Source organism: Haliaeetus leucocephalus, unplaced genomic scaffold (genome assembly GCF_000737465.1).
Source record: "Haliaeetus leucocephalus isolate CR32 unplaced genomic scaffold, Haliaeetus_leucocephalus-4.0 Scaffold687, whole genome shotgun sequence".
Taxonomy (NCBI): domain Eukaryota; kingdom Metazoa; phylum Chordata; class Aves; order Accipitriformes; family Accipitridae; genus Haliaeetus; species Haliaeetus leucocephalus.
In genome coordinates, this window is record NW_010973123.1 from 6,215,596 (window position 1) to 6,287,684 (window position 72,089).

The following is a 72,089-nucleotide window of genomic DNA, read 5'->3' on the forward strand; positions in this document are numbered from 1 at the left end:
TTTCATTTTCCCCCTCTAAGAGCAATTTACTTTGATGTATTAAAAATGTCCATCAAAATCCCTGCAACTACAGTCATTATAAAAGACCCCAATATTTATGTGGCTTCATATCAGAAGAATTCGCACCAAAAAAAAATATCTATCACTCAAACTACCTCTTTGTCCAGTTTTATGTGTATCAGATGGTTAAAATAGCTCTCTGGAGCTTCATACATCATTCCGTCTGGAAAATAACCAAACAATACTCCCTTTCCTCCCTCCCCCAAAATAACCGCACAACCTTCGTAAAATACTCTGAACTAATAAATTATACATAGAACCCATGGTATGTATTCAAATATCCCATATTCTTCCACGAGCAAGGTAGTAAGCGTGACAGTGTGAACATTTAGCTTGTGATGCTTCCAGAGGACTCCATGCTGCCTGCTCTGTCTCGCAACTTACAGGGTCAAGGCCGAGAAAAGCTGAGGAAAATTTAGATTCAGGATACATGTAAGTACTTGCAATGAAAGCTGTGATAAGGTCCTCAAACCTATCGCCTTCTGTTTGACAAAATGATTAGAGGAGGTTTCAGTGTCCAGTTGTCAGAAACTCCTCCACTGCCTAAGCTGAACACAATGTGAAAAACAAACCAAACAGCAAAATAATACACAATTGACAACACGTTCAATGGAACAAGAGCTGAGCAAACAGCATGGCTCACTTGGCGTTCCTGCACAGACACACACGTTTGAAATGGCAGATGGACAGACAGCAAGGGCTTTGGAAGGGTCCAACAGGCTAAAGAAGAAATTAAAATTCCATATTTTAAAACGTGACAAACAAAAAAGCTTGATCAAATCTGCTGGTATGGCCTGCTTACAGATGAAGTTGAAGTTTGGGCAAGGGGAAATCAAATGCCTCCAAGGCTACCAGTGAAGCAAAAAAATTACATTAGCTTTACAGCCTGAAGCATATTTGTTAGTATTTAACAAATTATGTGCTTCATTTAAATACCGTTGCTGGTAGCCAAATAAATTAAAATCACCTCATTAGGCTTTACATCAGTGAAGTTAAAAAATTAAAAGAGGCTTTTCTTACCTTCTGTCGAGGTATCTTTCTACTTGTACAGTCACTGCCAGTAGGGACCTATGTCACGAAGGCCTTTTTCCATATCATTTGTCTCTAGGCGTCCTGAACCTAGATGGCTACAAAGAAAGACAAGGCACATGTATGATTTTAAAATATTGCTATGGTTCCACAATCAAAAATATGAACAGCCTGAAGCATTTACAGCTCTAAAGGCCCACATGCTGCCCTTTAGTAAAGACAAAGAAACAGGCACAAGGGAACATAGAGAACTGATTGTATTTCACCAGCATGCTGCATAAAATACAGGTATAACCCTGCATGGGGGAAACAGGGACGAGCCTGGACAACCAGCTTCTGGTCTTCACTTCACCTACTTTTAGCATGATATTGGCTTAGCTGTTTCATTACATGTGTTTTAGTTAACCTGTTTGTAACATGGAGATAAGGACAGTCTAAGTCCAGATTCAGATTGTCTAATTTTCCCCTAAATTCCTTTGTAAAACATCTGTCCTGGAAAACCTTTCTGAAGATCTACAGCCAGCCAGTAGGAAACATGATGTACAAAAACTGAGGTAGAAATTAGGCTATCTGAATTTAAGCCTTTAGCCTCTTTTGCAAAGCCTTCGGCTTATGGAAAGGAAAAACACAGTATGAGTCACATATTACTACTATAAGTATGTATGACCAGAGTTAGGGTGTCAACCTCGTATGCCCTACTTAAAGAAAAGCCCTGTTTCCATCATGATGGATAGGAAACAAAGACTATACATAGCACTTGCTAAGTATTTGCAACATTTGACCAACTCTGTTGAAGAAATCATGACAGAAGAAAAGCCAGATTCTTTTTTCTTATAAATAGTTCATTCTCTCTGGAAGGCAGTTTGGAGAAACCAAAACCTTTGCAAACTTGCATCATGCAATAGGCATGTCAGAAAAAATATATATTATGACATTTTCTAAGTGAAGCATTTTGATTTTTAATTTGAAGTGTTACTTTGGGACCAGGTTTAGCACGTTCAATTTTTTAAAAAATATTTAGTAATTAATAAAAAGTTTTAGTCAATCAAATAAATCTTTCTGTCCTCACTCCCTAGGATTTATGTTTTGGCCTGGAACCAGGAACATTTTTGGTTCAGGTCACCCAGTAGCAGCTTCTCTAGAATGATTTGCACAGCCCTGCTTAGGGAATATTTGAAAACTTGCAGAAAATTTCTCCAACTGCACTGCAGAAAAAAAAATTAAGACTTCATAACTCATCATATCTAACTAGTACCAATATGTCTCAACATTTAAGAAAATACTTAAGATTTGCTATTCCTATGTGCTGATCTCCTGTTGAAGCTAGCAGGACCATTTGCATACTTCTGATTAAACGTCTTCCTAAAGGCTTTGCCAAGTAAAGGTACATGAAGTAGATGATAATGAGAGAAAACTGTTGAATGACTTGACAGTTATCAGAAAGTTCCTTGAATAAATTACATGAACACTTTTACCCATTATTGCCCTTTTGGCATGAAAGTCTTTACTTAAAACAGTTCTTCCTCTTTAATGAATTTGATTTGTGATGATGACTGATGTCTCCTGTCCTTGCATTTTGGCATTCCTGTAAAGTGGTGATAACCACTTACAAGGTTCTGATCAGTCTAACACCAAGCCAGTGGTGAGAAACAAGGAATACAGACTTCCACCCATCAGAAGCAAAAGCAGTCAGGTAAAGCTGCATATAAAAGATCCTATGCAGTAACAAAAATCAGAAGGAATAAATTAGCTAGCCATATTGTCAGTGGTTACAAGTAAGTTAAGGCACCAATGTTAACTCCTTGCTAGTTTACTGGTCCAAAAGTGTGCAGTTACTTCTCATTAGTGGAAGAGCCAGCTGCTAGTTAGGGTGTTTGTGTTTCTGACGCTGTGCTCTGCTTGTTCCACTGTGGAAACCTTTTGTAAATGGAAGGCTGTCAAATGTATCAAACTTTTCATATCACTGTAATGTAGAATGAAGTTCATTGTGATGTGAATTAGGTGCATCGAATTCATTGCACTTAATCTGATCAGACTCATCACATGTTGCCCAGCTCAAGAAAAGCAATTTACGAAATGCAGTACTAGAGATACCAGTAACATATTATGGATCCCTCTCTTTTTCATTTTACTTCAGACTTATGAAGCATAATAGAGATGTTGAAACAGTCACACTTCTGTTAAATATAACACCTCCCACAGCATGTTTAATTTTCAATTGCAATTCTCTACCTCACATACTATTTGGTGATTCTAAACTGTTCGTATCCAAAGCACCCATATAACCAGCACCATTTCAGCAGAATTCCATTGTTATGTTATATAAATATTGATTTTGGATACATCTTTGATGTTAGTCAGTTCTTCAGAATATCATATTGAGAACTGAGCATGTATGAAAAACTAAGCACACTGTATCAGTATGTGCTGTGAAATTAAACTAAAGCAAAAACTGGTGCTCAGTCAATTATGAAATCTGTTTTCTCTTCACTGCTTATAAAGAAAAGGGACAAATCCATGGCAGAAGCACAACAGATGCTCAGTTTGGTAGGAAGTAACTCATCCCCATGTTCTTCAAGGAGTGACAGCCAAGCTGTCCCCCAAAGACTACAATTTCATGAGTTGGTGTAAGCTGCAGTTTAGACCACATTGCCCTCCTCTCCCATACCACTCCCACCCTGACATGTGCTTTGGCCCGTGGAGCTTTGCAATCAAGTGTTCAAAAGCCACAAGTTCTGGCCTTTCCCCTTTGCCAAGTCAATATTGAAAAAACATTACAGATTCTGGTCTCTGCTTTGCCCATAGGATGCAGCATTTAGGCAGCATATGTGGGAATGAATAAATCAGAGCTGCGTCCTCCACATTCGTACTCACAGCAGTCCCTTCCCATCTGGCAGGGAAATGTCCGTTACCCCAATTCTTACCCTGGTTTGGGGCACGACTGGGGTTGCAGGAGCACTGACAACCACACAAGATGCTATAGGCCAGCCTTTTATCTGTCACCACAAATAAATGCAATTAAGGTACATCATAGTTTTCCTACAGCAGTACTAGCTCTTCCTAAACTTGTTTTCTCACTTTCCTACAGCCACCTTTTCTTTGGTGAGAAGAGATTCTCACTCTGTACATAGCAGCAAAACAAGATTTCAAAAGAGGAAAAGGTGACTCCCTAGCTAAGTATGTGACAACAGAAAAAAAATTTTCTTCTGAGTCACGCTCTCTCTCTCTCTGCTTAGCTTTACACATACATACACAGATGAAATCAAGTTCTGGACAATTTTAACCAGAGATTTTATGAATGTTGCTACAGGTCTGGGGTGGGGGAAGTTGGATCTGCGTTGCTCCAACCTGCCCTCAGGATCACGACAGAAAAATTATTATCGCTACCAACATCTGAGACCAGAGCTCTCAGCTAGGGTCTGTAGGGTGGCTTTAACCAGGCTGCCCATGCTGCAGCCCTCTGCAGGACCCAGCTCACCAGCAGAGCCCTTGCAGCTGCTTCAGCCTCCTGTTCTCCATCCATCGGCCATGGGCTGTGGCTCCAGACACATGCTGGGATGCAGAAGAACCTTTCAGTGTCTCCACAACAGAGACTGTTGTGTCTGTGACAACAGAGTACCTGGTCCCCACCTGGCTGAAGACTGTGCACCACTCACTAGAGACGAAAAAGGGAAAAGAAAAAGGAAAAAAAAGAGGAGGGGAAAAAAAGGAAGATAAAAAGGAAAAAAGGGGAAAATAAGAAATAAAAATGGAAAAAGGCAAAAAGATAAAAGAGAAAAATAAAAAAGGGAAAACAGGAAAAAGAAAAACCAAGTGAAAAAGAAAAAAGGAGAAATGGATAGGAAAAAAATAGCGAAAGGAAGAGAGGGAAATAGCATCAAAGAAAGGCCAACATCCTTTTCAACACAGGGAACCAGAGGTTAACTCAGGAGACCAGAAGGGAGGACCAGAATAAAAAAAAAAAAAAAAGCAGTTTATTTCTACTGGCATATACAAAACAAATACCATTTTCTATATGCTCCTAAAAAGACAGATAAACCTATCCTCAGCAGTTGCCTGAGTGAAAGAAGGGCAGAGGTGTACCACAGGGTTTCGACAGCCATTAGCATTTTTGCCAGTTGATGAGAAAGCATTTCATACCAAAACGTGTATGGTCAGCAGAACATAAGCATTAACTTATTGCCTGATTTTCATCTTTCATTTCAATGTTCTGAATTATTAATCTCATCCTAGTCACTAGTTTAACTTTTTTTTTTTTTTAACTCTTTATATAATGTTAAGTCTTTATATAATCTAAAAAAGTTCAGGGCTTGGAAGCAGCAACCCTCCTAAGCATATCTATGAATACAGAATACTTGAAGTGCAAAATAAACTTTTACCAAATGCAGTAACCATTCAGCACCAACAGATTAAATTGATCTTGTTTCTTCCCCAAGTCGAGCCTGCCTTTTGCCCCTGACCATCAGTGGGGAGTGATCCCTCCCCATCCTTGTCTCGACCCACGAGCCTGCCTTTACATTTTCTCCTCCTCATCCTCACTGGGGCCGGGCCGGGAGGAGTGGGTGAGCGGCTTCGTGGTGCTTTGTTACCGGCTGGGCTTAAACCACGACAGTGCACCAAAGCCATGCCAAGGCTGCTGTGACAGTCACACCACCTGGGGACATGCAGCACCACAGCATGCACAGCACAGCTCACTGTGCTGGATAGATTGCAACTGCATCTTCCAGTGCAAGACTTTGGTTTTATAAAAATCACAGACATGCTTCTCTGATTTTGGCAGTAATCCTCACTGACTTTGCAAATGCCTTTCATGGAACCACTCTTGTAGATTTGACCAAAGGGGCTGGGGAAGTCTGCAGGGTCCGAAGCTGAGGCGGCAGTTTGCAGTCCATGATCATCTGTTAGAGATTGTATGAAGGCCTTTGCTTTAGGGAGCAAAGACACATGGCTGGAAAGAGAGGAAGCTTAAGATGTATTCAGAGTATTGCTGTTGCTAGAACGTTTCAATACTTGAAAAAAAGTTGTTTACCCCCATGCTGTTTTAAAGGTTTGAAAGTCTTCAGTACTGAATGGGATTACCTCCTTATTTATTTCTCTTTTACAGATTAGCACTAGCCAAACTAAATATATAAATTTCATTCCAGAGGAAAAATATTACATGCCTGCGGCGAAAAAAACAAACAAGTGTTTACCTTAACTCTGCAATTTGAAAAAGCAAACTTGAGAAGAGTGATTAAAAGCACGTGGTTAAAAGCACAGGAAGTGTGCCCTTTAAATACCAACTTCTAATTGCAGTGATCTGAATATGTAAATCTAATTAAGCACATTTAAGGATTAGGTATTTTATTAAAATTGCCTTGATGTAAATTGCGCAATCAGGTCTTTTATTAAGGCTGATCATCAATTTCCATTCTGGTATTTGTTAATAATAACTGACAAAATATCAGAGACTTACCATTTCTATAAGCACTGCAGTGATGGCTTTACAGTACAGCTAGATTGAATACCCTAGTGCTCAGCTCCAGCATACTTGTGATATTATATTAATGCAGTCCGTGACAGGACTAAAAAAGAGCTTAATTTTAGCCATACAGAATAATATTTCTTAGAGCCTTAAATGGCAAGATGTAATCCAATTGGATGAGATTTCCAATAATTTTGCCCTTTTTTCTAAACTGATCCACACATCTTTTTTGCAGTTAATTACAGCCCACTCTTCAGTTGACCAAGATGAGAGCCTATGCCTGACAACTGATGAGAGCAGCCCTGTTGGTTTTGGCTGAACCAGTCACATCCTACGTGCAGTGAGTGTGCAGGCACACCCTATACGCCGCTGCCTTCTCAGCTCAGAGGACAGCACTTGGGCAGAAGTCAAGTAGCTGCCTTGTGCTGAGCTCACCGCTTGTGCTTCAGCTCGCAGAGAGGCAGGCGGGCTTCGGTGGACAGAGCAACTACCCCTCCAACTGCTGGTTTGTCCCAGTGCTTAGTCCAGCTCCACTGCTGTAAACATATTGTAACGTGTTTGTCTAGTTCCCTCTCTTAATTTGATTTCAGCATCCAGTCACTGATCCTTATTACACCTTCCTCATAAGATTAAACCATGCTTTAATGCTTACTATTTCCTTCTCTGAAGACACCAACGCACAGGATAGTTCAAGCAGAGCAAAGGAGACACCGTATCATTTAAGCCAATCAGTTACAGGACTATGCTCATTATTTCACCTTACAGAAATGCCCAAAGCATCTGGATCAGAATCGGCCCATTACTTCTCTTTCCCAACTATGAAGGTGCAAGAGATCTGTGCCAAGAAATCTTTAAACAAATTGTTTTTTCCCCAACACGTACCGCTGTGTCTCTCCGTTTCCTTCATCTGAAAACCAAACACTTTCTCGCCATTGTTTCCTGTAATATCTTATTTTCATTTTCCAGAACAAGACAAACTGCAGTTCTCTCATGAGAACATACTTCTTACACGTATGTAGAGCCAGATAGCCAGAACATTCTGTAGACTATTGACAGCATTGTAAATTTTTGCACCTTAAAAAGAATATTAAGTATAATGAAGGCCATGGTGAAGCCCCAGTACTAGAGTTAAGAGAGTGCATGAGGATTTGAGCTTTTACTAAAACTTATATGTCTTGAACCTGTACATGCCAGAAGAAACACACTCTGAAATATCACAAGTAAAATGGCAGGGAACACAGACTGACTATTCATTGTACTTAAAATTTCAATTTCTAGGGCCTGTTAACAGTTATTCAGGACTGGCTTTTGAATTCTGAACATTTTCTCTTTGACAATACTGAATAAAGGTAAATTAATCAAACTGAAGAAGTATCTCACATGAGACCAAGACTAACACACATACAATAATGAGGGGAAAAAAAGAATAACAGCAAGGAAAAGGCTAGATTGTATTTATTTCATGTTTGGAGGGAAAAATCAGTTCCATCTTAATTCAATCCAAACCATTTTGCCTATCTCAGAAGTAAAGGTTTAAGGGCAACCTTTCTAAAAGTTAAAAGAAAAAGATTTCACAGACTGTTAAGCTTCATCTTCTGAACATCTTTTCCAGAACGCTACACTAGTAATACTGAAATCCTCAACTTTCTCTTTCACTGAATTAATTACTGGTCATATTTCAAGCATCCATGCATAGTACTTTGAATCAAAGGTGCTCAATACAGTTCTACAATCATTTACATGAACAATTCATCTTTTGCAGTCAAATTCAATTTTATACAGAGGTATTCATTCTTACACTGTTATTTAACAATCAGAGCCCACATGAAAAAAAGTAAAGGAAACCTGAAGCAAGTCTTATTGTTGACAATTTTTGACAGTTGATCTACAGATGCAGTTACCATGCGCATTTCTAAATGGGGGAAAATCGTAGTAAGATGACTCCCTGATGCTCTTGGTGTGGGGTTTCCTCTTCATACCACAGGAATAGAGGATGATTAATAGAAATGGAGAAGAGACCAGAATCAAGACTGGAAACATGAAAAGCGCAAGGTTCTAGTTTCTGCTAAGGAACAAAGTTCCGCACAAAACTTAGGCTTTACCTCTCAAACTGCAAGTCATTAACATATTAAGCAACTGTAACTACGGCACTCAGAAAGCAATGGGACAGCAAAAGAAAAACATGAAGTGGAACGTGCAGGCACAGCACTGAGATACCTGGAAACTTGCACACCCTTTCCAGAGTTTCAGAGCCTTTGGCTCAAAACTCGCTGTGGATAAAGGAGCAGGGCAATGTCTGTAAGACTAGCCTTCGCACTGGTTCCAGTTCTAAGTCAGGAAAGGGAAAGATGTATTTATATTTGTGCATTATCTTGAAATCTTTGGAGACTTCCTGGCAGAAACGAACACGGGCATTTGCAAGTCTCCCCTCCTGCCATGGCTTCTGCTCCATTCCTGTGCCTATGCATGTGTGTCCACAGCAGGTGGCCTGCTGCAAAAGGAAGGTGGTGATGTCTTGCCTCCCATGGGCAAGAGGGAATGGGCTCACTGACAGCTACAAGGATAGTGGTTCATGGGAGCAAAGATACTCTCTTTGTAGGAATGTCAAGACTAAGGCAGAACAGGATAGGATTTTGCAAGGAGATCATTATTTGGAGGTTTTAGTATACTCCCTCCACCCATACCTGAGGAGAGGAAGAGTTTAGTTCTTTATGGTCCTTCTCTTATCTCAGCAGCTTAGAAATAACTGGAAGTTACAGATGTCAGGTCAGGAGTGGAAAATCATTCTGACTAGGCCAGAATGCCAGGCCATCAGTACCTCTGAAATAATGTGCTAGGGTTTGTAAGTTAAAATACCTGAGACAAGGAAAAAACCCAACCAACAGCCTGGCTTATCTCACAGATTATTTTTAAAACACTGTACCGATCAAATTCCTTCCTGAATCATACAGAGGGCAGAAACTGTCCTGTAAGCTACTGCAGCACCGAAGAAGTCAGTTCATGTTGATAAGACATATCATCTTTATATACATCTGAGTGCACTGCTTGGCCCACTAAGTTTGCATCCTATGCCTTAAAAAGACATGTTGCTGCTGGAGGTCAGTTTTGGCTTACGTTCGCTCCTGTAGTCTCATGGCAAGATGGTCTATTTGAATCCAGGTGGCAGATGAGAACATTGCTGCTCTGTTCCCCCTTTCCTGTTGGTGATACTCAGGCCCCTCTGAGACAAAGCTCCCCGTCGTCAGCAACAAAGATTTTGTTTGGAAAGGTGTGGACAGGGTGGACTGGGAAAAAGGAACTTAGGTCTGCAGTAAGATCTGAAGCATTAAATATACTTAGTGGTTCACTGGCAACCTTGATTGCAACAAAGACAGGTCAAGTGGAGAAAAAATCTAGAACACAGTTTTGCTCCATGTAGAACTGTAAAAGAGATTTCAGTGGAAGGTCTTTTAGGTTCCTCATGTACGCCCTTGGCGACAGTCGCACCTGATGAAGCGAGAGGCGTCTCCCTAGCCCAGGGTCAGGGTTTGCTCACAGCAGCTTGTGGCTGAGAGCGGCCGGGGTCAGCAGTTTCACACAGCTCCCATTTCCTGAAGCTCCTCTTGCCTTTCTCCCTGACCTTCAGACTGGTGCACAGCCACCATGTTGACATATCTCTAATTTAAATTCCTACTCAAACTGATTATGATATTCTCACTTCACTACCCTTGAATGCAGCTGAATTAAGACACCAGGGTAATAAATGGGCTACCATATTAACAGTGATGTATCTCCCTGTTCCACAGAGCCAACGTCAGACTAATTTTCATGGGGAAGTCATACTGTCACTAGACTTCACTGCCATTAAGAATCAGTTAAACGTTCATTAATAGGCATTTAAACTTTTACTAGGACATGTTTAGTGAAAAATTCTCCATTGGCAGAATAGTAATTGGCTTTCTAAATTTCACAGATCCCTTAAAAATGGTCTTTTCTATCTGCATGCCCCATTGCTCCACCATTTTAATGTACAGTTCATTTGGTAATCATGTACAGACAGACAGACAACTAATCTATTTCTTCTGACACTTTGTTTTAAAATCCCATTTAATACAATCACTTCCTAAGAGAATCAAGAATTTAGCAGGAGAAAAAAACGTAAATGGAAGCATTTATCAGCCTTAAAAGAAATACAAGAAAAGATTGTTAATATTCAGAAACTCACTGACATTCCAATAGAAATAGTCATTTCCAAGTACTCTCTCCAGGAGTGAAAACATAATGGAAAATTTAAGTCTGCTGTTCCCTGCTTCATGCTACTGTATCTCCTCATTTAGAAAAAATCAATACAGGCTATTAATCATTTCACCCCATGTCCAAAGACTGTGAATGCCTTAAAAGGGGAGCTATAAAGGTCTGAGGAAAAAAACAGAGAAAGAAAAAAGCAAAATTGCTATATAAACACACCATAATTAGGAAACAGACATTTCAAACTGATATTTAAATTATACACTGTCTTTCACCACCTTTTTATAGATCTCAGCCTCCTCACTCAGTTGAAACACACTCAGCCACACACAAGGATGGTTATTTCTCTACCCTTACTGACCAACCCAGGAGCAAGGAAAAAGAAGATAGGATTTATTCAAAAATCCAGAGCTCTTCCTTATCCTTTTTATCTTCATTTTTCCCCCTTAGTTTTTATATATAGGAAATAAAAATAAACAGAATCATAAAACACTGAATAAAGTCAGCTTCCTTTCGCCTTCTTGCAGACTCCTTTCTCCAGGATCACTCACTCAGGATACTCATTTTGGCAACTGAGTGCAGGTTGGTACTTATCAGCTGAGTGGAGAGCTGACCAAAAGTGGATCAGCAACTTCACAAGCCAGGAGGAGAAATGCCATCCTGCACCATGCCAAAGGGCTGCTAATCTCAGTTATTGGCGAGTCCATCTGCATCTTCCACACAGGTTGTGACGCCAGGCTTATGCCCACAGCAGATCTGAGTAGATCCTCAGGCAACGTTGATTGTACAAACTCCACTGATCACAGTGTAGTTATACCATTTCAGGCCACGTTGATATTTTCACTACAAACATCAATGATCAAAGATTTTTTTATTCCTCCTGGCCATCTGTCAGTCTGTAAGTGCACAGCCATACAAACACTAACCCAGATCTCATGGGATAAGACGATGTATTTCACCTCAGAATTTTTCACCACCAATTAAGACAAGACCAGGCGACAAATACCACTGCTAAGGGGACCATCAGAGACCTCCCAGCAAATTCTTTACAAGTGTTTTTATGAAAGACCAATACATGCTCTTAAAACGTTGTGTTCTCTGAAACTGCAACCAGCTCAACAAGAAACTTTAAAATAACCGGATTTGTAGATGCTGACCTTTTCTAATTTTCAACACAAAACCTACTTAATACCAATGGGAAAGAAAAGCCCACATCACTGAAAAGGTGACTTGCATATTCACAGAGACAACATGACCTCATCACAGTAGCATCTTTAATATAATGCTGCCTTTACTTCTCTTGTAATGCCAGCAAATTAAAACCTTCACATTTTAAACAATTATTGATTTGTCTGATTTATGAATAAAAAGAAAGCTAAGTAGTTGAAATGTTATTTGGGCTGACAGAATTTGGGCTTTAGCTGGAAATGCTTCTTTTTAATAACAGGCAAAGCCTGCCCTCTAGAGCATTGCTGTCCCTCGTTGACAGAAACCTGTCTGTATTAACTGACTTATACTCAGTATTTAGCAAAGAAAAGTGAACTTGTGGGATTGCTTTAGTTCTTTCTCAGATAAATCGAAAGTGACAGATTTTTCAGTTAGAAGTATTTGAGCCTTTGAGCTAGAAAAAAGTTTTCAGGTTCAGGGTTAAATCATAACGAATTCCTAGCTGCATGAGAAGGGACACAGGCAAAATCTAGCACAGGAATCCGAACGTGATGCTTTAGTACCACTGGATCCACCTCTGCAAAAGAACAAAAGGAACTGCCTCTCTGAGACACACCAAAGCCCACGCCAAGCTGCCATCCGCTCTTCAGCAGACAGATGTATGAAAAGACAGCATAAAATTCCCACAGATACAAAAATTTTACATGTTCCCAGCTGAACACCGCTGGCACAGTGTCTCAGTAACAGCACTTGCTGCAACACACACCTGTATTATGACTCTGGTTATTACATTGACTGCGTATAACAGCAGCACTCAGTCCTACCTGGAGCTGCTGGCTGCACTCGAGAAGCATTTGCCCAGCTCTTTGACAGAGCAACCTTAGGTGGTCCCCCCCTACACCCTAGCAAATCTGACAGAGCATGCGGGAAAGGAGGGACAGACAGCAAGAGGAATAAAGGGATCCTTGCTATGTCCTTCCACTGCTGCACCCTCCTTTGTCAGAGTAGCAAATTCAGTTATGTTGACATGTTAGTAGCAACATGTGGGGCACAGCAGCACAAAAAGAAACTTTCAACCCTTTCATCATATACATAGTGATGCATATTTTACCTGCTTGGATAAGGCACAATCTGACCCACGAACGCATCATCGGAAATAAGAGCACACAGACGAAAGTCATTGTCTGAGCTCATGTTGTCTTTGGGGTGATTTCGGACACCCTTTGAGGGTTCAAGGCAGAGTACTTTACAAAAAAGGACAGGGTACTTTTTAACCCCAAAGTACTTCACTAAAAATGACAGGCCAGATTCTCAGGTCACTTCAGAAAAATATATTAGATTTGACAACAGAAACCTCCTGGCCATGGTTCAAGCCACCTGGACACTCATACTTCCTGCACTGGTCTGCTTCTATGCTTCTCTAGACCTCTCAGGCAGTGGCACTGTAAGATACACCAGGAACGTGGCAAAAGAAAAGGAGGTTTTTTTCAAGGGATTCATATTAGCCAGTCTTAGAATTTCAACACCCCACCATAGAGGGTAAGGAAAAATCTTGCGGTATCTTCATACAACAGCCTGAAATCTTAAGCTTTGATCTGGGACAGCCCATGCAGTGGGGAGAAGCAGAAACCAGTGTTGCCCAAGGTGACTTACCTTCTTTCTCTGCTTGGATTCGGTTCTTCACCCTCACCTAGCCGTCTTGCAGAGCAGGGAACTAAACTACAGTCTGGCGTGGGAGGGAGCTATGGTTTGGGGTTTTCTTACAGATAGCCTGCAGTTTGTAGTGATCTGTCAGAATGTGGAAAGAGCAAGTATGTGGCAGAAGGTGGAAGAGAGGTATTTGTGGTAAATGACAGTGAAGGTTCAGGGCTGGGCAGACAGATGGAGGCTTACATCAGTGAGAATAGGCAGAAAATGAGAGCATCTTAGTGGCATATTTAATTTCTGTATGCTTGTTCTTTTAGGCAACAACCTGAGCAGCTGCATTCATTTCATGCACAGACATCTCTAAGGATCCTCTCATATATGGAAATCACTGAAATCACAAATGAAATACATCTGTCTCCCTGGTGCATTGCAAAAGCCTTTTCACTAGGCACATCTACACAGTGCAGCAGACTCAGAAAAAATAAGCAACAATGCACAGAAAAAATGCTCCATTTTGTTCCTCTGAGCCTCCTAGGAAACCTTAACTAATTACTGTTATTTAAAGAGGAAATGTAATTAAACCACTTGGGGTGGACAGAGCCCTGGTCTGATGGGAGGAGGGCTGTGCAGCCATAGCAGCCGAGTACGGTATGGGAAAGTACATGTTTGCAGACAAGCTGTTAGATAAAGCTGAATTTCCCCTACCCACTTCCCTTCTCCGGGCGAATATATTCCTGAAACTTGCCCCGAATATCATCACTTTCTGTTATTCCTCACAAAGGTGCAAGAGGATCTTCTGATGACCAAAGGAATTAAAAATCTCACTTCTACTTTGCATTCAGTGGACAGCACAATTGACACAATATGCCCTTCCTGCCACCAGGAACCAGATCAGCAGAAGGTGCACACCACCAAGAGCCAGCACCTTCTGCTCAGATGTGTCTTGCACAGGTCAGCTGATAAAAACCAGACAGAACACAGTGCCAGGCAATATAGATGTAGATCACTTCCTTTTTACTGTACTTGTACAGATAGTAATATTAGCTATTCTAGGGGTTTTTTTCTTGTAACTTTTTTTTCTGTCTATTTTGGGAGCTGGAAAATTTCAACTGCATTAATATGCTTCAGTCCCCAGTCTCATCAGAAAATGTTTGTGTTCCTCAGACAGAATATGAATCATTGTAATGGACTAACTTAGCTTCCACTTCTACATAATAATGTGAGATGCATAAAGTACCAACAATCTGAAATGCATACTTAATTTACGTTTGGGCAAAACTGAAATGGCACATACAAAGTATTTGCCTTTGTTAAAGTGCTTTTGCAGTTCTGTGAGCTTCGTTGATGTCATTTAATGACATTTCCCTTGCTGCTGAAAAGGCCACCTTGTAAGCAACAATGATGCTGGACTTTGAAGATCTGAACCATAAGATGCAGTGACATGAAAACAAAGACATGTTGTGTTTATCTGATCCTTGCACCTCCCATCCTACTTGGATTTGAAAATGGGGCATTTAATAGCAGAGGAGGGCAGTTCTGCAGAAGTAAATGTGCAGTCTATTTTATGGTTTACTGAGCAAAGCCTAGCCTTCCTTAATGTTTGGAATTTTTTTTGCCTTCTTGACTAACTTGAATGTCTATGAACATTTCCATACCAGGCTAATAATTCTATGGCATTTCCAAAAATGCTCACAATGTGAACTGGTAAAATAGCAGTGTGTTTAAACCTGAGAACATTTTTCTTGGATAATTTCAGATGAACTATCACTTCCATTTTAGTTGATGAACATTTTATATGCTGTTGTGCTACTTAAAGGGTTAAACAATTACTAGATCTAAATGAAATTGATAAGCAAAATGTGATGGCTGAATTTTTCCCTGAACATTTTAAAGTGACCTGGCATTTGCATTAAAAAGAAATTTCAGGAATCAGCTTCCAAAATGGCATTTCTAACACAGAATTTTTTCTATTAAAAATTTTCTATGGAAGTACAGTATGAGCTGGGGTTTTTTATTGTGCTGGTTTTGGCTGGGATAGAGTTAATTTTCTTCATAGTAGCTAGTATGGGGCTATGTTTTGGATTTGTGCTGGAAATAGTGCTGACAACACAGGGATGTTTTTGTTACTGCTGAGCAGTGCTTACACAGAGCCAAGGCCTTTTCTGCTTCTCATACCACCCCACCAGTGAGGAGGCTGGGGGGGGGCACAAGAACTTGGGAGGGGACACAGCTGGGACAGCTGACCCCAACTGACCAAAGGGATGTTCCAGACCATACAACGCCATGCTCAGCATATAAAGCTGGGAGAAGAGGAAGGAAGGGGGGGGGACATTTGGAGTTTCTGTGTTTGTCTCCCCAAGTAACCGTTATGCGTGATGAAGCCCTGCTTTCCTGGAGATGGCTGAGCACCTGCCTGCCAATGGGAAGTGGTGAATTAATTCCTTATTTTGCTTTGCTTGCATGCATGATTTTTGCTTTATCTGTTAAACTGTCTTTATCTCAACCCCTGAGTTTTCTCATTTTTACTCTTCTGATTTTCTCCCCCATCCCACACGGGGAGGGAGCAAGCGGCTGTGTGGGGCTTAGTTGCTGGCTGGGGTTAAACCACGACAGTTATTCTGCTTTACACACAGAAAATGGCTTTCTAGAGCAGCTGTTAATACCTCTCACACATCCAAACTAATTAAGAGACTGTGTCCAGCAGGTCAGGCACAGTGGCAGACTTGGATGGGCAGAAAACTCTTTGTCCTCTTCAACACTACTTCTCTACTACTATTGGTCCTCTACTGTGAAAAATAGCTATTTTACTCCAGAACCTGGAAGGCTAAAGCAGGCACAAGCAACTTCCATGCACCCTACCTGCAGCTGCTGCCACCAAATCATTAATAGTACTAATAAATTAGTGATAAGCAAACACAAAGTCACACCCTCAAGCAATATTAATCAAAGTGGTTCTTCTTTACTCAGCTGAGCCTATATCAGCAGGCCAAACACTCAAGGGAACATTCTGAGTGGGATACACACCAACCAAAAAGTTAATTAAGTTCAACTTATGAAAGTAACAAATATGCTAACATAGAATTTTGACAAATTATTTTCAATGAAGTATTCTTTCCAGAATTTAAGAGAAACTTTAAAATTTTGGCAGCAATATTTCTCAAGTTTTATCTCCTGTATGAAATAATAATAGGAAAAATATGGCATGAAGCCCATTTTAATCAAATTGGGACTTCTAAGTCTGAAAACAGACATATGTTCTTCAGACAATGACTCTTATATGCAGATCTAGAGAAAAGAATCTCAGTAACTTTCCCAGCTAACACAGAGCTAAAACTCAGTCTTTACATTCCCTTTATTAAACTGATTTTTCACCTTAATTATACATGGATAAGGTGATTTACAGTGGAGGAATGATAAGCTCTGTTTTGCCACTTTGGAAGCACAGATCTGTAGAAAACCTATAGCAGTAGAAATTGACTGGAAGGATATCTTTTAAAATGAATGTTGTTCTGCATTTATGGTCAGCCATAACATTTCTTCCACTGTTGCTGAAGTTGCAGATGCCTTCCTATCAAAAATCCGTATTTTTTGTAATATTTGTAATTCAAACATAAAAATTTTCTCTGAGACACAGTATAGAGACTTGCCAACTATGTTATGCCTGTATTTCACACCTTTGCAGTATAAACACAGGTTTAACCTGTAAGAAATTGGCTTGGTTTGTAGTTGGGAAACATTTGACAACATTAGGAAAATATGTTTGGCCATATTTTGGAGTAACGTTAAGCCTGAGAATGCCAAAAATGAAGACATTTGAGGCACTTCATAATGAACCTTTTGCTCAAAAGCCAAATCTCAGAACACAACAAAGCCAAATACTATCACCTGTTCACTGGCATCTTAAGATGACTTAAATTTTGAATGCACACACGTCCACCAGCCTTTTCTGTCACCAAGCCAGGGAAGGTAGCAGGAAAGCTGGCAAACAGGTCAACAACCCCTCCAACTCAGAGCTCATCCCCAACAGACTCTCTCTCTAACCACCAGCTCTCTGAAACAGGTAGGAGGAAAGCAGAAGATAGCACAAAGGAAGGGCCAAAGGCTCCAGTGGTGTACAAATCCTCTTGGCTTTTCATCTGATGCAGCTGGAGTAAACAGAAGGAAATGCTGATTAATATCAGCACACACAGCCCGCACCTACCCTGTACTTCCCTATCTCTCCATGTCTTCCAGCTCCAGTGGAGAAAGACCAAATCTGGGTTGTAGCCCCTGGGTAGGATAAACAGTGGAGGTACTTGTTGCTCTCATAGTGTTTGCCATTTATCAGTCCCGTAAGATACAACAGGAGGAGCATATAACTAGTCATCAGTTTAATAGTAGTGGAAGTGAGCTGCCTCCAGAAAAGCCAAGAGAAAAGAAGAAAAGCCAGATCCTGTTTACCAACCTTTTGTCTCGTATTCCACATAACATCTGGAAGTTCAGGGAGTACGTAACAGTCCAATTATCAATGCTGTAAATTACGTTGAAAAGACTGGGTCACCCGTTATGTGGCAGGAGCCATTACAAACCTGGAAAAAGCTGTGCCTTTTTGCAAGAAAAGAATTGAGGGCCACTGACCCAAAATGACTCCCACTTGCTTGAACAAGGGGATTTCTGCCAGAAAGCTCTCTTGCCTTTGAATGACCAATTTTTTCCACAGAAACTTACATAGAGAGCATAAGGAAGACAGAGCTACATAGGCCTATTCTAGTCATGTCACCATGAGGAGAAGAGCTCCAGGGCCTCAGCCAGCCAAGCAGTGTTCTTCCAAACCAACATGAGCCATTCCATCCCTGTAAGGGGAGGACTTGACAGAAGGAAGCAGAGGTGGGAGAAGGTCTTGACTTCAAAGCCATTGCACAAGAGGTCTAAGAAGAGAGGAAGATCAGATGGACTGTGCTCTTTCCCACAAACCTGAAACTTTCCTGCACTCTGTGAGGGGGAAGCACCAAAAAAAAATTTTTTTTGCTAAGCTGCCATTCCAGCGTTTGACATCACACGTTGTATGAAGCAAAAACTGCAGCCTGGTGGTGAAAAAAATCTAAACTGCTGGTCCTAGAGCCAAAGAATCCATTAGTCCCAGGTTTCACAGCTGAAATGCAGTCAGATGCAGGATCTGAGCTTGGAGACACTGGCCACATGATCAGGCCCTATCCAGATCAGTGGTACTTACCGGAACAAGATACCAGTGACAGAACCTTGTTACAACAGATCGGTACCTTTTCAGACAGCAAAACTGATTCAGGTTTTGACAATAAAATACAGCTTGTCTATTCTGTGACTGTAATGGATAACACAGGTAGCATTTCACCTTGACTGTTATGATAACAGTAACATAATAGAAATTCATTCTGAACAGAATCCTTTTTGCAGGAATACAAAGATATGTTAATTACACACTGGTACTGAATTTGGATTCTATCTATCCTAAATGATATTTTTAGGTCTAATTCATGTCCTGTTCACATAAAATGAGGAGACAGTCTTTTGAAGGCACTGTAATTACATTAGGCCAAACGGATACAAGAAAATCAAGCCATTATGAGTACAGGCTGGAGCCTGGGTAGGTGCTCAGCAAGCACAGACCAGAGCAGATTCACTGCCTGGTGTATTTACAAAACAACAGCAGAGATTATATTGTTAAATTCAAGTGAAGCTGATTCAGAATAATATAATTAGGAGGTCATACGCTCTGCTGGTGCCACTGTCTAGTGCATAAAACTATAATTGTAAAATTTAATTTTTCTCATTTCAAATCTTTAAAGTAAGATTGGAAGCACAGAATGAACATTAATTTATCATTATACATACCATGTATGACATTTCTAAACTACTTTTATGCTAACAAACTTATGATATATGTATTCTAGGAAAAAAATCCAAGAACTGTACTGTGGCATAATGAAAAATAAAGAGGGTCGCGGATGGGGATGTTACTGAAAAGTATTAGAGCTTCCTTCCAGTACAAGTCTTTGAACCCAGAGATCTTTCATGTTTTATAGACTCTAGGTCTGATTCTTCTCTTGCTGAAAATGACTTTACATGACAGGAATTAGGTAACAGAGTTACTCCTGTCTCAGATGAAGGGAAGTCAGAGTTCGGACACCTGAGTGAATGCTACCAGATCCTCTGATCCTCTCAAAGAGTTCTCCTGAAGTGGCAGGGGAACAAATTGTCCCCATTTCCATACTATCTGCAAGTGCAAGTGTTCATTCTTACTGCTTGAGCCCCTGTGTATCTCAGCCCCAAAATGACAACTTCACAGGCTCCTGAAGTCTCCCATCTTAGTGAACTGCTTTTAAAAGCCCTCTTATAACAAAACCTTTACTGATTTTAATGGTTAAAGTTGCTTGGTTTTTTTTAAACAGGAAAAAGGAAATAAGAGAGGAGTGCTTTTTCTGTATGTTTCTATAAAGAAAGAAAAAATCCTTTTGTTCTTTTTCCCTTCAACTATTTCTCAGGACAAGCTTGATTAGGCCACAAGGATTAAAAATGTGCAATATCTAGAGAGATGCTTTTTTTCAGCAAAGACAAAAAATGAACAAGCAAAAAGTAAACCATCACATTCAAGGCTGAGGTTTGTTTAAAACCACAGACTTCTGACAGTCCAGCGTCTAAAGCCAAAAGGCACAAATTTCATCACTACAAGTAGTATTTAATAAAGGAGAGGGAGAAGTAGGGCTGCCTGTGTCTCTAAGGATCCCTCCTGCCCAAAATCCTGTTCATTTGGGACCCCACCAGTACAGCGGCTGTTCCAGTGAGCCAGAGAAGGTGGCATGAGACCAGCTTCAAATGAGAAGGATGCTGTAGGCCAAGCCTTCTGCATGGAGCACAGCTCTCTGTGGATATTCTGATAAAGGAAGCCTTCAGATCTAAAAATATCCATAGAAGACACAAACTCAAAAGAGAACAAAACTGATTAGCAGGTTTTGCATCTGATTTTAAAATATGCATTGTTTAAACTGGAAGTGACGTTTTGTCAGGAAGCCAGCTTTGCAATTCCTTTTATTTAATTTTTGTGACAAAACCTAGCAGCACGTCTTTTGCAGTTCTCCCTTATTTATTAATTCTATGAATAAAAGATTTTTGTGGTGACTAATTCACCCTGACTTTTTGGTCACCAATCCTGCCCTTTTTATTCCTTTAGGGAATGGATTTCCTTCCAAATTTAAATGGCAGGACTGAAGAACACTTTAATGATGGCATGGTACACAAGTGGCACCATTCTTGCTTGAGAAGTTGATTTACCTGCCTCAAGGAAAAACCCCAGTGCTTCAATTAAGGAATTTAAATTATTCATAAAGAGGAAAAAAACCCACATATCTTAGTCAAATGTTGTCAGCCATTTCCATAGATGATGCAAATACACACAATGAAATAATACTAATTTTTACACCAGTTAGCACTGAAGATCAGAGTAATCACTAGTCACAGCAAACTTGGAGCAAGCCCCATAAGAGTACTTAATGGGACTCAGTCAAAAAGGCACCTTCTTAGCTTGAAACAATAGAAATCCACTTTGTATCACCCTACGACAGGAGGAGCCATCTCTCAGCATTCCAAGTTACTTTAACTACATCAAACTTTGTTTTTCATTTTAACAATGTGACTATGCCAAATAACCCCTGGGTAAAATGAAGAAATCATGTCCCCAGTTAAGTCAATGACAAGCCACACCTTCATTTCAAGAGATCCAAGATCTCAGCCCCAGTTTATTATTATAAAGTGGATAATCAACTTTTCACCTACTATTACTCCAGGACAATGCAGAATTTAATTCAAACACCTGTAGCCAAGAGCAGCCAGTGTCCTTCAGATCAATGCACAACCCTGCAATAGACAATTGTGGAACAACCTGACAATGAGAAATTTCCTTAAAATCCAGAAGTTTCATCAGCATTAAATAAACTCTAGAATGAGTTATTACCTTTTCACAAAAGCCACAGGAACTGGTGCCAGAAAACTCAAGCATAAAATGTTTTTCTGTGCAATAAAATTGAAATAAGTAAGGAAATCATTTATCACCTTCCTTCTCAACTGAAAGTCAATGGACTCCCAGAATCTTGTTTAAAAACATATTCCTCCATGTTGGGTGAGAGAAAGGCTGCAGAGCTCCTGCCTGAGCAAAAGAACTGTCATACTTTAATCCCAGAGCTGCTAGCACTTCCCTATTCAACTCGCTGTCTGAAGGGATTTCTGAAAGTGAACCTGCTTGCAGCTGACTCCATAATTTCTCTGAGCAGCATCTCAGCTCAGCTTTTTCCTACTCTCCTTTTCAAAGAGCAGGGTTAGCACGCTGGCCCCAGTGCATATTGGTGGAGTAGGGAAAGAGACCAGAGGACAGAGTGTGAGTTCTGGGACCAAATTTTCATCAAACTATTATGCATAATTTGTACATTGATGTTTTACATCTGTGCAGAGCAGAAAAATCAAACAATGAAAACAAACTAAAAATGCAAAGTCCATAAAGTAAACCTTGCCCTGAAGTAAGTGGTACAGCCAGTAAAGAAAGAAATTGAAGTCTAAAAAGAGGAAAGCACACTGTAACAATGGCCATTGGACTATATTAAGGGCTGGGAATATTGAAATAGAAACATGTCACTTTGTCACATCCATCCCTACGAGACATGCAAGCAAGCTCACAGCTTCCGACTGTCTCTGTATGGTCAGAAAATTACAGTTTTGTACTTTACTTCTTTCATATTACTGATTCAGAGAGAGCATTGAAGCATTTTTAAACATGATTCTGTCCAATAACAGTATTAGAGAGATGTTGTGTGTGCATACCGCAGACACCAAAGCCAAAGACCTTTTAGACTTCAGCCTTGACATTTTCCATTTACACTTTGTATCACAAAATAGTGAATCAGTGTGTCAACAGCAACAGAGGCAACAGATGTCATTCCCTACAACCTCTGCTGGCACATGGTGGAAGGCTTAGGTGAGATACCTGGAGAAAACAGCACTTGTTTTAGACAACAGTAATTCCAGATCCAGCTTCTCTTCAAAAGTACTCAAAGATCCTCAGAATGCCCCACGCCCTCAAAATAGTTTCTCCACTCTGTCACACCCAGTTTCCCAAAATAGCACACATGGGAAGAATACAGATTACTCCAAGAACATGGGACACCAAGAAACACAGCCAAGAAAAAACTACAAGTTACATTATTTCAGGCTTCTTTTCATGGAACCATAGAATCATTTAGGTTGGAAAAGACCCTTAAGATCATCAAGTCCAACTGTAAACCTAGCACTGCCAAGTCCACCACTAAACCATGTCCCTAATCACCACATCTACACCACTTTTAAACACCTTCAGGGATGACAACTCAACGACTTCCCTGGGCAGCCTGTTCCAATGCTTGATAACCCTTTAGGTGAAAAAATTTTTCCTAATAGCCAATCTAAACCTCCCCTGGCACAACTTTTGTGACTTCATATCTCTTTACATCTTAAAGCCATAATCCTGTGGTCCCATACATACAGAAAGCAGGAGCAAGAGATGGATTGATTTTCACAGGTGGTGAAATTCAGGATTTGATGATCAGCATTAATTCCAGGCTCAGTTTTTATTAATCTAGTGACATCTGTGACTCCTGACTGGAGGTTACTACAGTCCTTTTGCAGGGAGATCTGATCATTTTTGACTTCAGGAGTACTTTTGCACTGCTACAGAACGCAGATCTAATCTTGCTACACCAGCTATGGAGTTGGTATTTTAACTCTAGGTATCTAAGCGAGAGATATGGCCCTCCATTTGTCATGTTCTGGTTTTACACATGCTACTACAGGAACCTTTGTCACTAGGACAAAGGCCAAAATAAAGTGAATGTGAGATAAATATTCATTGAGAGCACAACTAATAGGGTTTCATACGGATTAAGTCAGGAAATTGGAAAACAGAGCATGAGAGAATATATTATTAAATTATGCATTTCTCTCAGCGTATGAATAATATAGAACTGAAATTGATAAACAAAGCTCTAGATACCAGTAGCATTATGTGAAAAAAATAAAGCAATTGTAAATACTGCACAATCACTTCAGTTAATTATAGCAAAAGACAACTTCACTCAATGCTTCAATTTTAATTTACCTATTGTATAATTTGTAGGTGGAAAAAATATCATGATTAAATTACACCCCATAAGCACTCCCAGAAGATGATGTATCAGCATAATTTAAGGGATCAAAATTGAAAATTAAAGCTTAGTTTTCTACTATCAGAGCTCTGATGTTTTTGGATGAATAAATGTCAGAGACTGCAAAAGCATACATTAGATACCAAGGATATCCTTACTGGACTCAATCATAAAGTTGCTCCCTGTAGCAAGGATTAAACTCTGCCTCCATTGAAGTCAATGGCACAAGGGTTTTTCCCTTCATGCTTCTAAAGGCGCAGTCTAGAAGTAGGTGAAAGTACGAAGTACCACAGCAATTTAATCTTACATCAGGAGCCATTTTTCTTCCAGAGATTCTTAACTAATGGAATAACAAAATAATGAAAATGAAGTCCTTCGATATAATGTGATTTCAAAAAGCCCCTGATAATCGCTGTATTACCTGTAATTAAAAATTATTGAATATTTGCAGTCCTCATACATCTGTTCTCATCCTACAGCGCTAACCCTGCAGATGTATGGTCAGGTAATTTCCAAGTATAAATAACAGCCCGCAGGGCACATTTTAAACAGTGTGTAAGCGTGAAAGAGACAGGTAAGTGCTAATGGGATTTTCAGAACTGTTTTCAAACAGGAGTTACATCCAACATTATTTTGAAAAATCTCACTTAGCACCTAGCTGGAGTGTTAGCTTCTTGAATTTCTAAGACAACCCACGTGACCACATTTTATGATACCTGTGATGTACTTAGCACATGTTTAAATTCCAGTGGAACATACAAGAATCAATCTATGTATTACTAATTAATTACAAAACGTCAGTGAACTGTGAGCCCTGGGCCAACCTGGAAAGGTATCATATGAAAAATGCTCATGTATTTTTTTTCCCAGCCATGGAATTTTAGGCAAAACTAACAGAAGACGGGACAGCAGTGATTAAAGAACACCACCATGCTATGGCCAATTGACTTTAGGTGTTTAATTTCTACCTTTAGGGTATTAAAAAACAAGCTTTTGTGGATTTACCAATGATTCCATAATCAAACTTGAAGTGGCTGTTTCATAACTGCGGATTGTGAGTTGAAGCAATGACAAAGCCTTCAGCTGTGTGATTTCTGGCATTGACCACCTTCTCACTCTGAAAGGCCCTGTATGTGGCCCATGCCTCTTCCTAAGCATTTATTTTGCTGCTACTGGAAAAGGAAGTACACACTGATGTTTTAAGGGAAGATTATCAGTTTATAGTTTTAACTGCTTATCTTGCCTTTAAAACAAACATTAAACAGCAGAAACCCTGTTGGATTGTTAGCAACTTCTAACTTTAAAAAAAAAAAATGTTGCCCCTAACTGAGGCCAAGAGAGCATCAGCTTCAAGTGAGAACTGTGTTCAACATAAATTCTTCCTGTCTCTCAGTCCCCCTCTTATATGTTTTTTATTAGCAACATCATAAAAGCAATACTTTGCTTTCAGCCTGCATGCCTACAGTCTCCGTTATTCTTACCTTACTTAGCAGTTGAAGCTTGCACTTCAGAAACACTGCACTTGTCTGGATATGGGGTAAATTGATGTAAGGAAAAAGAGGTCAAGATGGGATTATATAAGAAAAGCATATAGTAAACTAATTCTAAAGTCTTTTCACATCTCTTTTATACTGCTCTGACAGCCTCAAGCAGCTTCCGCTTCCTTTAAAGTTACTCTATGCTATTAGGCCATTATAAAGGCTCTGAGGAGAAAAGGAATCAGTACCAGACATCATTAATTGAGATCTACCATTTTCCTAGTTCCTCAAAATAAGCGTAACAACTCTATTCTTTATTACAGAACTTCAGCAGGAAATAAAGTAACAACTGTAGCACACCTAAGGGTAATACTCTTGTAACTCCCACTTTCAAAAGACAAGAAGGCAAACATTGATTTATCTATACAGGAAAAGGAGCTGCAAAAAGTTCTGCAAACAGATTCTCAAAAAACATCTACCTGTCTTGTGACACAGCATGGCCAGTGGCTGCAGCAGCCAGCCTTGGGAACTGGGCAATACCAGAAAGTCAAAGCACTTAAAAAACAAAAGTGGATTTATAGGCCTATGCAACATGAGCATTTCCAAGATCCACACAAAGAAGGAAAGAAAAAAAAAATGCAAAAAATAGCAAAGAGAAAAGTTCTGGGGCCAATAAGGCACAGGAAGGCTCAGTAAAGCTCTAAGACACACCATAGGCAGTAAGAGTGCATTCCTCAGCACTTGGCCTGTGCACCACAGCCCAGGGTTTAAACAGCACAGGTCCCTGTATGGGATCTCTGCACTCATTTGAGCTGTCTCCTCCATGACATGGGCTGACAGTGTTCCTGAAAGACGTCCTGTACCACCACATTAGCAGGGCCAGGGTGACCCCTGCAACACTCATTTCAGAGGCAACATTAAGACGCTCATATATATATGTTTTGTTCAGAAGAGCACCTGCAATATGCTTTGGCAGCATTCCAGAGCAACAAAAACTACCCAATGTCTCCTTTTTCACTCCTAAGAGAGATAAGCACCACAGAAGGGTCTTACCAGTTTTCTTGGGCACTTGCAAGGAATAAAGAAAGGGTACATTGCCTCTTGTTGCACAAACACCAGCCAGTTTTCAACAGTGTCAGTGCAGCTTCCAGCTCTCTAAGCAAGAAGCAGCTTTATCGTCTGCGGCATGAGAGAAGGATGTCAGGATTCTGTTCATGACTAATGACTTCATGCTGTAATGCTTCAGGACTATACCTTGAGTTAAATAACTTCAGAAAATTAATTGAAGAGTTATCCAAGCAAGAAGAGGGTGAAAAGCTTCAGGAGTGCATCCTGCACTTGTAGATGCACATCAATATTTGCCTCAATGTCTCCCTTCAGCTTGTAGCCTCTGGTGTTGTGAGATGTGGATATAGGGGGGAGGGGAAGAAAAAAAGAAGAAAAAAAAAGGAAAGAAGAATCACCTGAAAAGAGAGATAACTAACTGGGGAAATTACAAAGCTGGCTTGTGCAGTAAAAAGCCCAGTGTATAGAATCTACTGAAGCTTTCAATACAAGGGAACAAGGGTCTCATTTCAGCTGCTGATCAGTTTAGATTCATGGCCACAATAAAGGCTATGTGCCATAGTTGCACCTCCTGATTATTAAGAAAGGTTTCTACTTAAGAGTCTTTGTTTCCTTAAGATAGATTCCATACACTTAGTGATTTCTCACCTGATGAGCACTATTCAGACAAAGTTCACAATCAGAGATCACAATAAATTTCATGCATTAGGAGACTTTTATGTCAACAATCCCTCCAGCTCACAAAATTTAATTCATTGAGGAAAACTTTTTGAAAGCATATGGCCTTGAAAACAAGGCAAACAGAAGAAAACTCTCAACTAAAAAAGAGGAAAGTAAAGTTCAAGGAAAGATCAGTAGTTACAGGCACCCACGCTTCACAAGACAAAAAGGAATACATTCACGTAGAAAGAACAGCAGGTGCTGATATTGTCTGCGGAACCGTAGCTTATCTGTAACTGTCCCATTCAATGAAAAGCCAAGAGTTGCCCATCTCTGACCCCTGGGTACTATCAACAGCTAACACTGAAGCATGGCATTACCAGAGACTGCCTATATCAGGATAGCTCTCTCCCATTTATCTTCTCTGCCATCCAGAAGTTGTTTGTGCAGATCCCCAAACAAAATTTGGCAGAGAAACTGAATCAGAATTAAAACAGCCTGAAGAATAAATTCTTCCCCTTCCTATAGAGAATGTTTCTTTGGGACAAAAGCAGGTACTGAATACTGAAAACACGTTTAGCAAACTCTACTGCAGGTATAGTCAGGTAGCCAGGAAAGAAGTTTAATTTAGCTAATAAAGTGAACAGTTACGTGTGCAGCCTCCTCCTGCATTCAAAAAACCAAGGATCACTTCAGTTGCTCTTAAGCAAGAACACAAGATTTGCAAATGCAGAATTTGTGTAGTAAGAATCTATGCTAAAAAGTGTCTAAGTGGGCAGTAAAGTATTTTCCTCAATCTCCATACGGCCAGCCTATTGTATGACATCCTTGGCTGATTTAATCTGCTGCATTGGTGGCAGGGACATTAAGAGTAGCATCAATACGCATCTTCCCACATGCTCCTTCCCCAACACATATGGTTTGCTGGTGTACATGGAAGGAACAGAAAAAAGACTGCAGTCTTGAAGCTTTGCCAATGGTTTATTACTGAAGGGAGGATATCTGCTCTCTGGGGTGCAGAAATCACAGTTGTTCTTGATGCTGGGACCAAGACAGACATTCTTCCCTACAGTCATGCAGGAAGCAAAGTCCTCCTGTATGTGACTTCCTCACTGCAGTAAATTAACACCATCATTATGCTGTTGCCAGTCACTGAAACTTAAAAGCTGGCCATCACCCCTGACAAAATCTTTAATAGTTCTGTGATCACTGCATGCATGCCTCAGTTTCCTCCTTTTGCCTTACACTATTTAGAAGGGGTGATAAGGGACTAAACACTTACCTTGAGCTAAGAGCTTAATACGAGTGTGGTGTGTGATAGCCCACTGGGACATATGGTGGCCCTTCACGCTTAGGAAAGATCTCATGCTCTACACTTGGTCAATCAACCCTTCTGTCCTGGAAAAAGGAACAAAGGACGTATGCAAAACACACTGCTTATTAAGAAGAAAACAAGAGGATGGATTTCAGCAGCAAAAAATGCTGCATTGTGGTCTCTTCTCTCAGGGCATTTGCAAAGAGTCCTGAATACTCTGACCAAAGGCACACACCCCCTTTTTATCACCAGATAGCCAATATGTACTGGCCTATTGATAAATAAAAATGACTCATGTAGCTGTAGTTCCCTGCTATGAACCTTGATTCTCCTTAAGGGTAAGGGAAACTCAGAGTTGATTTAGCTCTTTCTGGTGGAGCCCTGAGAGCAGTCTGTGGTAACACTGCGTTAACACCCAGCAGCGGTGTGTCAAAGGAACCGGGCATGGCAGCAGAAGAGGGTAATTCACCTGTCAGCAAAAGCCACACCAGGCCAGCTCTGTGGGGTGTTATTTAAAGAGGCTTTAAAGGTAGAGCTCCGATCAAGAACTTGCAGAAAAAGTTAAACAACCCTCTTCATCTTTGCACTTGGTCTACATCTAAACGTTGCAAATCCTTTCCGCGTAACATATTGAAGGTATCAACTTGCAAGATCACATAATCAAAATTCTCAACCAAGCTCTCATTCAATACTCATCTGTGTATTGCAGACATCCTCTTCCTTGATACATGCAATGACTCTTTTCCTCACCTGTCACTGACTCGCATCACATTTTTTCTCTACTTGTTCCCACTTCTCTAGCACAAACATCTGCTGCTTGTTTTCACTTTCAAGGCCTTTACAAAGCTATCCTTTCCTTTGCCATCAACTCTTAAACAAACATCCCATGTTGCAACATTTCTTCAAATGCGTTAGCAGCCTGGGGGCACATATGCACAGCAGGCCCAAGAAGCAAATACCCTGCTCAGACAGAGCAAAGCTGGTATGTCCACAGCCAACAGCACTGATTACATCAGCTACTTTTAATGCCCCCAAAGGTCATGCACTGGGTGATGGCCGCAAGTTGAGGCAAGGGAGATTTAGGTTAGATATTAGGAAAAATTTTTTTACTGAGAGGGTTGTCAAACATTGGAATGTGCTGTCCAGGGAAGTGGTTGAGTCACCATCCCTGGAGATATTCAAAAAGCGAGTGGACAGGGTGCTTCAGGACGTGGTTTAGTGGGCATGGTTAATGGTTGGACTCGATGATCTTGAAGGTCTTTTCCAACCTAAATGATTCTATGATTCTATGATCTTGCACATGGAGGGAGAAGGAATCAGCTCTACCTTTGCCCTGACAACTCTCTAGCTATACTCCACTGAGGCCATTTCTGCCCAAGGCAGGGTTCCTGCCATGCAGGAGCACTTGCAAAATCTCTTTTGCCTTGTCCATAGCATTCCCTCAAGTTTTTCCTCCAATAGAGTCATAAATCTGTCGGTTTCCTGGAGTTTGTGGCAATGAACTATACAGCAAATTCAGCTTTAACTTCACTGTAGCATACAGACCATTTATAAATACGCAACTGCTAACAACTCAAGTGAGGCAAATGCATTCAGCAATATTGTATTTTACTGCTGGGGAAAAAGGGTCAAGAGGGATGGCAAGGTGCCTCCCACTCACAAAAATTAACATTTAAAATAACATTCAGAAGTCACATTTAAAATTCTGTAAAGAGTCACAGGTAACAGCAAGGTTGAAGTGTTATTCTAGGCAGCAAAGTAGAGTTACACTTTGTAAAGATCTGCAATAATTAGATGATGCAAATCCCAGCACATGGCATCAGACCCAGGCAGCCAGCACAAGGACTCTAGGCATCACCCTCTGCCTCCCCAGACTGCATCCCCATCTGCTGTGACTTGGCCACTAGCAGCAGCCGCTCCCAAGCACAGAACCACCTGAAACAAATGCTTACAAATGGCCTATTTTATTTCCGGCATCTACTTTTTTCTTTTAAAGTTGTTCAGGTTCCAGCCAGGGAAGCTGGAGTCAAATGTTGACAAGTGAGCTCCTGCCAGAAAATTAACTTTGAAATAGCCCAGATGACTCAAAGATGTGTAGGCTGTGTACAAATCCCCACAGAAGTGTAAAGGCAAACTGCTGATTTCTAATATAATCACTTATAAGGATAAAATGAATTTAAAAAAAAAAAGAACACCTAAAACTGCCAAATCAGAGTGTTTGTTAATATTTGCTGTAACAACACGAATGAGCAATTGGTATAAATGGCTTACTCCTTAAAAGTCTGGAAGCCTGACATTCCTTACAGGAAGCTGATCTTGACCCGAGTCAAAAGAGTTTTTGCTGTAGTCATTTATTTAATAGCAACAGGACACATCTGGCAAAGGGCAAAATAAATGAAAAAAATAAATTGCCTTAATTTTCAAACTTGCATAATGGCCTGAGATAGCACCCTAATTTTCAGACTCATCCAAAAAATATCAACTTCTGTAACATTCATCTACAGAACTTTCAAACATTCGCTTTAAACTTAATGAAGCTTTTGGAAAGACCTTTACCATTCTTCATTCAAAAAGTAATTAAAATAATTTCAATTCTATTATCCCCTTAATCCTGAGGAGAACGTTTGAAAGGCTTGTCATCAATAGAAATAAAAAATAAATGCCAAGTAGTCCTTTTACCTAATATAATCCATGCAGTCTGATCCCAGTGTTGTATTTGCCAACATCACTATAGCAGTTTAGTATGAGCAGTAATGCCAGACAAGGCCTGAAAGCTGTTTTTCTGACAAACTTCTGTTTTAATGCAGAAAATGTAGAGGGCTTAAATGAAGAACAATGCTACACTTGGTGTGGATATGGTGTTCATGTTCTGATATTTCTATTTTATAGTTTTAATAGGTGTTTCTATAGCTTTAGTAGGTGTTAAAATAACAGCGTAGCATTCTAGCAGCCTAGACCCTCACACTGGTCATAATACTGTCATCTAACATTCATTTCACATACTGTGGGTAACAAGAGAAGGATTAGCCACTTTTTTTTTTTTTTTTTTTTTTTAAAGAGGAAAAACAGAACTGCTTAATAACTTACATTAAGTTTCTGGTGTGGAAACTGCTGCAGTAAAACTTAACGGTGGGAAAAGAATTCTGTGAGACTCAACAAGAGAGAACGATTTTGTTTGAAGTAGCTGGATAAATTCATCTTTGTATTTCATAGCAAGATAATGAATGAGGAAAGAAGCACATTTGTCTCTGTGATTCCCAACAAGCAGTTGTATTACTGACAGCACTAGAAAATTACAAATTTCAAAATGAAATGTGTCTTACCATCACATAACAGAGTGGATACCACAGCAGTGAAGACACTATCTCAACTGTATTTAAATCACAGATTTCACTGATATCCTATTCATTCTCAGCAATGAGCTGCACACATACCAAAGTTTCTGAGAACCAAATACTAATTCCTTCTCTTGCCTCACTGTTCAACAATTGCGAACTAGTAGGGGTACAGTAGCACTTGTATTGCTTTTCCACTGAGCTGAGAAGAGTCTAAAAGGGAGCATGTCATGGTGTTTTACAGGAGGAGCAGGAACCTCTGATTTGACTTGAAGGAGAGCTGAGAGATGACAGTTGTGGTGGTGAAAGGAAGATAAGCATTTCTGTGGCATGAAGTTCTCTGGAGCTGTTACTACAGAAAGCTCCAGTGACAGAAAAATGCAAAGTTGCTTTGGACCTAGCAGTTATGACAGAGTGATGCAACAGCCTAATTAACTGTATTTAAAACGCAGCCAGTCTAGGGGTTTGAAAAGTCAAGTAAAATCTCACAGGACCCACAAGGAAGGGCTGGATTCACTGAATAACCTTTGCATTTTTTCCACCAGGTTAACAAGCAGCTGCACCAGTGCTGCTCAGGCCTGTCTTCCATGGCTTGTGTCTCTAGCGCAAGAGCAGAGTTTTATCCCCCTTTACAAGGCAGCCACTGCAGTCTCAGCGGTGTTCCCTGTGAACCTGTTTCTTCACCACTGCAACAGTGGTGGGGCACTAATTTTGTCTGCAGACAGATGGGAGCGGCTATGGGTATTAGAGCCTTTATAAAGCTGATAGCAGCACTGCTCTGATTCTGCTGCATTTTGCCTCCACATCACATGGGATGCTGTAGGTAGACAGCTGGAGTTTCCATACATGTGTTACATGCAAAAGCAGTTGCATTAACCTTTCCTTTTAATCATTTGATTGAATTCAGTGACTTACAGACAAGTCTGCATGTTCTCTTTTGTTCAGAAACTATGTCTTCTCTGAGCCACATTACACGCAGAATGTATGTGGGGTAACCCAGAGTGGAACAGCTGTCTTTTTGTGTAGCTGTGTAGCTACCTCACATAGTTACCACAGCCACCACTCCTGGCAGGGTTAAAGTAGTACAGCAGTTAAGATGAAGGAAAAAAGTAAGTAGGGGGGTGACAAGATTTTCTTGTCTGAATTTAGCACTACCCAGGCTCTCCCAGTGTTATTCTGGGCTAGAGAGAAGGAAGCTTCTTGTGCTCATCAAATGGTGCTGTTTCGTAGCACCACACTTTGGCTGGTCCTTGCACATTTGTTCAGCACTCTCATGCCCCAGAACAGCACAGCAGATGTAGAATACTTCCAATGCAAATATATCTGGCTGCCACACAATCCCCTTTTTTCCTCAAGACTTTGCAAGAAAACATGTGGCACACTGGAGTTCCACAGTGACACAAGACTGAAGTTTGCTTTTCTACAGACAATATGTTTTGCCACATGTTGCTTCTCTGGACTTTTACAATATTAGCAATGCCTGCAGCAAATAAAGCAGCAAGACTGTGCATCACTACACTGGGAGACAGACACTATCCAATTTACTCCAGATCACACTAATAAGGCACCTGACTCAGGACCCATGCAGACTTCCTTGAGCTTTTCACTTCTGCCTTATCAGCACCACAAAGCAGCTACCGATTTGGCTCAGCTTTTCATTCCTGTTAAAAAGTGCAGGATGACAGCATGTAGGCTTTTACAAATGGATTATGAACCTGAAGCAAAATGCTGCTGCTTACTTCTGTGATTCCAGACGGTTCCAGCACACACTTGTTAAACCTCTCAGCAATTGCTGTATGCTGCATTAAAAAGCCAGAAGGAACATAAATTAAATCTTAAAGGGACATTGTCAGGATTGACTGCCACAAAAGAGTATGTGCAAAAATCAACATACTAGAAAGCTGTACAACAAAACAAAAACATACAGAATATAATCTTATGTGATTATTGAGACTTGACATCCACAACGTGATCAAAAAGAAGACTGGCCTTTGTTTCAAGGCTTCTAGCATTTCCACATACAACTGTTCATATTTATAAATGTCTCCAGGATGCCACTGTATACTACGCAATCTGCTGCAGGAAAACACGACTTTTCTACTATCTTGCTTTTAGTATTGCCAAAACCTGTGTTCTGTTCTACTAATACATTTAAAGATCAGAACAAAGGTAACATTTAGTGAAATAAAGGGATTGGTTTTTTGGCTAGTTTTCAATATGTTACAGATTGTTTCTGCTGTCTCCATCTCCAACCAAAATATGAAGAAACAGAAATTGCAATGAAGAATTCACTCAGGAAGAAAGAAAAACAAACCAAACCTCCCCACCCTCTAATCCACCCGTCTGGCTTTGCAACATGCTTGGTTGTGTTATGCAGGAAACCATTTGGAATGAGTTTATTGATTTATTCTGGTCTTCAAATAGAATTATAGTTTTAAAGAAATAAATGGATAAACAGGCTTCTCTTTAATTTCTCAAACATTACAAACAAATCTGTCTATGCACAGGAGAAATAAGCAGGGCATATAGGAGTTCAGCATTTTTAAATGAAAACCAGCCCTTTTAGTATTAGAGACACTTGCTTCTTTCACACTACAGCTGTCTGCAGACATTGTTCTTTTCTGGCCATCATTGAGTTGCTGAAGCTGTCTCTCACAGTCAGTGCAAAGGAATGTCTAAAAAAGGAGGTTAGTGCAAATGTTGTCGAATACTGGTATCCAGTTACTACCTAGACAAAAAACTAAGGAGCAAAGGGTGTTTGTCTACCTCCCACAGTTAAAACTTAAATAAAACATTTTGGAAACAGTTTTAAAAGCTCAATAACTATCCCCACTTTAAAAGCCTTAGTGAAAAAGATTTTTCTCATAGCATGCCTAATTGAAACACAAGTATTCTCATAGTGAAGTGCAGTAGAATGAGTGTAGCATGAATTGGCAATAGCTTAGATTTGAGTCACCTCTCAGAGATGTAATTCCATTGATTTCACCTAAATTACTTCCAATTTATGCTATTGTAAGAAAGAAAAAAGAGAGAAAGGAAGAGCTTTCATCTTGATTTTGCACCAGAGAACGCAATAGCAGTTATGCTGTTGACTGCAGTGAGTGCCAGATTCAACTCAGAGCCTGAAGAACACAATTTTTAAATCTAGTAAATTCTATTGCAGCTCCACAGGAGCAAAGATCCAGATGGCCAGTTTCTGCTGAAATTTTTTTGCTGTCCACTATTTGATCTGAAAACATTAATAACAAAGGGCAACTCTTAAAAAGAAAAAAATTATCTCAGAAACGTCTCTCCCACTGTGCACAAGTAGAGTGAAAGTGCTGATGTGTTTCCTTTACCAGGCTCCAAGGCAGCAATGTATGGGACTTGATCTTGCAACACCACGTGCTAGTTTTGCTTTAATCTCCTACCAAGTAGGAGAGTAACTTCATGAGCGAGAGCAACGCAAGTAAGTACCGGTGGTACTGGAATCCATGCGGCGAAAAGAGTGATAAGTAGAGATGTTAGGTAACAGTGCCAGAAACAGTCATTATGCTTGTTCTAAGAGCTGACCCTGGCTGGAACCTGAGCCTACTCTTTATTTGGCTGCTTACTACGAAAATGTTAAATCTTGTACCATTTAGCATGTATGAATATCAATTTGTTTTCTAATAAACAGAGGAAAAAGCAGTATTTAAATATTCATAAAACAAATTGAATGGCTCAGCCCAGTGTGTTTTCTGGATTCTTAACAATTTGCTATGGCTAATGGTCCTTGCTTTCACCTCACACCATTAATTTTCAAAGTCATCATTAATCTCCAAGAGAAGCATTGAGCTTTGATCATTATTGCTTAATTACATGGAAAAATAGACAGATTGTTAATATTAATTTGCTTTACAACAGGCCAACCAAGTTATCTTCAATTCTCAGCACATTCTACAACTGTCATTTTATGCCAGGTAATAATTAATACAATTATTAATTTAAACAAAGCTTTATACTTTTACTAGTGAGATAGAAAATCCTTATTTGAGCTCATGAACACTCACATTTTACTACCCAACTCCTATTGCATTTTTTTTACCATATGTGAGCCCCCAAGGTAAAGCAATTGCAAGCTTTACCTTGACATTTCTATGTAAATTGCTTGAAGTTATGCATGGAAATCTCATAAGACAGGTTCTGTCTTTCAGGGAAATGGGAGAACATTCTTCTAAAGACTAGAAGGACAAATTTAAGACCAAAGTCGTGAGAGTAAAAGCGGACTTAAATATTTAGTCAGAGAAGTCTAACTTCTCAAAGAAGCAGGGAACTTTTTATGTCTTGACACACTTATTTGGAAATCTCAGCTACCCCATTAGAATGTCCCTTCAGGGGACAGCTTGGTGAAAGTGTCCTATTTTTTAATCAGAAAAAAATATTTTCATGACTTTTCACAGCTAGTCACTGAACCACTAAGGGGCAAACAATTTCTGAATGGAGAGAATAAAAAGGCAGTTTTGGCGTGTACTTGTCAGCCAAAGCAGAGCAAATTTTGTTTGGGTGTGGCGCCCACGTAAGTTCTTCTTTTGCTCCTTCACCACCTTGAAGAGAGAAGAGGTGAGGCTTGAGATACTCAAAATCTCTATATTTAAAGAGTTCTCCTGCCTAAGCACATGAAGGGCTAAAGGAAGGGGGACACAGAACATCCTCAACTGCAACTTTAGTTCAGGTGGATTTCTTCTATAATATTAATAGAAAGGCTCCGATTAAAGATAGGCGTGGGCTCTCATACAATGGAGGGAGAGGAGGAAGGCATTAAATCAGTCTTCCCAAGAGTCAGAATTGTTTTTCACACAATTCATACTTTTCCATCCTTTGTGTTGTACATATAATCTGAATCATAGAAATGTGGCCTGAGAATGACTTCTGGAGGCTCCATCACTGATGCAGGATCAAATAAGTTGACATCACCATATGCTCATCTGACATGCTCGTAAAAACCCCTAAGAGCTCATACAACTTCCCCAGATATACTTTACCCTTTCAAATCTACCATTAAAATTAGGGCATTTTGCCTATTTTGTAACTGAAACAAACTAAATAGCATCACAAGTTCAATGCATTGCTCCTTAGCCTAGCAGTAACACAGCAATTATTATTCCATTTACAACAACTGCTTATGTATCAATAAACATAACCCTATCCCCCTCAATCCCCCTCATCTGCCGGTCCTCTTCAGCAGAAACAAACCCCATTTCTTCAGCCTTCCTTCATAGGTCATGTTCTCTAAACTTATCACTTCCTAGCTGTCATTGCATTTGAACCATCTTTCAATATGCCAAGATCAATTTGCCAGCCTTAGTGAAGTGAGACTGTCCTACTGAGACATCATGAACATGCTGACCAACAGATTGCTTCTTTAGCCATTGATCTTCCAAGAGAAGCAACTGAACAACATTTTCCTCAAAGCCAGGCAGTGTTTACATCTGAGTGGCTGACCCAACAATTCATTTCAATACTATGTTATTAATTTATTATATGTTAATACTTGTTTTTAAAATAAGATAGGATGAGGAGGGCTACAGATGAAAGCTCTGCAGTGGAAGATGACAAAGTAAGATGAGATGATTCTTCCTTTAATGAAAACATCCCTCTTATTTTTTTGAGGTGTCTTTTCTTGAAATGGGGAGAAATTGCTCTTTCCTGTGATTGCTTTCTGTTGTCATGTGATGTACACTTTCCTCCCTCTCATTATCAAAAAGCACATTCACTTATTTTTCTGCTTTAACTTCCTTCAGAGGATAAAAGACAACAAAAGTTTATGTCCATCTAGCAAACAGAGAGCAAATACTACATCAAAACAGAACTCAGCTGATTTAATTCAGCTCAGGAACATGGGAGATTTGAAGTGAACAATTTTTCTGACACAAAGAGTAATGAAAAGTCGACAACATGAAATGGAATTCTTTTACCATTACAAGCAAGTCTGACAAGTTTTTGGGTCACATCCTCTGATCTAGAATGACTCTTAGAGGCAGAACCCCAAATCCTTGTCACTGAGAAAGAAAGGGTATACCTCATCTTCAATCAAGTTCCCTAGCATAAACAACAAACATGATGGTTAGACATTCTACGGCAATCTCTCCAAGCCCAACCCTACCCACTGTTTTTCACTGTATAATGTCTAAGTTGTTAATGTATTGCAATAAAATTCAAGATCTAAATGTTTACACAGCATCACATTTTACACGGCAAGTAAACTATTTCTTAGGTTATGGTATATAAAGCAAAGGGCCCCAAGGGAAACCCAAAAGCATACTGAGATCATACTGATGGTTCAGTATTCCAGGAGGAAAAGTGGGAAAGGAGAGGGATTTCCCTCTCTCCTTTAAGCTTACTCCTGTATCATACCAAAATAACCAGCATCAAAGTCACTTTTATCCTAAGGACAAAAAATTAGATCAGATTCATACATTAGACTACCAGTGGATTAGTATCTCATGATTCTCCCCTGTATCTCCAGTGCTGAATGTTCCTTTCTTTTCTTCTTCTATCACATTCTCTTGCCCCTCCCAGTTCTCTGCCTGACCACAAAATACTGAATCTTTCGCAGGCATCTTTTTTATGAAGCCGAGCGTGACCCTGTGTACAGTGTTTCTACTGCCTGAAATGCCGTTCTTGTTTTTCTCTCTTTTCTCTCTCTCTCGTGCTGTTCCTCTCTCTTTTAATTTCAGTTGAACAAATCTCTTTTGCCTTTTACTTCTAGCATCTAAGACCCAAGGTAGAAGGAGATTAACTCACCATAGGATGCCTTTAACTCTGTGAAGCACTAGGGGCAGAGTCAGTGCATGAGAAAGTTAACAGGTATTAAAGCTCTCGTACTGCAAACAGGCATGTGATTAGATCTTTGCACAAAATGAAATATATATTTAAGCACTGACAAAATTGGGGAGTACAGCTATCTCACCTTGGGGGGGGGGGAATACAAGTGCAAAGTACAAAAAGCCAACATGGCAATATAGCATGCCTTAGGAATATTTTTCTGGCACATCCCCATTGCTAACCACAAAGCATTAAAACATGTAAAATTTTTAGGACATCTCACGGGCCAAGAACAACTTTGTACCATATTATTCCATCATCCAGCTTGTTGATGCTCTGGCTTTTTTGTTTGGGGTTTGTTGGGTTTTTTATGTGCATGTGTTTGCTCAAATCAGCTCCTAGGTGTTCAAGGTGCTTACATCAACACCATTTATAGAGTTTGTGCACCATGGTCCATAAGGTTTGGTTGTTTTAGTTTCCAAAAGTAACCACTCCTCTAAAGAAGCTATTCATCAATCCATAGGGCCACTAAATCTAAATGGCAGAATTTGTCTCTCAAATGATTCTAAAATAACCTGTTCTTTCTCCTGGTTAAAATCACTCACCTCTAATGACTGTTTTGACTAGTCACACAGTGACAAGTGTCAGAGACTGTGAATACAGTTTAAAAGACAAAGAGAGTCAGATGGAGGGAGACGACCCAGTTTTAAACTCACCTCTGTTACAAAAACTTTGATGATGCTTTTAGGCGTGGACTGCACTGCCATGGGCTTATGTCCCTTTGGTGAATCACTGCTATCCAGTGCTCCACTCCCCTGTTTGCTCCATCAGTCTGCTACCCTCTGTTAGCCCCCCGTCCTCAGCTGGCAGAGCAGGATACTGGTCCCAGTGCAGGGCTTAGCAGAGGTGCACGGCTGCAGAACCAGAGCTGGCATGCTGGGGAGGGGGAGGCACATCACATTTAAACCCCAAACAAAGTATATTCCTGCATTTACAATCAACTACTTTCAAGTGTGATATGCACATTTAAAAAGTCACAGCAGACTTGCACACTGCTGTCAGCCCATTTGTTTCTGTTCAAAGTTTATTTCACTGCAGCATTTGTTTCATGCTGCCAGTAAAAACATGCTTCAGCTATCTTGCTGTTAGGCAGTCTGAAATACAAGGGCAGAGCAAACTGTCTCCATTAGGTCAACAAGGCATGACTGACCCCAGGTTCCTCAAGGCCCTGTGTCCCTTCACAGATCTCTAATTATGCACAAATCCTGGTCTAATTCTCCTTTACTCTATGCTCCAGCAATAGTAATAAATGATTCTGCTTCTTCAGCAGCAGTTGCCTAGAAAGGACTAAATAACCTCTTCACATTTTGTTTACCTGAAATAAAGCAGCTAAGTGGTAAAAAAAAAGCTCTCCCCATTGCTAAAAGGAAGCTGAAAGACCTCAAGTGGAGAAGTAACACCTACATTTGCAGAGGCAGAGAGGCAGGGAAAAAAAAAAACAAACACAAAAACCAACCAAAAACCCCCTTTGTTTCACTGGCCAGTCATCCTCCTCAGCAACTGCTTCACTCCCTGAAGACCACTGGAAAAAACACTGAAAAAAGAAAACAGAGCCTGACTTTTCATCCAATTTATTCTGTCATTTACTTGCTGAAATTGGTCCCTTTTTCCTGATCCTTTCAGGGTTGCTATGTGAAGTACAACAAGAACTTTCATTATTCAAGTGATGCACAACAAAGGGCCAAATAGACATATTAGACCTTTTACAGACTTCAAACCCAGCAAGCAGTAAAACCACAGTGGCAAAATCAAGCTTCCCCCCCCCCCAGAGTGGTACTTTGTACTATCCTGGACATCCTAAGGGAAGATCTTGCTTTTCCTTCTGGATCCTTTCTGGATTGCAGGTAATATAGCAGAAAGTAAGAGCACAAAGCAAAAGCACCAGTGAGGTCAGTCTTACCCTTCACAGACACAATGCTACGCTCATGGAGTTCTCACTGTACAACTCAGACCAACAGAGTTGTAAAGTCAGCCCACCCCAGCAGAGCTTTGGGTGACAACACATTCACCCACCTGCAGTTTCCTTCCTCTACTGACTCTCCCTATTTGGTACATCTTGCACAACTCCTTTACACAAAGCTAAATGTAATCTACCACAGACACTGTAAGTAATAGAATTCCTTAACTCCTCCTTCCAGTGAAAAATCTGTGGTGAAAATGAAAGAACTAAGAAAATATAGGACTTACAACATAGGGTTTTGACATTTTGTGGAGAATTCTTTTCATGGGGCTGGTTACAAAGTAGATCAAAAGTATATGCTCAATTTTGATCCTAACAACATAAAACCCATTATACTAAATCATTTCCCCACGGAAAGATTTCAATATATATGAAACTGTCAAAAATCTCCATTATACATATAAAGGGTACTATGTTATGTACCAAAAAAAAAAAGAAATATAAAACATACAGAGAAACGTGAAAGATAAATGAACATCTACCACAGAGGCTGGGCAATTCCTAAATGGCAAAGGGTCAGAAAAAAATCTTCAGGTTATATTGTGAAGCATTTCTATTATCTTTGTGACTGAGTAGAGCACAGGGACTGCTATCAATAAATGTCCATATATGTTTGGCTCACTACAGCCTATTTCAATTTTCACTGACTTGTTGAAAAAAAACAAAAAGAGCAGGCCTGCCAACTAAACAGGAAGAGACTACTAAACACACTATTCTATACTTTGACTTCAAAAAAGACAGAATTTAAACCTTCTGAGTTGTATATGCACAGAAATACCACTACCTTCCTTCATGAGCTAATAAAGAAACCTCAAGGAAACATAAACCATATGCTAAGTTAAGCACGTGCTGGGACATTAGTCATGACTTTGTGTTTCTTCTTAGAATTGCTTTAAAATATTCATGTCAGATAATCATAAGACATCCTGAATTTTAAAGAAGTTGAAAGGAGAAACAACTGATCCTGAAGCTAAGTTCCCCATTTTCAAGTACAAACCTGGATCCACAGGGGTCTGTATTCTTTTGCTAGCTCCAGTGGTCTTTGGCTGTACACCTGCATTGACTGAAACAGAGTTACACTAAACAAGCACCAATGTAAGATAGCTCACAGTGTGTTCTGATCTCTTTGCTCTGTTTTCTGCAGCTTAATTCCTCTTACCTGAAATAACATGTGTTTATTACAGGGGTCAAAACAAGCCTTTGAACTTGTGACTCAAAATGTTTTCCAAATTTCAGCCTGTAACATTTCACAAGCCTTCTGAAATCCCTTACATAAAGCAATACAAGGATCACCTACGCTTATGGGTCTCTTACACTGATAAGCATCAGCACTGTAAAACATTGACATTGTAATCTCTGAAACAGATATAGCATACAGAGACAACCAGTCTGAAGTCCATTCTGCAAGTCCCAAAGTAATTGCTTGGTCCAAACCTTGAAATCTTTTATTGCTTCACTTCCTGAGTACATTTGTCAAACAGCATGCACTATTAACACAGATGTTTGTCTTATGTCACCAGCTTTTCTTCATGCCCATTTGTTACTAAATAGGACTGAAAGCAAGAGGATCAGACCATCTCCATAGTCAGCACTGGACTCTAAACCAGTGAAAATGGTGAATTTACTTCCCTATCCATTCTGAGACAGTCTCCTCTACCTATCTGGGATGTTTTTCCCATAGATTTCAAAAGCTACCTACTGTTTAAGACAGTATATTCTCACATCTGCCCAGTATCTGATTTTTAGATTGTCTACTAATACCTATAAAGCAGTCAAGAAATCAAATCTTTACGGAAAAAGCCACAGGAATTAGAAGGAAGAACTATATTTTGCAGATTTTTGGACTATTCCAAAACAGTACAGGAAGTTGCATTCTTTTACCAACTTTACCACAGAAACTGTGAACTACTTTGTGGAAAACATTTGCCTTCTGTTCCATTCTGTAGACTAAGAGTCATTTCTACACCACTTATCCTTGTCAGGTGCAATTCTTCCATAGTCTGACCTAGCCAGACTCCACAATGTAGCAGTTAAGTGCAGTGCCTCATTAGAGCTAAGGAAGATGCAGACCTGTGCATGCAAGTGGTTTTAGTTAAATTCCTTCCAGCTGTGTGACAGAAGAGGCACACACTCTACGATACGTCAGTCAAGGCACTGGGCAAGATGACAACTCATTACTCAAGTCTTCAAATCTTGGATCTAAAACAGACATTATTTGTAGCCTTGGGCTAATTTTTCCACACCTCATTCTGTGAAATGGGAAGACCAGCCCTTCCTTCCCCCCACTTCCACTCCCCTCTTTGCATTGTGACACTACACAGGTGAAAAAAACCCACTACAGAAAGAAATGTCTCACTGAGGTAACAGATACACAGCTTCTGGCTAACATGTTACACTCCTTAGGACTCCCTTTTATCATCTTGGTGTATGTGTATGCAACAGTGTCAAGTCAAGAGCGCTCTGAGTGAGCTTGCTTGGCCACCAGAAGCAACATGTGTTAATATGGCATGCAAAGCTAAGATACTTCTGGCTAATACCATATTTTGCCATACTGAGATATCATTTGGCACACCATCCTTCTGCCACCCACCACGTTTAGTACTAACAATAGTCCTACCACATTTAGTGCGATATGTCTACAATTGCTACAACACCAACACTGAAAGGAAAACACAGTTTGGCTGGTGTGTGCAAAAGAGGCTTGAACTTGCAATGTCAGGCAGTCGCCGAGACACAACTGTACCTATAGTGTTGTCAAAAAGTTCACAGCAGGATTAGACTAAAATGCATTAAAAAATTCAGTGGTTGCAAGCAGGTTTTAGAGTTAATGTGCACACTAACAATTCCCCTGGTGCTCCTCTCTGCCTGGAATGTCAGTGTAACAACACACGTGGGAAAGTATTACTTTTTCTCTAGAAAGGAAAAATCACCATCTTTTTTGGTTTTAATCCAATAAAACATACACATAAAAACAGAGTCCTGTGACAGATCGGCAAAGTCTGCATTAAAATAGCTAAATAAAAAAATAATTTTTAAAAAGGCACAAAAAGGAAGAAAGGCTTGGTCTTGCAAAGTTAAAAGCATTCTATCCTTGAATTAACAAAGCATTTCTGTCACTGCTCTGTCTAAGTTCATGAATATTCCTCACGGATCCCAGCAGAACTGTGTAAATGCTTAGAGGTAAGTATGTGCTTAAGTCCTGTGCTGGGTAAGAAACATATCAGTTTGAGCTCTGCAGAATCAAGGCTTATGTTTAAATCTTCTATGGCCGATTTTGAGCTAAAGTAAATGCTAGTGTTTACCTGAATGTCTTATTCTTCTCTCATTCATTTCTGATACATCAGAAATAGATACACTATATTTAAGACTAAATATTTGCTCCTACATATCACAATTAGAGACTTCATGGTAAAGGAGAAAGAGGCTTTTACAGGGCTTGGAAGTGCTCATTTCTTGACCTCATTTCTACTATTATAAGCTGAAAACTTTTTGCCACGGACATAATTAGTGCACAGTCCCTGTATGATTTTGGTTTGCTAGCAGACTTATAAAGAAGGAGTAAAAACCATTCCATTTCTAAATATTAGAGATAATCAACTTGCATGCTAATTCCTCTTCCCACTTTCATTGTTTTGCACTATACTGACGCTGAAGCTGTAGTGTGACCTCGAACAATCTGATTTCCACAGAAGTTAGCCATGCCCTGGATAAACATGTAAAAAGAAATTTAAATAGATGTTTTCCTCTACACAATGAGGATGGGATCACATGGTTCTTTGATAGCAACACAGCTGAAGCACATTTTCATCTCAGAAGAAAGAAAGTATTCAGTAGGCAACACAACTACCAATGGTAGCATTCTAGCTACTTACCACTGCACAGAGAAAAATAAGCCAAATACAAGCAGGGAAAAAAACCACAAGTGATAAGCAAATCACAATTAATAAATCGCATGAACAAAGACATGCAAAGGAAACAAAGTCATTACTACTGTGACATGGCCCTTGTATTGTCTGTACGTACTCGCTTTTCATACACAATTTTTTCCTGAAGCCTTAAGTCTCCACTAATTGCTGAGAGAACAAAAGGGACAGGAGACTTCGAAAGAATTCATGTTATTTTACCTTAACATCAAATAAATATACAGGCAAGAGAAAAGCTATCTTATGACCGTGCTATCAGCCCCCTATAGTTGATTTCCTTTGTGTTGCAGAATATAGTAGGTGGGGGTTTTTTTGTTTGTTTGGATTTTTTTATATATGTGGACTTATAACAGACCTGCAACTAGTTACCTTATTTCATAAAAGAGGTTCTCAAATTTTTTAATACCTGTAAAGAAAAGACTTATGAGAATGAAAAAAGCAAGAAAGTAAAATGCAAATTCAGGTCAGTTTGAGCCTTCGGGTGCTTAATGGATAGGAAAAAAAATATTTGCCAAGAAAAACAGATTTACTCTACATTCTAATTTTTCAGCATCATGAGGAATGAAACAGCAGTGCAGTCAAACAGTGCCCATTTTGTTAAAAACGCAAACTTGTCACATTCTGCAGCGGGAATGAATTTACTGAAAACAGGTCAAGCTGGTGCCACACACTGCTCTTATCCCCAAGGTCTGAATAAAAATTCAACCAAAAAGCCCAGACCTGTGAAGCTGGCAAAAAAGTCATGCACATTTCCATAAACTACATGCACAGTACACTTAGAAAAGAAGCCAACATTAACCTGCACGGGTATCTGAAAACTCTGAAGGACCAAAAAAGTTTAAAGTCTTTTACTTACATTACTCCACATTTTAATTCTCAAGCAAAGTAGCTGTTCCAAATGTCTTTGTAGCCTATTTTCCAAGAGCAGTTCCTGCAGAGTCAAAGACGCCTCATTCTTTGATGGGATTACAAGTTTGGCTGATAAAGACAGGAGTAGAAATGCAATATGCTCAGAATTCTGCAATGTTTTTAAAGCCCTAAGTATATAGTGAATGGATTAAAACCCAACTAAATAATGTAAGTGTTGAAAACAAGAAGAAAAGAAATGGAAAAAACATTTGTTAGAGGTAATCATGACTCAGCAGAAGTCAGTCCCATTGACAATACAGTATTTACAGTCTGGAGGTAAATACTACATCCCTGCAAAAACAGCTAGCAGCAAACATAATCAGAATGATAAACAATGAAGAGAAAAGGGTATTCATTCAGAATGGACCCAGATGCTTGTTAAGCTGAATCAACAAAAAAATCTGAAGTTGTAGTGCACCCCAATTTAAAGTTATAAAACTATGAGTAAAGACTGTCATCCACACATATGGAATGGAGACCCTACCTTCCACAGCAGCAACTCTAAATAAGTGCCAAGTTCCAGTGCAATCCTTGGCTGAACAAAAGAGAAGTAACGAGATCCGGAAGTGGTTCTGCTCATCTCTGAAGCACTGTTGAGACCCATAACAAAATACTGCACATGGACTACTTCTTATGTTTTAAGGACAGTGAAAAATTGAGAAGGATGCACAGAAGAGGTTTTAGGAATCAAACCAAGGGACCAAGAATAAAAAATAAAAAAGTCGCCTTGATTACACTTTTTTTAAAAGGAGAAAACACCTGTTATGGCTTTTAAATCCTGCAGAGTAAGTCTAACAAGACCCAACGACAAAAAAAACAAAAACAAAAACAAAAACACCACCAAAAAACAAACCTGAAGCAAACCAAAATTAGATAAAGCTTTTGATAGTAAGAATGATAAACTACAAAAATAAGAAAAGAAATGGCTGGTTCCCTGTTCCTAATATCTTCAAATGATTGGATGCATTTCTGTTCACGATGCTTTTCTCAAACATGATGAAGGATCACTAGGTGAAACTGTGGTCTGTACTCCCAGGAGGTTGGAAAATTGATCTAACTATGGACCCTGACATAAGAGGCGATTTCAGCAGTTTACAGCCAGCAATGTGAACTTCCTCGTTTCCGTCATCTCTACAATTGATCCTGTGGGCAGTAGGAGAAACTGCCACCTGAAATCGGGGTTTGAACTAAGTAAAAATTTTCCCTCTCCCCTTTTCTCCTTAATTCCACTGCCAGAGTTTCTCAGCGCACTCTCCAAACCACCAGTCCACAGCTAGATCTACTCCCCACAGCTGTGCTCAGAAAACTCATCTGCTATTCCGAGACAGTAAGTTCACATTAAACCTCTTTGAAATGTGCATCCCAGGTGAAGTCTATGAGCTTTAAAAAAAATAAATAAGCACACTATTACAATATACTCTGGCTTATATTGCAAATGTGTCTCCCTACCCTCAAATTTCTTTAATCATAAACAAACATCAAGTTTTGCATATTCCTACTCTGAATGTTCCCTTTTATGATGGTCAAGACCAAACCTATCTCAATCTGGTCAATCATCACAGAATTCTTACTGTTTTGCCTTATTTTTTCCCCACAAATGCACATCAATAAAACAGAACTAATACTGTTATGAACTTGGATAACAGAACTTGATTTGAGAGCTTACTGTAGTGAAAGAAATGCCTCTTTTCAACACAGCATTTGCAACAACTACTGTATAAAAGAAACTTCAATTGTATGATTGTGGCTATCATGATTTAAAAGGATTTCTTTTCCCTCTTGGGTGCATCCACAAGGTTAGGTAAATCCAGAGAGAGAAACTGCCTGGATGAACAGAAATAGTAGCTGACTAAGGAGTTTTCTGAAAATCTCACCCAAATTCAGATGAAACTGCCCAGGTATTTGACAAGACCATGTGTCTCAAAGAGTAAAGATGAGTTACTTCCTGCCTGTTTTTCACCTCACATTATTTATTGAGATTCTGCATGTGGCGACTGCATTTTAGATTTCTCCCTGGGAGCTGGAGAAGGCAGATCACACCCACAGCAAATGAAAGTGCACTGCCAACGGAGAGCATTAAAATATTCCCCAGAGAGCAGCAGGGCACCATCCTCCCTCATCGCAGTAGGAGTCTTGCTCTCTTTCTCTCTCTTTGAAAATGGTAGCGAGGCAGCCCTAGAACTGTGAAGAGCTCTCAGATTTCACTGATGTTTACAAATCAAACTTTATGCCAGGCAAAGATAAGAATGTTACTTTGTCCAAACAGATAGGTGGTTCTTTCACCTCACAGCAGTAAGTATAGCTAAAGCACACAGCCTGGAAAGGCAGTACTCTCCATACCGGTGATGCAGAATAACGAAGCAGCCAGCCACCATTATGTTTTGTACCTATTTGGGAAAAGTCTTCAAGAGCAGTCCCACATACAAGCAAATCCAGACTAGACCAGTCACAGGGGGAAGCACTCTTGGAGAACAGATAAAAACCCTGCAAGAAATCAATTATAAATATGGTGCCAAGCAAAGAAGTGAAGGCATTGTGCTTGATGTTACACTTGGCTTTTTGGGAGTATTGAAGGAGCCACAAGCATGGTGCACCCACATTCACCTCTCCCATGCACTACAAGAGAGTTTGACTCTCCTGTGACACTGCTACACTCAGCACCATTCCTCACCTGACCTTTTCTTCACTAATTTCTTGTCTGGTCATTGTCTCTCTTCTTATACTGTTATGCATTCCCATCATCTTCTTGATGACCAGTTTCCAGACTTGCAAGGGCCTTCTGGATGTGTACCTTTCCTCTTCCTCCCTCTGCTGTCTTATTTACTGAAGCCTAATAACTTTATTCTCTCTGCTCTCCTCAGTGATTTCTTCCCTCCTTGTGCATTCAAAGGGTTTTCACACTGTCTGATCCGAGTTCTTAAAAAGATCAAAAATAAGGATGTAGTGTTATTTATTTAGAACTTTTTGTGTGTGTGATTGAAATTTAGATTAAACCACAGGCAAATGACACAAGTAACAGCATCTCCATTCAACAAAATGCCTGTTTATTGTCATATACCAAGAAAAACAAGTTTTATTTGTAAAAAGCGGTACTTCCCAAGCACAGCTCAGTGGTTTTTTCTGAAGTTGTGTTTAATTTGATGTCTTTTATTCTAAATTGCTTTCCTTTCCTTTTTAAATGTCATTACTATTTTGAGTTAGTCCTCACTCCTTTTTTACTCTGGGAATCATCTTGATTCAAGTCTAACTTGTCAAATTAAGCACAAGCCTGTTAGGAAAACACAAAATTGCTTTAAAGTAGTTCATTTTTTTCCCTTACAGGAAAAAAAAAGAAAAAAGTTTCTTATTTCCTCTACTTTTGGGGTGCTTAGCTAAATCATAGCCTGAAACAAAAAAAATGGACATTCTAAAGGAAAATAGTTTTTCGTGCAAGTTCTCCTGTGCATTATTTCTCTCTGCCAGACAGGCTTTACCAGCCACCTCTCCAGACTTCCTCATCTCCACACTGCATTCCTGTTCAGTAATTGAGCAAAACTATGCTAATCTTCTTACACTGAGGAGACTGTTACCAGTGCAAAGACAGCCTGGGCAGGAAGCCTCTGGGGAGAAACACTCTTTTCTAATATCATCCCTAATTGTATTACTCAGCAAACAGCATGACTTCTCCGTGCAGTGTTCAGTAGCTCAGATGACTCCTGTTTGCAGTGGAACAGGACTGGAACAACACAACACTGGGCTTTTTGCAGAGGCAGACCTCGAGGTCCAAGAAGAGCTGCCAACCCAGCCCTCCTTCATGAAGCTTCATGCTTTCCCTGGGAGGATACAAGGTCAGTCACTCCAGGCCAGTGCTTCCCAACAGCCATTCTCCGAGGGCTGCCTTGTGCTTGCACGTGCGATAGGTCAAAGAGTAGCAGCGAGCTGCCCCTTGTTGGCCCACTCACCTCTTGGTTGTCACCAGTTCGTGCTCTCAGATGCTAGCAGGACTGTTCCCCTCTCACTACCTCCAAGTCACAGCCTACAGCACACACTGTCCCCTCAGGGATTAAAACCAGCACACCGGTCACCTCAGGAAAACGGCTGCTGCGCGTGGGACACCTCAAGCAAACAGGCACCTCACAGCCATCACACATGGGGAGCCTCAGGGAAACAGCTGTCTGGGGCAAATGGCCACCACATGTGGGGAACCTCAGCCAAATATCTGCCTCGGGTAAACGGCCACCACACATCCAGCTCTGCAAGAAAACAGCTGCCTCAGGGGAATGGCCGCCTCAGGCAAATGACAGCTGCCTGAACTCCTTCCTTCGCCTACATGCCCTGCAGTGCTGAGGGCTGCAGGACACACTGAAATCAGCCAGCCCAAAAGACAGAAGTTTTCCTTTCTCACCTTTCACATCCCCAAAGCAGGCTTGGAGTCCTGCGCTGGAGCAGCTGTACCCAGGGAGCTGTGGGTGGCTGTCTCTCCCCTACCACAGGGCTGCCATGGTCACCAGGCCAGCTCCAGTCTCGCTTCTCCTGCCTCTGCTCCACAGACATGCTGTCCACAAGTGACTAGCGTGACCTCTCCACAGCTGGTTTGTGGTCTGGGCTTCATTTGGGGCAAAAGGGTGACAGGACTCCCCCATGCAGGGGCTCTCTCCATCACGTTCTCAGATGTAGGGGCACAACGCGTTTCTTCCCCTTCCTCCTGACCGCCCTGAGGCATCCATCACCAGTGAGCTCACGGCAAGCCACTCCTGTCCAGGCACCGCGCTCAGGAAGTTTGCAGTGTGAAATTCGAAATGGAGAAATAAATTGTGGAGGTAAACTCTGCTCCCAGAGGCTAAACCCATTGCCACAGCAATCACAGAGAAATGCAACCCACATCTGAAAGGGAGAGGAGAGGGGGAGCTGTGCTGCAGATTTCCACAGCCACTCAATATAACTAACTGCGCCAGGCTCGAGGACAGTAGGGGAGGAGGGGGAAATCACATTCCTTTCTCAGGCCATTTTAGTTAATACCTGCTGCGACCATACGTTTGCTTGTAAAAACAATCTCTGCATCAAATATTAAAGCATTTCCAGGGAAATCTGTAACTTCTGTACTTACTGCACTCAATCTTTTTTGTTCATTCCATCAGTCCTTATTAAATAATTAAAAACAGGTAAAAAATTATCTTTCACATTAATACAATTCCTACTACTGTTAAAGGAGCAGTTCCATCTGATGTCCACCACTTAGGACCAAGTGATGCATGGTGCTGATTTACCCTTTACATTTTAAGTTTTGAGCTAAAAAGGCAATTCTTTTCCCCTCAGTACAACCAAAACTTTCCACCCGAGCATGCTTGCAAGACACTCGCCACCCCGGGGACTGGCTCATGGAGAGATGTGGGCATCGCAGCTGCCCTCAGCCCTCTGGTCTGGTGCATGGCTGGCTCCTAAAGCTTCAGCCACTTGCACACCTTTTGCAGCTCTGCATATTCACCCAGGCCTCCAGCCATCTCCCTCTTCCCAGGCATGACCAGTAAGCCCCTCTCCCAGCTTTCTGCATGCCCCCAGTAGGGTGTCAAGTCATAGAATCATAGAATAGTTTGCATTGGAAGGGACCTTAAAGATTACCTAGTTCCACCCCCCCTGCCATGGACAGGGACACCTTCCACTAGACCAGGTTGCTCAAACCCCCATCCAACCTGGCCTTGAACACTTCCAGTGAGGATGGGGCACCCACAACCTCCTTGGGCAACCTGTTCCAGTGCCTCACCACCCTCACAGTGAAGAGCTTCTGCCTTACATCTAATCTAAATCTACCCTCTTGCAGTTTAAAGCCATTACCCCTTGTCCTATCACTACCTGCCCTTGTAAAACGTCGCTCTCCGGCTGTCCTGTAGGTCCCCTTTAGGTACTGGAAAGTCGCTCTAAGGTCTCCCTGGAGCCTTCTCTTGTCCAGGCTGAACAACCCCAACTCTCTCAGCCGTTCTTCATAGGAGAGGTGCTCCAGCCCTCTGATCATCTTCATGGCCCTCCTCTGGACTTGCTCCAACAGGTCCATGTCTTTCTTATGTTAGGGGCCCCAGAGCTGAACACAGAACTCCAGGTGGAGTCTCATGAGAGCAGAGTGGAAGGGGAGAATCATGTCCCTCAACCTGCTGGTCACGCTTCTTTTAAAGCAGCCCAGGATACGGTTGGCACATGGCTGGGTCATGTTGAGCTTCTCATCAACCAACACCTCCAAGTCCTCCTCCTCAGGGCTGCTCTCAACGCATTCCCTACCCAGCCTGTATTTATGCTTGCAAGTGCACCAACCCATGTGCAGAACCTTGCACTTGTGGAACTTCATGAGGTTCTCACGGGCCCGTGTCTCAAGTCTGTCAAAGTCCCTCTGGATGGCAACCCTTCCCTCCAGCATGTCAACCACACCACACAGCTTGGCGTCGTCAGCAAACTTGCTGAGGGTGCACTCAATCACACTGTCTGTGTCGCCAACAAAGATGTTAAACAGTGCCGATCCCAATACCGATGCCTGAGGTCACTCATCACTGGTCTCCATTTGGACATTGAGCTGTTGAGTGCAACTCTTTGAGTGGGACCATGCCGCCACTTCCTTATCCACCAAGTAGTCCATCTGTCAAATCCATGCCTCTCCAATTTAGAGACAAGGATGTCATGTGGGACAGTGTCAAATGCTTTGCACACATGCAGGTAGATGACGTCAGTTGCTCTTCCCTTATCCACCAAGTCAGCAGCTGAAGGACATGTGCTCCTCCGAGACCCTGCACCAACCCTCGGGACAGCTTACATCAGCTTCTCCTGCTGCCTCTCCCAGGCGTTTTCTGTCCTTCACCTTTCCTTTTTACATTGGCAGCTCCCCCAAGCCTGTTGCCATGGAAATCCCCAATTATGAACGCTCCTCGGCCTCTCTGAGCCCCAGGAACCGGCCTCTGGAAGCTTCTTTCTTGTTTTAGCAACAGTCTCTCTTGGGTTGTGTCCTCAAATGGCCCTGGTTCCTACGATGGGGGACCTCGCTGGCTCCCCTACAGAGCAGCCCTCTGGTTTCAAGCTGCATTCAAATCTGCCTCAGTACTGCCACAAGACAAACCCCACACCACGAGCCCATCATAGACCGTCACTGTACATCACAGCAAAGAGCTTGTAATTTATGCTTACAGAATAGCTGAAATGTAGTTAAAAGTGTTGGATACATCAGTGGGTAAAAAAAAAAAAGAGAAAAAAAAAATCAGAACCACTCTGGTTTTCCAGTTTGCCAGGGCTCAGCTAATAATGTTCAGAGTGCTCTACTTAATACAATAACTATGAATTAACTTAAAACAGGTCATTCTACCACAATAAAGAAGAGATATTTCCAAAAGGAAAAGGAAATGCTAATTGACATATGCTATTGAAAATCTGCCCCATAAATCCTTATTTTGGCTTTGTACACATTTGATACTGCGGTTTGTGAATTTCGTAAAAAGTATTTGTACTTAAATTAGGTTAAAGAAGTTAATATGAAGGAATAAAACTATATTTTTCAGCATAAGTACAAATAATATTTTTTCATTTCTTGATTAAAATGTCATCGAATTGAAGAAAGTATTATTTTCAAGAAAATAATGCTACTGCTATGCTCCAAGTAGAATGATACATAACGCAATATGAAAGACAATAAGAAGTGATTCATATGTATCCACCACAATTCACTGATAGGCCTTTTTTTTTTTTTTAAACCAATATCATGTCTAATGGGCACAATAACTGGAATATGAAGAAAAAGCCATTTTCACTTCCAATACACTTTACAGTGATGCTTTTGCAATTTAAGTACCATTCTTAATCCATTTTCACAGGCCTTTACCTTAATGCAACAAAATGAAAGTGACCTTAGGGACGTATTCTCCTCTTCATCACAGACAATACAGGCAAACTATGTGAACTCCAAAATACAAAAATTGTTGCTCTTAAATGGGACTGTCTCAGTCACAGCACAGCAACACTTTACAGCCACTGAGGCATAACTATATATTTACTTTCCCAGTGGTGTAATTTGCTAGACTATGATTGGTGCTGCAACTATGGTTTACAAAATCATAATACAAGTATTTAATGTAGTTCAATCTGCAAAACCCTCTCTGGCAATTGGTTAATAATAATTGACTCAATCTAAGCAAAGCATTCTTGATAATCACTGTATTATCATTTTTTTCAATTATGTCACATTTAAATGTAAATTTCTTACCTGAACTGCTGTACTTGAACTTACTTAAAAATGATCACCTTTGCCAGTTACAAAAACACCACTAGCTTTTCCTTCTCTCACAGTGAAACATAGCAATTTCCAATGTGACATAATAATAAAGAAATCTAATAGGCATCCAAATATGAGGCACTGTCAAGAGGAAGTAGTTTTTAAAATTTTCTTCGAACAACTGCCATTGAAAAGCAATGTTATATTCAATCACACAAAGAGCAACATGCAGAAAAAAACCCTGTGTGCTTTCTTTCAATTAAAATTACATATTTCAGTCATACGAAAGAACATGACTTGAGTTTGCCAAGCTATTTTACTCACCATAGAAAAAAACTGGAGGAAAAAGGGAGTGTGGAAAAAAAAAATATCAAAAGTATTAATAATAATTTCAGAAACAGTAATTTCAGAAACATGTATTTCAATTTTTGTTTTATATAAACTTATCATGTGGTTATGTTTTCATAACTACTACAAAACTGAAATAAAAAACATTTTATCCAAAATTTATATATTTTTTCCAATCCTATTTTAGTAAAAAAAAAAAAAAAATCAAAAGAAGCTATTTCAGATTGAACTCTTTTCAGGTTGTTTGTTACCTGGTATGAAAAAAAAAAAATCTTATTCAAAAGCTGTGTTTAAAAGATACAATTTTTTCATCTTTAAAGAAAACCTTAATGAACTTTTTTTGTTTTTCATATGACAGCCCTTTGAAAGGACTGAGGCAGAGCTCAGGAGTTTCACACTCCAATCTACTATCTCTACCCAGAAATAATTAAGTAATTATTGTGACCCCGTAGTTTCCTGGGAAACAGGAATTGGTTTGTGAGCTCCACTTAAGAAAGCATGGAAGACAAAACTGCTGTTTACATCCCTATCTTTTCCAGAACTGGTATATATGTTTAAGTAAAACAAATTACCCTTGCACACCAAACTTGCATCACTGATTTCTCCTTCTCTGAAAAAATGAACTGCAAAGCCCTCATAGGTGCTATGGTGTGGCAGAAAGGAGAGACAGATACCAAAATCATTACATATATCAGGAGAATGGTTCGAAGTATACAAGTTCATCCCATTTCTGCTTTTGGGAGAAGACCAGTCCCCAAGTAGCCAACGAAACATTTTCCCTCTGACCTCAGAGGCAATAGGATCATGTCCTGCTTCTCACACTCAGGCTCTGGGGATTAAAAATGAAGAATGTGTTCAGCCCTGTTGGCAATCACAGTAGAGGGGCTAATGAATGAATTAACAGGCACAAAGACTAAGCTCCCCTGCTCAGCTTTTAAAAATCAGTGTGCTACCAAGTGAGCAATGTCATTTCTACATCTTTGTCTACATGGTTGTCTGCCATTTGTTACACTGAAGTTATTAGCAAGTTGAGATGAGTGATAGCAGAAAAGGAGGCCCTAAAATATCCTTTAATTTCGTGTTTGGTCAATGTTCTGACAAAAGTTATCAAACAGATCAGGTGATTTTCACCGACAAAGTGTCTGCATGGTGATAAACAGTGTGATGGAAATGGTGACACAGAAAAAATCATTCTCTTGTCACCCTGGATAATGTTAGAGACATCTTCGTGTAGTTTTACTGTCATGGGATAAGTGATAAATTATGTATATGGCACAACATCATGCTGATTTTGGGGAGGGCATCATGAAGGTGAAATGCATACCTTCTGCTCATGAATGTCAATCTAACTGAAGTCTTGGAAGCAGATACTGCTGTCAGAATGCTACAAAACAAAAAGGACAGAAGACAGGTTGTCTGGGTGCTTGCCATGAATGAGACTGAACAGAAACTTCACTGTTGGAAAAAGCAACAGAGATCCCAAAAAAACAATTTGTGCGGTAACAGAGTTGATTTTAAAAGCATTCCTTCATGGCTGGGGCACCTCAAATTCTCTAAGCATTGGAAAGGAGAAAGAAACCATCACTAGCTAGACCCTGATACCAAATAACGAGGTTAAAAATCAGTAATAAAAAATACACTGTTGGGTCTCTTTTCTCAAATGTACTATCTGGATGTTCTGTCTTTTCTAGATTTTTCCAGCCCAAGGGCTTGACACAGCTCCTCAAACCAGCACAATGCTCTATCCCTTTCTTGCTTGGTGGAGACTGGTTGTATTTCACATAACTGGAACATGACAAATGCTTCTGCAGTTGTGTAAAATGTAAATAATTAGCAAATGCTGATGACACAAAATAGAAAGCAAATATAAGCAACTCTCTATAGAGGTTTGCTTATCTTCTACATACAGATGCATAAATACATGCATACATCTTTCTCCCAAATATCAAGAAGCATTAAGTCCCTACTGTATTTTTGGAAGTATGTGTGTTCTTTGATTTGATTCTAGTTCCAAGATCATTTCTCACAAACCAATAATTGTCATTATAGGACATAGCAGTAAGTCAGTCTGGCCCTTCCAGTATTTTTAAGCAACTTTATGGATTCTTTGCTGAAAAGTAAAACTTTTCATCACAGAGAAGTTGCTGACAGATCACACAAATGCAGGTGCCAATACCTGCTTTTGGCACAGACAAGAACATGAGTGTAAATTCTACCATACCAATAGCACCCTTATGCCACCCCCTGTGATTGGCAGCTGTAACAGAAACCCAAAAGTCAGCTCTGAATGTGACTGTAGGTCACATACACCAGCCTGAGATTTTACTGACCATATGGGACCCATATACAGAGCTTTATGACTTAATATTACATTGACTACACAACTTGAAAATACACATCCAAGGACTGAAGCTAGAAGAAACATTTATGTTAGAGGGAAAAGAACCAAAGACAAAGATGAGATACCACAGAAAGTCTGTAAAATATGCTTGGGAGTTGGGCTTGATTTTATCTTTGGACATTAACAGGAGCTGCTGGCATTGTTTGATACTATATTCTGTGCAATCAAACATGTAATTGTTGTATATATATGATGCCAGATATCCCTTAAGAGCATCATCTGACATGTGTCACTCATATGAAAGAATTTCATAAAGGCATTACTTATTGAGCTGTACAAACAGACCCATGAATGCATTATCATTGGCAAAAGGTCAGCTTTTTCTTCTTTTTATTCCCTATGCTATTTCTAAAAGAGCAGAACAACCACCTTACTAATGTCAGGACTTGTTCTACATCTAGGTGTTAGTATCATAGAAAACATATTTGATTTCTTTTACCCTTTGCTACAAACAAAAATATTGTACCCCTCACTCGGGAAATGCTCAAAAGATTACATGGGGCACAGACAGTCTTCAGATGGCTCTGTGGTCCTTCAAACACAACAGCAGTTCTAAAATCACCTTCTCAAAACACTGTATCAGCTTTGATTCTGTCATGCAATGTACAAAACAAGACATACCCCAAGTTAGAAAATCCAACAACATCTGATTGCTCACAAAACCAAGACAGTTCATGGTAGAAGAAAAGGTGTTGGTTCATATTACAAACTGATCTGCCCACAAGAAAGCAGTTGTAAAAGACTGAGCAGTAGAACTGGAGCTCTAACTAAACTTAACTAAAAATATGTTTTTAATTGTGATACTGAAGACAGTGAATATGATCCCTGATAAATCAGAGAAATCTCTCTGTTTCTTCCATATTGAAGAATATGGAAGAATATGTTTCTTTCCATTAGAAGAAAAAAAAATTAAAAAAACCAGCTTGAAAGCAAATGCCTTCCAATCGACCTCCAAGATTTAAATAACTTTGTATTACCTGAGCTTTGTGCTCATCCATTACAGTCCTTTACAAGATTGAAAGAATTTCAGTTTTCTAGCCCTTCGTTGGTTGGGAGTAGAAGTGAAATAGAAATATTTAGATCCTCAAGCAAAAGTTTGCATTTCTCCTCTGCCTTACTTGTATAAGATTATGGAAATTAGAGTGAGAAAAGGACAGTGGGTTGCTTATTTGTTTGGAGCATGCTGTTTAAGAAAGAGGCAATATCTGTCATCACCATGAGGGAGGAGTAATGATACCAGCTAACTTCCTATTTCTGTGACCAGTATTTCTTTTAAACTGAGGTTCTGTAACACTCATTCATTTTTTACTCAAACCATTTACCAAAATTCAGGTTCCTGACAGTTGTTTTGAGTAGGAGGAGGATATCATGATGGAGCCAAGTAATTTTCGGCTGAAATCATGTTTACTTACATAGGATGTATGAAGTTCTGTTTCCACGATCACAGGATCAAACACTAGAGCCTGTCATTACTCACAGCTTGAAGCCTTGCCCAGCCCGCAAACAGACAAAGCAGACTTTTTCTTCAGTGGCACAAACCCAATGACATGTGCCTCTAGTTTTTGCTCCCTATCACGCTCTAGTTCTGTGATATACCTTGCTTACTCGTGTGTTATTTCAGTACAACCCCTCCCTTCCTTTTAAAGTTGCTAACATGAAAACAAAAGCTCCTTTGGACTGCGTAACTAAAGCCTTGCACATCCTTTCATTTTGGGTGAAGTCTGATAGGGCTTTCTGCCACTTGCTCTACAAAGCGTCTCCCATGCCTATATTTTATACCAGTTGCTCACTCCAGCTTTATTGAGGTTTGGCCTAGCTCATAAGTTTAAAATTGTAACAGCTATTATATGGGATCAAACAGTGCAAATCGTCTCCCAGATCATATTTTCAGTGTTCTAGCTGGAACAGCCATCCCACAGATAAAAAAAATTAAGTGAGCAAGATTTCAGACAGAAAAAGCTATCAGAGCACCACAATAATAACTGTTCTGGAAAGGAAGACACTAACATAGAGTTGACAAATCCAGATAGGAAGTTTGGTCTGTTAAGTGATTTTATTCAAAAGGTTAAACCCAAACCAAAACAAAAACAACAAAAAAAGACTAATTTACTTGGGGGGTGAGGGAGAAGAACAGTCATAGAAAAGTAGGGTCAAAGTGGTACTCAAGACACCCTACTTTTCAGTCCTGTGTACTAATGGAGGGGCTGGGTACATCTCAACTCCCATTCCTAACAAACATCTGGCCAGCCTTCTCCTCAACACCTCCAGAGGAGGAGTCCAGAACCCTTCTGAAGGATCTATTCCCATTTTACATCACATTTTACCAACCTTCCAACCTGGATTTCTTTCTTCCACATTACACTGATGTTTTACTGTTCTGTCCCAAGTATAAAAGGAGAACAATTAGCTGCCACCCTCTGTACAAAACCTGTTGCAAATTGGGATACTGTTACCCTATTTTCTTTTCTTTATATTAAACACAACCACTTCTTTCAACTTACATTCTATGCTTTCTAAACTCTCCCTTGAGTTACCTCCAATTTGTCCGCATCCTTATTAAACAATGAAATACATGTTTTCGCAAGAACACCACATTGCTGACCTATATTCAGCTGTTCTCCACTCCAAGATCTTTTCCTGCCATTCATGCTGCCTGGGCAGTTACTATTCTCCATTTTTCAGTCCAGCTTGCCCCGTATCTTCCCTAGGTATAGGACTTTGAAAAACTGAACCTGGTCTTGTTGATTTAGTACTTTCTTTCAAATTAACAAGGCCCTTTTGAATTACAGTTTTGTCTTCCATCATCCTTACAGTGTAACAGCTTGATGTCCTCCGTGCATTTGACCAATATAACCTCCGTTTCATTATCTGAGTCCTTAATGAAAATACTGAACAGGAACAAGCTAGCTCAGCCCCGCTTTAAATGCCCTCTCACTCTGGTGGTGAACTACAACTAGTTTTGAGTGGTTTCCACTCCATTATGTGCAGTGTTTTCATGCCGGACATGTTTCCCTGTGTAGTATATAAAGATACCTTGCAAAAAAAAGTCAAATTATATATCCCCCCTACATACTGTGTCTATTATCCTCCCCAAGAAAGAAATCAGATTAGTTTGACATGATTTGTTCTTCACAAACCCACAGAGTTTTTTAATCACTTCATTTTCAGCAGCTGATAAATTGACTTTAATAATTTGTCCCAGAACCTTTCCTGGGGCCGAAGCTGAGCTAACTGCTCCCAAATTTCTCCAGATCAGACCATTTTTCCTCCTTTTTCCACCTGAAATCTTTACGTGATAACTTCGTGAAACTTGACCTATTAATAAAACCGATTCTACAAAAAAGATAAACACAACTAATGTCCCAGAAAGTGATCTGCATATAAAGAAAAATACTATTTATCTGAATGATCCCAGGAGTTTCACAAAGGACCATGGCTCAACCAGTGAAATTGCCAGAAAACAGGAACAACTGGGACTGCTTATTTTAGTAAGAATATGAATCAGAGAGGACATGCTGGAAGGGTACAAATGAGTGCACAGCATAAAGAAGTTAAGCCAAATGCTCCAGTTAATTCTCCTGTGATGAAAAACAAGCAAGCAAGCAACGAAACTGAAAGGCACACTTCTATATGATAAAACCCCCACATTCTTCTCATTTTAAAAGGACAATGTATGGACTCTTGTAAAGTGTTGCCAACAGTCAATAGTGAGGGGAAATGCCTAGTAGAGAGGATTAGATGTTTCTATAGATAAGAGCCAGAAGCAAATGCCACCCCTTCCACAGACGATCAGCAAAGCACCAGTTCGCCTTCTTGAATCTAAACCAAGAGCATGGCCACGGGGAATTGCTACAGCGATTAACTCCAGGGTCTCAGCACTGCTCTTGATGCCCAAGTGCTGATCATGCCTGCCACCAGCTCACTCTCCCAGCATGTTCCTACACTTGCGTTTCTGCCAATGATTGCTGGCTACATTATTCTCCTCTCCCCCTGCTTTCCAATTGTTTCTTTACCATTTTGCAGCCATACAGCACCTGATCAGCCTCGATCACTCTGCAGTTAAGTACTTGCTCCAGGACCAGAAATTTAAGTTACATGACCAGCCCACAGAGCGCTGTGGTTAAAACGTGCCAAATTTTCCCTTGCTTACAGCTTCTGCATCTAGTCTATTATTCACGTTTCCATGCATTCACTTCCACAATTCACTTGGCCTTTTCTCCTCCTTCACAATCATCCTCTTAACTGAAAACCTGAGGTGAAGGACCCGTTTAGCTTGGGACCAGACATCAACTACCATACTGCTCACCCCGCTTTCTCCACAGCAGCCCAATTTTTTTTTGTATGCTTAAACCTAAACAACTTTATAGCCTTTTGTTTTAATGTCTTTGCAAAGTCCACCTCAGGCCAACTTTTATTTGTATTCCCACTTTAGCCCTATACTCCTTGCCCACCAAGACATATTTACTGCACACTGTTCAAAGTTTGCTCTGAAGACAGAATTATTAATTTCCTTGGGGCTTTTTATAGCACCTGTCAGGTTAATATTAGCACTTCATAAATGTTAGAGGTGTTCTGAAATAAATGCCATTTGTTTGAGGAGGGCAGGACTTCCCCCCCTACAGACACTTACTGAGGCAAAGAGAAAATCATGGCAATTTTGCACAGGAATTTTGTGTGCCCAAATGAGATGCCTCATGCCTGACTCTTTGAACCAGCTAACGCAACATTGTGGTTATCAGTTCAAAGCACGTCTAGCACTGACTTGATCTGCAGCTACAAGTCAGCACTTCTGCAAATCAGGCCCCAGGGTTCGTAATAATGCATCATGGAAAAGACCACACAAGCAATCATGAGAAAAGTGCTTAGTTCACACAACCTGTTCCATCAGAATACACTGAAAAAGGCACTGAGCAAATCCAGCTCTCCATTGCACCATTCAGGTGAGCCTTCACTGGGAAGGCTTCGTCTTGTGCCCTGCAATCTCCAGATATAGACAACCCAGACCACTTGTCCACTCCACATGCCCTTGCTTCATTCTTTTGACTGCACCCTCATTCCCCAATTTTTTTTTTATTATCTGCCCCAAGAAACAGCTTGCAACTCACGTCCATTATTCATCCTTCCCACTCCGATGCTTCCCTCCAGTTTGCAGTTCTGTAGTTAAAGGCCATTTCCTAACTGTACGCACACAGAGGGCTGCATCAAGGTTGCACAAGTATTCCGAGAGCTTCACTTTGCAAATTTAATGTCTTTTGCAAGTCGGTGGTCACATATGCCTGTTACACAGCAGAATTAATAAATAATCATGCTTTTCACTTTTTTACTTAGTGCCTTATAAGAACGATGGGAAGAACACCACATATCCTGTGCCGTCTCTCTCTCACCATTTTCTTTGCATGTGTACACCCCCAGGCTACGTGGGTTGCAACCAGAGAAAGAGAAGACAGCAAAAGACTGCTACAGAGTGGCATGGCCTCTGTGGGTAGGACCAAAATCCAGACGCTTATCCGCACATGCTCCCCACACTCCTCTTTCCATGCTCAGCAGCAGCAATTCTTTCCTTCTCTCTTGGGAGTAGGAGACATGACATACAAGACATACATGACAGACTGCAGCCCAAGCCAGTGTGTGCTGTTTGCATACCACTTTCAGCCCCAGTTCCAAGGCTCAGTGTGGCACCAGGAACTCACAACCAGCTGGGACAGCCCTGCCAGTCAAACAGAAGTGGCCCTGGGACCAAAATTCACTGCCACAGCTGAACATGTGGGGATGGCTGTGTACTGAAGGGTTCCTGCTTCTGCCTGAGGGATCGTTACACCATCCCTATGTGCCCTACTGCAACTGGGCAATGACTTATCTCCCCGGAGCAAAGCAAGCTACAGTATTTTACTCCAAAGTTTCCTCCTCTGCTGAATTTACCATACCGTTCATTTCTTCCAGCTCACTGCTGCAGATTCCCAAATCAAATATTGAGTGGAAAGACCAGAAAACATCTAGGTCATATAAAAAATTAAGTGCCACTTGTATAGTGCCATTAAAGTTCAGTGATACCTGTATGGAAAATACTCTTCACAATCACTACAACAAAATATTTTCCCTGCTGCTGCAAAATCCTAAACCAGCAGGGAGAAAGAATAAAGGGGAATTCTTAAAAAGACAGGGAGAATTAAGAGGAAAAAGTGTGGGGGAAATGCACATGAGTTAAACTTGTATAGCTAGCATTTTACACCCAAGCTTTTAGCAGGGGGGGGGGGAACTGCACTGAGACAAGGGCAAAGACTAATTACTAAGATTGTATATTGCTGGGACCTTCGCTGGGGAGGAATGCGATAGGCAGCTTGGGCTTCGAGTGGAGTTAAACGTGCCCATCAGTGATTCAGATAATTTTGTCCAATAAGCAGCCATGGGTATCTGCTGAAAAGAGACACTTTTGCAGTTTGTGTTTGTTGCCTTGTTTTCAGTCAGTACATTGACCTAAGGTCAATGTATTACAGTCAGTTAATACAGAGATTTGCAGAATGATGAGATTTAATCTTTTCAGTGCCCCAATCCTAGCTAGAAAGGCATGTGTGGGAACAACTGGCTTTTTCAAAAAATATCATGGATTATGTTATTAAGGTTTAAGTGCAGATTTTAGTTATTCGAAGTGGATTTATTTTGCTAGAGAAAGGGGGAGTTCTCTGCTTGGCTACCAGTAGAGCATGTGCCCTTGAAAGATTAATGTTTGCCTGAGGAATTTCTACGTTCCTCAGCTGGAGGCTTTGCTGTCACACCACTGCTTCTGAAGTTCACTCCCCACGGTCAGCTTGAGGGCTTGTGGTACATGGCATGTAGTACAGCCGGTGCCCCCACACTCCCAGCAGTTGCACAGGATCCCAGTCTCCATTGAGGTCATGCTCACCCAGCCACTGCGGAGCAATGCAACCTGTCTGGGAGCCACAGTGTGTGCTACGGCCCTGCAATATTCCTCTCTGGTATCAAGTGTCCCTGATGAAAATTCAGCTGGTGTTAGAATTCCCCTGTTTTCAACAGATACCACGCTGATAAACCCAGTGAGGTGAGGACTGTTTCTCCAAGAAGCTGACCTGCTGGTGACTATAGCGTACATTATATTACCTGGATAACACTGTTCTTAAAACACTATTTAAAAGGACTGTTTTAACTTTTGGGGAAAGTAAAAAAATATATACACACACACATATACTACAGCAAAACTACTAGTGCCGGATGAAGAGCACCTGTCTTCTACTTAGGCTTTGTGGAAAAAGCAACAAACTTTTTTAGTGAGCAAGTGGAGAGATCAACCTACCAAGACTGCAATAATTAGCAAGTCCCTAAAAATACCCCAACATGAGTAATAATCCCTCATCCATTGATCTGAAGGATCTTACAAACCACGTGGTTCAGATGAAGACACTGAGGAGCCTGAGCTAGGCAGTCTACCCAAAGTCACACAGTAACTGCAGCCTGGTACTGGATACCCAAGAGGCAGATTTACTCTGAAGTTTATTGCATCTTCTTTATATTTTGTTCTTCTTGAACATAGCATTTAGTTAGCAAAAAGGTATTTACTGCTCACTGGAAGGATACATGATTACTCAGCAACTTGCATCACTGCATGTTTTTACTGTTTATTTCAGTCGTGCAAGTTACAAGAGCTGTTGCTTTTGGCAAGTCAATAAAAAAGCTCCCATCGTTCACAGGTTCAGCCCCCACATTTGTCAAATCTATTAGAAGATAGATTCTGTCATTTACAGCACTTTTCATCTTGTGTAGCCCTAAACACCAGCAGCTGGATTGAGATTGCCTTTTCAGAGTTCACAAGGGACTTTTACTGCTGTCAGATCTAAGCAAGACTTAAAAACTATTTCTCAAAGCAAGATTTATTGGACAGCTAGCATCTGGTGACAAATGTTGAAGGAAGAACAAAATCCTTTGTATTGTGGGGTTTCTTGACCTGCCTGTTTATTAATGTTCATCTTTCCTCATAACTCAAAAGCACAGCTTTGTGCTTCTGATGCACCCTATGGAAACAAATAAAATGCTGCTGCTGCTTCTGCTTGTCCACATCAGAAAAATCAGCTCATTAAAATGTTAGTGTGGAAGTTGCCAGTAACTACACTGCTTTGCTTTCCCTATTCAAACTTAACTAACAAATCTCTACCAGCTCCACAAAAGAATTGACGTGTCTTCCAGGAGTTAAAAGATGACATATTTCTAATTTCTCTTCATTTTCTATCTAAAAGCTCTGACTTCTGTCACAGACAGGGACACTATGCAAGAGTTTTTAACTACTGTCATTTCAGTGCAACTTCAAAATGCAAGTGAGGGACCCTGGTCTGCCACAGGTGCTGGAAGTTTACTATTGCTAGTGATGCCAGGTTTTCCCTGAATCTTTTCCAGCCCCAGTGTGCTGAAAAAAAAACCCAAAAGACTTCAAGAGATTCTTTCTGGCTGCTCTTATTCAGGCAAAATTCCAAATGCATTTAAGAGTTTTCTGCAAGATCACATATTTGGAATCCAAAAAGTAGTTAAAATCTGCTCCCTTGCTTGTACTTACTTGTTTCCCACACACGTATTGAGACATTTGCGCCTGGTTGCCAATGTGCAAGAACTTAGTTTAATGAGACACCAGCACTGAGGAACCAGAGGACTGTATGGGAACAGTCATCTGCGCAGCCTACCCTCTTCCTAACAGGACTGCTTGCTACCTTGTCATCTGGGCCACGGCCTGAGCAGCCATTTCCCCCTCCTAGACTCCAATGACTGCATTTAGAAGACAAAGCTAAATCAGATCTTCTCAAACCAGCTAATAGGATTGTTGTGCTTCACCAACCTTGAAGTCCCTCTTGTTCTGTGAATATCCTACTGGGAATAATTCATCTAAATAATACCCTAGATCCAATCACAATTAATCCCTTTGTATAACACAGGCAAAACACAGGTAGCAAAAGCTTCCATTATCTCTGTGTTCTTATATCAGTATCAGCCAGAACTGTATTGGTGCAGCACTTCAGTTCTGACTAGCGCACTGCTAACTGTGACTCTTAATTGGCTGCAATATTGCTGCTTTCCAGGTTTCCAATTTGCATGGGAATCAAATTTGTATTTGTATCGGTGCATTAGGCATAATATTCCTCCACCAATCTCTTCAGTGATAGTCACAGACTCCACTTTGTTACAGATGCAAGTATCACAATATTTAGAAAACAACAACAACAAAAAAAATCCACCCCAAACATTAATCAAAACTGGTCAGAATTCCCACCTGTTCTATGTGGATGGCTCTCACCCATACTCACACGTTTCTGTGAGCACCTCCCAGAGTAATCTATTGGCTAGAACCGTCTTAGAAGCAGCTAATTCTAAAGTAAGCCACATATACTACTTAGGGAAATAAAACTTACGTTGCAACCAGAACGTGATTCAAGAACATAATATTATTCCCCATCAGGAACTGAAAAGAGCAGACACCTATCAGCAGCAACCAACACAACCTGAATTTTAAAACCTTGTTACGAGTTATTTTCAGGCAACCTGTTCTACAAAGACTTGCAGATGTATCTAATTTATTCCCCCAAATTAATGCTACTGTTTTCAAAAGATGATACTGTGGCACCAGAGCCCTCTTTTGGGCCAGTATTCCACACACAGTTTGCAGGGGGACTCATTGTAAAGGTAAGCACTGGTACAAGGTTTTGCAAAACCAATTCCTCGCACTGGGCAATCAGATGTGTGGTTTGGGGCAGCAGCATTACACAGCGGGGTCTCCGGATGCACTGATACAAAATACAGTATAAGTAGTCCCCAGTCCTGATCTTTGTGAGAAATAAGCAGATCTCCGCTCAGAAATAAGATTGAGATCTGATTGTTAATTGTATAGTGGTATAAGCAAGTTTCCTCAACACACTCACAAATCCCTAATAACAAAGGAGTTGAATTATTTGTAGTAATTATTGAGCAATTCATTATGAGCTAGCAAATAAGTTTAAAAAAAAAACCAAAAAAACCCCAAACAACTCGTTGGCCACTACCAGGAAATTGGTCAACACAGAGAAATAAATTAATCAAAAATTATCCCATATGAATTATCTGGGTAGCCCTGGTAAATATATAGCCTCTTCCCAATTTTATTAGCTGCTGCCCAGCTCTCACACACAAAATGCCAGCGATTGCATGTGCAATAAATATTAATGGTTCATAAATTAAATAGCATTATTCTTCTTGACATAACACCATTTTGCAAGGCCCCACGGAAAAGGTACAGGCGGTTTGTTGAGCAAGCTCTGATAGAAGAAAAATATGCCTTTGTTTTCGCTTTTAAAAGCATTTGTCAGGATTTATAGGGTATATCCAGAAGGCAATTAAGGCGACATTTTACAGAAAGCTACCATATGCCCTCAAATAACAAAGAGCAATAAAAGGGAAGTGTGATCTGTGAAAACAATTTGATTTATAGAATTACATTTATAAAATGTAGATACTTTCAGTCTAAACAATTTGTATAGGAGAAGCTTATGCATATAGATAACCCAGACTCTTCATAAAGAGTAAGCTGCATTGTTCATATTATAGCAGTGCACTGCTACCAAGGCTTCCTTTTTGGGTGACAAAAGCAAGGCGGGCTCTGTCCCCTCAAATACCACTTCCTAGAAGACAGCAGCACCGGGGCACAAACACAAGCCAGAACAAGGCAGCGCACTGGGGCGTCTGCTGTCACACAGGCATTACTGCTAAAGGGAATTTCAAGGCTAGCCTAGGAGGCACCCAACCGAGTTGTCCTCCTGGGGTTACAAGGAACTTTGCCCACTCCTGGCAAGAAACATAAGGAAAGGTGAAGCAGGAGGGTGAAAAAGACTGGCATCATCTTCCGGGCAGAAACAAGAGTTAACAGCTTCATAGCCTCATGGGGCAGGCCTGGAAGGGTCTTAAAAAGTGAAGAATGACAGTGTATACAGGGGAGGAAAGCAAGCCAGTGGAGAGATGCAAGAAGAGTGATGAAGTACTTAAATTAACAAGGCAAGAAGTGAATCTCAGGTGCAGCATTTTAAACATATATAAATGTAGTGTGAGTGTTCTAAGTAACTCCAAACATGAGGTGATGAAACCTGAGTCAGAATTTTAGTTGTGCGGACACAGAGATGCTGCTGCACAGAACAGAACAGCAAAACACAGATGCCCTGGAAGTAGGGTGTGAGGACGACACACTGAAACAACACTCACATTGCAGGTTGGGCCATGACAAAGACACTGGGTGGTCTTGTCTTCAGTGCCTGGAGAAGAAAAAAAAAAAACAAAAAAAAAAGAGAGAGAAAGTGACTTTTAGCAAGGAAAGGGCAAGAGACTGAATTTTGTTAACTGAATTTCCAAAGAGTTGTCCAAAATGCTACAAGCTTAGCTTGCATTTGCTGAGTGCGCATAGATCCCTGAATCTGAGTCCATGTATGAGATTTCCAGAGATAGCACATCACCAGAAAAAAGGAAAATGCCATTAGACCTCCAGCAAAGGTCTGTCACTACTGAAGGCATTTCAGTGCGGAAATAAGGATAAACTGGGAAGTATCTATAATAAGACACCAGAAAGCAGTTCATTAAGCTTTAGGGCAAAAGAAGAGAGGATGGAGAGAGGGAAATGGACTGAAGGGTTATGGTTTATTTTAAGGTATAGGAGATTACAGTGAGATCATATTTTCTGTGGAGGAGTCTGCAAAATTATGATGGTTAAGAAAAAGGGTATGGAAGGAATTGCTAACTGAGAAGCCTGAGGGACTGGAGAGCATATAAAATGTGCTAAAGTGGGCTTTTTAGTCACTCAAAAAGTAAGCTTAGAGTTGCTAAAGTAAAGAGGATGGACATTTCTGATGATACAGGTAGACTGAAACTTAGCAACTCAGTCAAGGGAAATGCCGAGTTCTCTGCAACTCTGTCTGTTGTTAGGAAGGACCAAGTCACAGCAAATAAGTTTGATGCAGACAGTTTATAAGCTGTCCATTCCTCATTTGAGATGGGACTTGAACTGGTCGAGAAGTCTGTGGTTTGAGTGAGAGTAATACAGATAGGGAGATACTGCTTCTTTCTTTTTCTCTTTCTCTTTAGTACACATATAATATAAGATGGCATTTGCTTTGTCTCTCACAAATATCGATTCACTACAGACAAGCTGAGTTGGGGATCAGCACACTTGGGAATGTGTAAGGAAAAATAATTTCTCACCTTGGGGAAACAGAGGGTGATGTTAGGTGCAGAAAACAGAGTGACAGAGAACACACAGCGGTATATAGCTAAAGGATATCTCATATCCAAGCTGAACTCACCAGCATATGCTCAACACTAGCAGGTACTTATGAAGGACACAACGCATTTTGCCCATTATTTGTAAGACTTCTGGTTGCTCTGGTCAGCAAGTAGGAGTTCAAGGCCTCATTCCTTCCTAGGGGGTTAATGAGAAGGCCTCAGCTGAGAAATTATCTGTGGAGGCACTAAGGAGCAGAAAGATCTTGTGCATATAGTAGTGCAAAACTAAAGGATATTCACACCTTCAGTTTTTATAAAGTAAAGCTATTTCTTCTGCTCAGTTAATTTCTTTACAGCATTTCAGAAACCTGTAGGACTGAAAGAGATACTGCCAGATCTGATGAAAAGAAATATTAAGTAATACTAAATGCTAGTTATTTGGACTTCATTTAGTTTCAGGAACTTGACAGTAAGTGACAGAGCTCTCCTGGGGGCTCTGTTTCTGCAGTTTTACCATGACCCCAAACTGGGCACCAGTGCTAGTACTTTGGCAGTTGATTCCTTTATAAATAGAATATTTCTGTTTGAATTCACTACCTGGATCAAAACAGTCATGTATATTCAGCATCCAAAGAATCCCATGTGCCCCTGTCATTTTTTTTTACGATCAGCAGAAAATATGATCTGTACATTGAAAGTAAAGGATATAAAAGTGCAGAACATCTGCTTGCTACAACCGCAACAACTGCCTGGCCCTGAACTGATGAAACATGGCAATATTCAGTAATTTATAGAGCAACAAAGACAAAACAATAGGAGGTTGCACTTCCATGACCAACAAGGCAATAAAACAAAAGAGGGGGGAAATGTGATTTGAGGTAGTCAGACCAAAAGTGACATAGATATTTCTGCTTCCTGCAGTAAATAAAACATGCTGTGTCAGCTGGAAAAAAAGCACTCCAGCAATGCTGTCCATCTTAAAAGAAAGGTAGCAGCGAGGGAAGGTCATCTGCCACAACTGCAGCATGTTTAATGTGGAGTGGGTTCCTCTGAAGGAGCCAGTACCGAGACAGCCAGGGTCCAGCGAGCCACAGGAGCTGCTCCCCACAACAGCCTTGCTGGCAGCTCAAGGGCAGAGCTTGCAGCTGGACTTCTGAGAAACACAAAACTCAAACCACTGTTTTGGAAAACTACAAGAAGTTGCTTCCTCATATCACAGCATCGTATTTCTAGGCTACAGACTGACAGAGAAAAGAATTAACTTATTCCAATGTGTCCATGTTACACTGGTGATTTATTTCACTGTCTTTACCTCTACACATGCCCTGCAAATGGAAGGATTTTTTTCTCCACACTAAGCACTGTTGTTTTATGTCTAGAAATGCTTTCCATCGCACAGCCCAGAGAAAAGTCTATTGATTTCGGAGAGTTTCACCATTATACAAAAGCTGGACAACAATTCACTATCAGTTTTGTTTAAGGAAAGATTTCAACACCAGTGCACGCAATTTCAGCATAAAGAAAAAACAGATTAATATAGCAAATACCTTATGGTTTCTTCCAGCCAACAGAACAGAGCTTGAGCCATGGTCTGTTCCACCACATCAGCCAGAAAGGTGCTTATTCCTCACAGCCAAGGACTAACAAATTATCAGAGAACAACAAGCTGGCATCTTAAACTGCCCAGCCTTTCCTGCAGCCAAGACCTCACCACTCTGCATATGGAATGTATTGTCCAAACTATGGCAGGGTTCACCAGGCTAATCTTTACTTTATCTAGGTAGTGATTTGCAGGCAGTGGAAAACAAACAAGCAAACAAATAATGAGATCACAAATTTCCTGAAGCTATGAGAAAAGTAGGTATTGTTTGCATAGTAATTACCCTGGTTCAATTACAGTAAGAAGAGTCTTAAAAGAAAAGTTGGTCTCCTTCCTCTGAGGGCAAAAATGAGTAAGAAACTACAATCACCTTCCCTACTTATTTCCATGAGAGTTGGAAGTATTTCCTGTAGAAGATGAAAAAGACAGTACTTAGCATGAAAATAAGACATTTATTTTCAAGAGATATGGGAAATTCTACACACTACACCTCTAAAACCTTCTGTTCATTGCCCCTAATGTTCAATAATTTTTATCCAAAAGTAGTACTACTTCTTAGATAGTCTATCAACTGCTCTCCAGTCACATTATTATATGCCAGGCGTGTTAATATAAACCTGCAGTCATTCTGCTGAGGTCCATGTTCTAAAAGTGGTCTTGATTATTTTTCCATACTATCTTAGTGTAGTTTCACAGATGACACTGATAGTCCCCATTTACACAGTGGGAATAAATCCCTAAGATCATAACACTATGCATCTTGAAACCTGCAGATGACTTTCCCCAAGAAATTGCACAAATAAATCACCTGAAAGCAATAACAGTGTAGGAAAATTCTACAGCTCCAGACAATGTGCAATCAGGCAGCGCACACTGTATATATTCCTTTGCCTTTATCACATCTGACAAGTGTACAGTTTGACACTGACAACAGAGACTGTCTGTTCATCAAGAACAGGGCAGAATTTATAGAAATACCTCTTGAAAGAAAGCACTCCAGCTGGAGTGCCAAATCTCCATGTCAGCTCCAGTCTGGTAATAATTTGTGCTCTATTTTCCTATAAAGCAGCCTTTTCTTAGAAGAATATTCAAAGAGCTTTTGGAGCTGAGTGTAAATGCTTCAGCTATAATATGTCTACTAAAATGACATAGTGCAACTACAGGGAGAACAAGCACAGATGATTCAGGATGTAGCAAAGTATATAGAAGTGCCTTTTGCCTCTAAATTACCATGTTAAAAATGGTTTAGGTCAACTGGATGGCTGCCTAGCAAAATTTGCTGCTGCAACAGTCCAGTTTCTAAGTCAGAGGAGCCAGATTCTGATCACATGCACGCTGACATGCTATTGAGAAAATATTAACTACGTCAATGAAGGAAGTGTCAGGTTTTTATTGAATCCAAGGGATGAGAAATCACTGCCACTGTCAATGGCACAAACCCACCATTTTTACTGTTGCTGCCTGCTATGGGACTACAAATTCAACAGCTCAGCTGAGAGGCCAAGCACTATGCTGCACTTTCATATTCATTGCAGTGATATCTCCCAGACGTTATCTGTACAGCATAGAAAAACTCAGAGCCCTAATGTTCATTATAGTTACAACCTTTACAGGTAACAGCTTTCCCAACAGGCGATGCAAAAGTGCAACTCTGCTGCTTGGGATATTTTGTTGTTGCATCTTCAGGAGGCCATAGGGAGGTCTGTCCTGCCTTCACATGCCAATACTGCCATGTGTAGAGTCCTCCTGAATCTGAATCTGGTGGACTCCACAAATGCAAAATGGCAAAAGGGTTTTTACCTGGCAACAAGTGTACTGCTCGCAGCAGTGAGGCAAGTGGAAGGCTGTGGAAACCCCTCTGGAGAGGATCTGACTCTTGGGAAGCAGCTTAGCACCCAGGTTATTTCTTTGTGCGGTTCTCTATGGCACAGGTCATAGGTCTTACATACATGTGGGACCACAAAGGGGATTTGCCCTTTTGCAATGCCAGAAGGAGTGGCAAACTGACAGAAGGCAGGA